The 70,853-nt window shown below is 41.1% G+C and overlaps 6 protein-coding genes and 2 long non-coding RNA genes across 10 annotated transcripts; 4 read left to right on the forward strand and 4 right to left on the reverse strand.

Moving 5' to 3' along the window:
• Positions 1-2,006: 2,006 nt before the first annotated feature.
• Positions 2,007-9,500, forward strand: LOC4341702 (very-long-chain aldehyde decarbonylase GL1-3-like). The gene is made up of 10 exons (XM_015786152.3): positions 2,007-2,181; positions 2,355-2,581; positions 4,234-4,472; positions 5,327-5,546; positions 7,144-7,265; positions 7,479-7,735; positions 7,827-7,934; positions 8,466-8,672; positions 8,753-8,863; positions 8,950-9,500. The coding sequence occupies exons 1-10, from the start codon at positions 2,119-2,121 to the stop codon at positions 9,277-9,279; spliced, it is 1,884 nt and encodes a 627-aa protein (XP_015641638.1). The 5' UTR covers positions 2,007-2,118; the 3' UTR covers positions 9,280-9,500.
• Positions 9,501-18,110: 8,610 nt separating this feature from the next.
• LOC4341703 (tetraspanin-8) lies at positions 18,111-20,602 on the forward strand. The gene is made up of 2 exons (XM_015786344.3): positions 18,111-18,671; positions 20,109-20,602. The coding sequence occupies exons 1-2, from the start codon at positions 18,168-18,170 to the stop codon at positions 20,412-20,414; spliced, it is 810 nt and encodes a 269-aa protein (XP_015641830.1). The 5' UTR covers positions 18,111-18,167; the 3' UTR covers positions 20,415-20,602.
• A 1,205-nt stretch (positions 20,603-21,807) lies between these two features.
• Positions 21,808-22,996, reverse strand: LOC4341704 (transcription factor IBH1-like 1). Its single transcript, XM_015787165.3, has 2 exons — positions 22,381-22,996; positions 21,808-22,199 (listed from the first exon to the last, which is right to left on the reverse strand). Exons 1-2 carry the CDS (start codon positions 22,893-22,895, stop codon positions 22,133-22,135), a joined length of 582 nt encoding a protein of 193 aa, XP_015642651.1. The 5' UTR covers positions 22,896-22,996; the 3' UTR covers positions 21,808-22,132.
• Positions 22,997-31,755: 8,759 nt separating this feature from the next.
• LOC4341705 (uncharacterized) lies at positions 31,756-34,202 on the forward strand. 2 transcript variants are annotated; one of them, XR_001546650.3, is made up of 5 exons: positions 31,756-32,125; positions 32,429-32,595; positions 33,157-33,237; positions 33,400-33,448; positions 33,892-34,202. It is a non-coding gene; the product is annotated as an uncharacterized lncRNA (long non-coding RNA). The 2 variants fall into 2 exon arrangements; XR_010742097.1 differs by having other exon boundaries at positions 31,757-32,125; positions 33,160-33,237.
• A 10,317-nt stretch (positions 34,203-44,519) lies between these two features.
• On the reverse strand, positions 44,520-47,367 carry LOC4341706 (uncharacterized). The gene is made up of 2 exons (XM_015787600.3): positions 47,208-47,367; positions 44,520-45,799 (listed from the first exon to the last, which is right to left on the reverse strand). The coding sequence occupies exon 2, from the start codon at positions 45,775-45,777 to the stop codon at positions 44,746-44,748; it is 1,032 nt and encodes a 343-aa protein (XP_015643086.1). The 5' UTR covers positions 45,778-45,799; positions 47,208-47,367; the 3' UTR covers positions 44,520-44,745.
• A 1,081-nt stretch (positions 47,368-48,448) lies between these two features.
• On the reverse strand, positions 48,449-50,410 carry LOC4341707 (protein transport protein Sec61 subunit gamma-like). Its single transcript, XM_015787601.2, has 3 exons — positions 50,227-50,410; positions 50,022-50,137; positions 48,449-48,685 (listed from the first exon to the last, which is right to left on the reverse strand). Exons 1-2 carry the CDS (start codon positions 50,318-50,320, stop codon positions 50,022-50,024), a joined length of 210 nt encoding a protein of 69 aa, XP_015643087.1. The 5' UTR covers positions 50,321-50,410; the 3' UTR covers positions 48,449-48,685.
• A 364-nt stretch (positions 50,411-50,774) lies between these two features.
• On the reverse strand, positions 50,775-57,587 carry LOC4341708 (ubiquitin carboxyl-terminal hydrolase 15). The gene is made up of 11 exons (XM_015787599.3): positions 57,029-57,587; positions 55,773-55,944; positions 55,588-55,676; positions 55,411-55,496; positions 55,164-55,332; positions 54,954-55,077; positions 54,670-54,827; positions 53,985-54,069; positions 53,682-53,891; positions 53,531-53,592; positions 50,775-53,043 (listed from the first exon to the last, which is right to left on the reverse strand). The coding sequence occupies exons 1-11, from the start codon at positions 57,400-57,402 to the stop codon at positions 51,363-51,365; spliced, it is 3,210 nt and encodes a 1,069-aa protein (XP_015643085.1). The 5' UTR covers positions 57,403-57,587; the 3' UTR covers positions 50,775-51,362.
• A 49-nt stretch (positions 57,588-57,636) lies between these two features.
• LOC112939380 (uncharacterized) lies at positions 57,637-58,596 on the forward strand. 2 transcript variants are annotated; one of them, XR_010741905.1, is made up of 3 exons: positions 57,637-57,770; positions 57,867-57,973; positions 58,468-58,596. It is a non-coding gene; the product is annotated as an uncharacterized lncRNA (long non-coding RNA). The 2 variants fall into 2 exon arrangements; XR_003243034.2 differs by lacking the exon at positions 58,468-58,596 and having other exon boundaries at positions 57,867-58,295.
• The last annotated feature ends 12,257 nt before the right edge of the window (positions 58,597-70,853 follow it).

A 70,853-nucleotide genomic window follows, 5' to 3' on the forward strand; every position in this document is an offset into this window, starting at 1 on the left:
GGTGCACTTCCATTGAGAATCTATAAAATTTCAGTACAACACTGTACATTCTAGTGTTTTTAAGTGAGAAATTAGGAATTTGGGTGTTCATGTGTACCCCCAAACACAATATAGCTTCGCCACTGAGTACCGTACATACGTCTCGTAGCTACTCTCTCAATTTCCATATTATAAAATAATAGTATTTTTAACACAAAATAAACATATTATCAAAATATATTCAATGTTAGATTTCATTAAACTAATGTGGTGTTTCAGATGTTCCTATTTTTTTTATAAATTTAATCAAACTTTTAAAAAATTGATTAAAAAACCAAAACCGACTTAATTATAATATGAAAAAGGAGGGAATAACCCGGGTTTACGATTCCGACGAAATCCGGTCGGATTTCGTGAAATTTCGACGTTTCGACGAGGCTTGAAAATAGAAACCGTCTGAGATTTCGAGGAGTTTCATCCAAATTCAAATTTGAATTGATAAAAAGGAAAAAAATCAAATAAAATCTTATAAATACAATGATATTCATAGAACTTGTTGGGATATAAATTTTCGAAAAAAAGATGTATTGTGTGTATTTACTGAAACTTACATCAGGAAAGAAAAGAATTTCAGCAAATTACCTCTGTTTCAAATTACTGATCGAAATTTCGATGATTTCGATCGAAATTTCTCTAAAACCGATCGGTTTTCAAGAACTTATCGGCAAACTCGGGGAATTTGTATTCAGATTTTGGTTTATAAAATTTGTTCGGAATTTATCGGTTTTCCACCGGATTTCGCGAAATTCTGAATTTCGCTAGTGCCCGAAAAGGAAGGGCCTGTTGGAACCGTAAACGCTGGGAATAACTATTTTTGCTAGACAATAACTGCTACATTCTACTGCTAGTAGCTATGGTAGAATTTTTTGGCCATGGCTCTCGTAGTGGTACCGCCCGGCCAAATGCTACTGGTACGTACTGTGGTACTCCCGCAGTTGCACATCAATTCAATTAGTCACATTGATATGAACAACATATTATATCTGGCCAGTAGTTTTAATTAATAGTACGTAAAAAGATGCATGCATGTCATCCTAAAATACTATATATATCCGTTCGTAAAAAGATGCATGTCCTCCTAAAATACATGAAATCAAAACGTAAAATATTGAATTGTTAATTGATGCAAAAATAATAGGACTTAAAAATTGAAAATTCTGTCAGTAGATTTTCCATGAAAAACTCTTTTATATAGCTATAATTTAATATTTTATAAATATATATGTATAGTTTGACAAATTAATGGTAAACGTGTGCATTAGGGACGACTACTACCGATGTCCAAAACATCATACTTTTGAGAAGGGATGTAATTTGTCCATTGTGAAATATAAGGCACTTTTTTTAACTCTAAACTATAACCTTTTTCTTTCTTTTCGTTAGCACATTTTTAAAACAATTATACAATGTATTTTTAAGATCTTTAAGTTTATTTTTTTTTTGTAAAATATATACTTTTAAAGTTTTGAATAATTAATATTTAATTATTTATGAGCTAATGGATTACCTATAAAAAATATACTCGGTATTTTAGTAATTCAACTGTCCGTAAAAAAAATGTTGATGTACTGTTAACCTTTTCAAGTACATGCATGCATGCACGCTCGGCCAGAGTACGTATTACTGTTTATTGAAAGAAAAAAACATTCAATATGAGAGAAGGACTCTCATATCGAAACTTATTAAAAGAGAAGTGAGGCTCGAACTTAAATCGACTAGCCCACATCTTACGGTATTAGCCGAAAGACCGGGTCTTTCTACGTATTGCCATTTCTGTGACTACGTCTTTTTGTTTTTTTAAGAAGAAGAAAAATAAGAAGAGGAGGAGTAGTGAATTAAGGCAGCGCTCGAGCTGGCTAACCACTGCCAGAGTTGGAAAATAGGAAGGTTGCCATTGAATTCTCTGATGGACTTTTCGCTCCTCCCTCTTGTTATAAATAGGGGAGGGTCTTGGCGTCCCAAGAATCATAGGTGGGTGACAGAGAGAGAGAGATCTCTCCATTCTTCCCAACCCAGCAGTTCTAGCTAGCTAGCTATCTAGTTCATCATCCCCATCCACCGAGCTCGATATCCCTGGCCATGGCCATCTCCATGGCCTCTCCCTTGTCTTCTTGGCCTTGGGCATTCTTAGGCTCATACAAGGCAAGCACACTTGATCAACTGCTGCTTCAATTCTTTGTATATATATACATATCATTGCAACAAACAATTAGTATATATGTGATATAATGATGAACTGATCATGAATTCATGATATGCATTAGCAATGGCTGTTTGGCTAATTGATGGATGGATTGTGGATGATATATATGCAGTATTTGCTGTACGGGCCGGTGGTGGGGAAGGTGGTGCAGGAGTGGAGGGAGCAAGGGAGGTTGCCGCTGGGGACGTCGTGGTGCCTCCACCTCATCCTCCTCCTCGCGCTCCGGTCGCTCACCTACCAGCTATGGTTCTCCTACGGCAACATGCTCTTCTTCACCCGCCGCCGCCGCGTCGTCGACGACGGCGTCGACTTCCGCCAGATCGACACCGAGTGGGACTGGTAATTAATAATAGTAGTAGTAGTAACTTTTTTTTTACCTCCCTCTACTTAGTTGATTACTGTTCTCGTTTGGCTTTTTGTGATCGGGTCATGGTTATGCGCTATCTAAAAGGTACCGTAGATGATTCTCTGTGTAAGTACTTTGGGTCTCTGTTTATAAACAGCAGCATAACTTCAGCTTTTAATTCTTCTTTGAAGTCGATCGGTAGTATTTACTGCTCATGTCCAAGACAGTAGTAATTGCAGATAGATTCCTCCTGGCTAGGAAGCTACCAGTACGACCAAATGTAATGGATGACCCGTTTCATCATGCTATGAACACGAAGCTGGTGTTTAGATTATGGATGTAAAGTTTTTGGTGTGTCACATCAGATATTACATACGGTGTCGCATGTGGTATTCAGGTACTAATAAAAAAAACTAATTACATAATCCGTTAATAAACTGCGAGACAAATTTATTAAACCTAATTAATATATTATTAGCAAATATTTACTGTAACACCGCATTGTCAAATCATAGAGTAATTAGGCTTAAAAATTCGTCTCGCAAATTAGTCGTAATCTGTATAATTAGTTATTTTTTAGCCTATATTTAATAATTCATACATATGTTCAAACGCTCGATGTGACATGCGAAAGTACGATGCTGCCTACAGGCCGGCTATGATTAATTGGCTAGCCGACTCGCACATATCTACAGTTTACATATATACTTTAAACCGCTAGGAATAAATATATAAATGTTCTATTAACATCTTTTTCATGTATTTCTCTACGTCTTATCGACCTTAACTCAACCAAACCAAACACAGGCTTAATAAGGTCTGAAGGGAGGACCAGCCAATTAATGAAAATTAAGTTTCGGTTTAATCTATTATACTCATATAGTAGTATAGTTAGCTCCTTTTTGGGTTTAGATGTGCCATGAGGCCCATGATATATATGGTGTATCAAATCATGCATATATCCCGGTCCATAGCTTAAGACCATGAAGTGTTGAAGACCGTATCACGATTGGAGGTTGGGAGTAAATGCTCGCGCAATAACTCCATCTGCATTTCGGTGGCCGTGTTGGTCTCGATTGCGAAGTGAGCGAGCGAGTACCAGTAGCAGCATGTCGTAACGTGGTGCCATTCAAAGCGCACGAGATCACGGACATGTGGCACGAGGATTCAATGGCAAATCATTTATCACCATTTGTAAGAGTGGAAAATAATTAATTATTCATCGACACACCACACCACTCTTGCTTTTGCTAATGCACCTTGACAAACCATAAACCATGTACAATTTGCTCCTACCTCCATCACAAAATATTACTACTATGTAGAATGGGTCAACAGATCTATATGAAATCTTCGTTCACAATCGTTGTTTTAGAATGAGTCAAAATATTCGTTGTTATTCTATCTCAAAATATTCTAGACTACAAAACTCACCATCATTGTATCGTTGTTGTCGGATCTCCTCTAGTGGACGAAGAGAGTTCAACTTGTCTACGATGGTTGAATGCCACTTCCATGCTCTTATTATCTCAAAAAATATATATGTAAATCATGTATGATATTATCCCATTTTGATTGTTATCATTAATGTGATGTGAGATATCTTTGAGTCTGTCATTTAATTTGGATGATCTTTTTTTTTCAGGGATAACATGGTGATCATGCAAACCCTAATCGCGGCGGTGCTGGTCACCAGCCGTGTCTTCCCTGCCACGTCGGATCTCTCGGCGTGGGACCTACGTGGGTGGGCCATCGCTGTGGTGCTGCACGTGGCCGTTTCAGAGCCGGCCTTCTACTGGGCCCACCGGGCCCTCCATCTGGGCCCACTCTTCAGCCGGTACCACTCCTTGCACCACTCCTTCCAAGCCACCCAAGCTCTCACAGGTAACAATAATACCCTGAAATTAAAGTTCTTTTCGTACAGCTCCAACTCCTAAATATAACTCCAGAAGTTGAGTCTGGAGTGGAGTTGTGAAGAAGAGCTCTACCCAACTCCACTCTTAATTTTGGTGGAGCTGAAACTGTTTGGCTGAGCTCAGCTATGCCAAACAGCCCCTAATTTTCATCTACAAACTTTATTAATTACTCCCTCTATATTTTAATGTATGACGCCGTTGACTTTTTAATCCACGTTTGATCACTCGTCTTATTCAAAAATTTTATGCAAATATAAAAATACTTATATCATGCTTAAAGAACATTTGATGATAAATCAAGTCATAATAAAATAAATTCTAATTATACAAATTTTTTGAATAAGACGAAAGGTCAAATGTTTGTCAAAAAAGTCAACGGCGTCATACATTAAAATACGGAGGGAGTACTTATTAGCGTCTAATTTCGTTTTGGGAGTACCTATACATCTTTCGAAATATTTTTATGATTGTATCACACAGATTTTTAATCTTTAGATTAAAATATGATAGATATAATAAAAAATAAAAAGCAATTAAGAAACACCATAATGGACACTAAATTACCATATCCTCAAGAAAAAGACCAAATCCAATACAAAATTTAAAATTTATATGCGAAGATTCAAAAATTACAGTGTAACTTACAAAAGTTACAGTGTAAGTTTTATAAATTACACTGTAACTTACAAGAGTACAAGAAAATGCACTGTAAATTTGAGTGAGAAAATCGAGTGAGAGATAAGAAAAAAATCTTTCGAGTGAGATATAGCAAAATCGTTTCGTTTTTAATGATGTGTTTAATTAACTGCTTGATTAATGCAGCTGGGTTCGTGACGCCATTGGAGAGCCTGATCCTGACGCTGGTGGCGTGGGCCCCACTTGCAGGGGCCTTCATGGCGGGACACGGCTCCGTGAGCCTGGTCTATGGACACATCCTCCTCTTCGACTACCTCCGGTCCATGGGGTACAGCAACGTCGAGGTCATCTCACACAAGACCTTCCAGGATTTTCCCTTTCTCAGATACCTCATCTACACACCATCGTGAGTCCTCTAATTTACATACTATTCATAATATCATCCAAACTGATCCACTATGTTCCCTTACCTCGCTCCACTAATTTATATTTATTCAAATTAGGCCATATTTGATTTAAACTACTAAACAGATTGTTGACAAATTAAATATTTCAAAAAATAAATTTAACAGTAGCTTAAAACAAGTTGTCTAAATAATAGGCTTCTTTTCTTGAAAAAAATATTTTGTGAAGTGCAAAGCAAACAATTTGTTAAAATATATAGTCTGGTGAATAATAAGCTAATTAAGATAACAGGACAAACATTTTTAGTAGAAATTTAGTACAATATGTGTGTAGTGTGTTGTGCGCATTCTACACCCTTTATTTTCCATACCATATACTCCGTATTTAAAAACTTAATAGGTACCATATGTACAGTACTTTCAATACGAATCCGGTAGGGAAAAAACATACGGTATATATTTTTCCTTTATTTTACATATGTACTTCGTACTTATTAGCAGCGTATTTTCTTAATTAACACCATTTAATGTCGCATGCTCCCGTGCACGCGTCTGGATAGAGGCCTATATGTGTACAGAGCGACATGTCCAGTGCACTATAGTCGAAGGCACCAAGTCATATATCTGTATGTGGTGTCACCATGCAATTAACTCGAAAAAGATTGCACTTAGACAGCACAAAAATATACCAAAAACTGCCAAATTAATTGAAGTGTCACGCCCATTGGCCAATGTGGCGTCCACTGTCATGTGTCGACCTTAATTAGTTATATTAAGGCATCTCTGGATAAAACATATAATTTCTGTTTCCAAAATTGTCAACGAATTAATCAAGTTGTCGCAGTGATGGCGAAGTTCTTGCATTTCCAAAAAAGGCCTTGCTTGCATGAGAAATAAAAAGATTGATACTATGAAACATTGAAGTAAATGAATAATGGACTATCAGATTTTGTAATATTATCTACTCGAGGGTCCAAACAAGTGCATATTGTAAGGTTCAAAAGTTTTTTTTTTTAAAAAAAAAAACTAACGAGCTTATATATAGAAATCATAGGAGCTAAGGAAGTGTGTCCACTATGCATTTTATTACTGTATGAGAGTCACATTGTTGGAGCATATATCACTTTCCAATTTGGAATACTCCTATATATATATGTCGTGGTCATCTAAAGCGAATGTTATCGATCCTGTCCTGGTTAACGAATGGATCAGGTATCCCTTAAACCAGTGACTGCATTAATAGCCAGGTTTGACGAGAATGGCCATATGATTTATAACCCTAATCATTGCTGCTGCGTACTGGAAACTGATAATCAATGCTCGTGATAAACTGATGGAGTACTAATCAAGTGGTCAAATGATTTAATTTTTCTCTAATCAGGTGAGTCACTGTGCATGAACAGAGCAGCTTAGATAGGGATGGGCTAGTGGTTGACAGGAATTAATTAAGAAGTTGAAACCATTGTAGGGAGGTCTTGGAGACATGATTTGCAATTTGGAACCCGGACTGACGTGACTTTTGTGTCCATTTCGACGATATTCCTAGAAATTAAGACTGCTGCTAATTAATCCTGTGGATGCTTGTGGTGATGTGTGCAGGTATCTTAGCCTACACCACAGGGAGAAGGACTCCAATTTCTGCCTGTTCATGCCTCTCTTTGATGCCCTGGGAGGGACCCTCAACCCCAAGTCTTGGCAGCTTCAGAAGGAGGTTGACCTAGGTATTAGCTACTCTCTCTATTCTAAAATATCACAATCTACTTCCTCGCAAAAAAAAAAACAAAACAATCTACTATTAAATTGGATATAACGTAGTACTACAATTTAGACAGAGAGTTTATCCATAACCCAGATTGAACTTAAAAATCGATGACCGTGTGTCTGATTGAATTGAAGAACTAATTAGTTCGAATCATATTTTTTAATTTCTGTAGGAAAGAACCATCGGGTGCCGGACTTTGTGTTCCTGGTGCACGTGGTGGACGTGGTGTCGTCGATGCACGTGCCATTCGCGTTCCGAGCGTGCAGCTCGCTGCCGTTCGCGACGCACCTCGTCCTTCTCCCGCTCTGGCCCATCGCCTTCGGCTTCATGCTCCTCCAGTGGTTCTGCTCCAAGACCTTCACTGTCAGCTTCTATAAGCTCCGCGGCTTCCTCCACCAGACCTGGAGCGTGCCCCGCTACGGCTTCCAGGTCACACGTTTCATCCAAGCCTCAAGGCTGATTTCCATTGAACTGGTTAGTGCATGCAACTTATCGTTTTATTTTTTTTAATGTCCTGCAGTATTTCATCCCTTCGGCGAAGAAGGGCATCAATGAGATGATCGAGCTCGCGATCCTGAGGGCGGACAAGATGGGCGTCAAAGTGCTCAGCCTTGCTGCACTCAACAAGGTGAGTAATAGCATCATACGGATTCGATTAATTAGCTACTCATAATTGTGTACCGATCGTACTAGCTGTACTTCGTACTGCGTTGTGAGTGATGGGTTGATGTAATTAAGCTGCTTGCAAGTGCAAGCATGTTGGTTGTCTTCCTCTAGTAGGACAAAGTCAAGTGCAGACTGTGCAGTGTTAGTAGGTTGTTGTTAGCTATAGCTCGATTAATTCCTTTATGACACGCATGTGGCCGTGCCATTCTGGTACTGTGTCCATACAGCGACGGAACTTTGGGCGAGTCGTAGTATGCAGGTAGTACAAGTGAACACCAATGTCCCAATGATTCTGTTTGTGATAAATTCTTGATTCTGGGTAGGTAGCTAAACGTCATTGGTTTGTACTGTGTACTACTCTTAGCAACGTGGTTATAATGGTTTCTTGTCAGATGTCACTGAATTTGACGGCAGGAAAGTTCAGTGAAAGATCGAATATATTAACTGAAACTGTAGTGAGTAATTCTTTTTTGTGTGTGTGTGTGCTCGACAGAATGAGGCGCTCAATGGGGGTGGCACGCTGTTCGTCCGCAAGCATCCCGACCTGCGGGTGAGGGTGGTGCACGGCAACACCCTGACGGCGGCGGTGATCCTCAACGAGATCCCCGGCGACGTCGCGGAGGTGTTCCTCACCGGTGCGACGTCGAAGCTCGGCAGAGCCATCGCTCTCTACCTCTGTAGGAAGAAGATCAGAGTCTTGGTACGTTCATCAGAAGAATGCTATAGAGAGAATGGAAGTGATTCAGCTTAGCTTACTGTTTTTGTGTTTGTTTTGTTCAGATGCTGACACTGTCAACGGAGAGGTTCATGAATATTCAGAGGGAGGCCCCTGCGGAGTTCCAGCAGTATCTGGTCCAGGTCACCAAGTACCAGGCTGCACAGAATTGCAAGGTAGTACGTACGTAAAATATAATTGAACTGGTCGGTGTATGCAACTCAATCATGATGTCTTACGACGGCGATGTCGGTCGTCGCAGACGTGGATCGTGGGGAAGTGGCTGTCGCCGAGGGAGCAGCGGTGGGCGCCGGCGGGGACGCACTTCCACCAGTTCGTGGTGCCGCCGATCATCGGGTTCCGGCGGGACTGCACGTACGGGAAGCTCGCCGCGATGAGGCTGCCGGAGGACGTGGAGGGGCTGGGGACGTGCGAGTACACCATGGGCCGCGGCGTCGTGCACGCGTGCCACGCCGGCGGCGTCGTCCACTTCCTGGAGGGGTGGGACCACCACGAGGTCGGCGCCATCGACGTCGACCGGATCGACGCCGTCTGGAACGCCGCGCTCAGGCACGGCCTCACGCCGGCGTGAACGCCGGCGACGGCGACGGCGGCTAGTAGTAACTACGTACAGCACGGGGACGCCGAATAACTTTCGTGTTGTGCGTGTGTGTCGATCGATTGTACGTTGCATTGTTCGCTCGCCCGGCTAGCTTAATTAATTATCGGGCGTGCTTGTGTTGTGTGTTGATAGCTAGCGTCGTACGTAAGAATACCGCAGAAATGACAAGAAAGAATGGATGATTCCTCGTACACTTTGGGTGATTGTTGCTCACTTTGGGAATGGTTCATCTGCATCACTGCATGTGTGTGGCGATGCGCGAGAAACCGTCGTTGCAGTGAGAGTGAGACGTGCCGCGAGTGTAGCGGCCTCCCGAATTTTTCCCGAGAGAATTGTGGGCGTCGGCCCATTTGCGGACGGACTCGCACACGCGGTTGATTTGTTCCCGGGCCACAAACAAATTGTTCCCAATCCCACGAACGGCCCAGTTTGTTCGCACCGACAAAGCTTGTTTACGTTTTGGGCCGTTTCGGACCGACAGGTGGTCTTTTTGGTCAGCAACATAGAATAACTTTTTTAAGTAAACTGGTAACATGATTGTACTTTGTTATAGTCCGGTGTCGATAGGGAAATGCCCCGGATCGGTCGCTCGGGAGAGGGAGAAATATCGAGCGCTCTCTCCCCCCACGCGCTGCCTGTCCTTGGCTCCACCACGTCTCTGCTCTCATCTGCCATTTATCTCCATCATATACTCCATTGCAACAAATTACCTATGTATTTTAAAAAAAATCTCTATTAAGGAAATTTGGTTTATTTTTTATTCCAATAAAAATATTTCATTTAGTGCACTTACAATGTTTCATTATGTATAGATTTAATGTTGCAGTGAACTGAAATATTTCATTGCAACAAAACAAATCACCCACATATTTTGGAAACCGCTATTAAGGAAATTCGGTTATTTTTTGTTCCACAAAAAATGTATCACCTAGTGTACTTACAATGTTTCACAATGTATAGATCTAATGTTGCAGTGAACTGAAACATTCTTCGCTGTTTGCTGAAAGATTGTTTATATATAAGGTGAAACAACACCCGATTTAAACGAGTGAAACATTTTCGATCTACTTAGTAAAACAATTCCGATATACCTGATGGAACATCGTGCAACATTTAAAAATAATTCAATAATAAGCTAAATTTTTTTTCGTCGGAATATATCCATGTGTGGTCTTGTTTTGAAGATTTAATTACAACGAATTTAATGGTACAATCGGATCATGATTTGGATAAGTAATTTAAGAGAAAAATCAGTTTAAAGTGGTTTTGTACGCATACGTGGCGCTGACGTCATAATGTCAGCGTCCGATTTTAACCCCCTCCCATCGAGCGCCCGAGCCGAAGTCATCCCCTTGTCCTTATAACTAAAGAGTTACTCCCTCCACTTCAGGTTATAAAACGTTTTGACTTTAGTCAAAGTCAAACTACCATAAGTTTAATTAATTCTGTAGAAAAAAATAGTAATATTTTTAACCTAAGACTAATATATTATAAAAATTTATTTAATTATAGATTTAATGAAACTATGCTGGTGTTGTAAATTTTACTATTTTTTCTACATAATTAGTCAAACTTAAAGTAGTTTGAATTTGACCAAAGTGAAAACGTCCTATAACCTATAAAACGGAGGGAGTATTATATTAAAAAACATATAAACCGGTGCTTAAAGAAAATGGACCGCGTGGAATCGGAGGTAGAAGTTATAGGACGAGTCTGCTTTGAAAAAAATCTGATATAGGAGGTAGAATGTTTTTGACTGTCATGAAAAGAAGTGGTCCGTGCAGCGACAAAAAAGCAAAGAAAGTGTCACGCCGTGAATTTGATCAATGTCGTTTTTTTTTGCAGATGATGAAAAGAAAAAAAATAATTATGTTTAATTTTCAAATTAAACATTGGTTCATTATAAGATTTCAGAATCAGTAAATATCTATTGAAGAAAGAGGTGTAAAACTTTTGATTTTTCAGCCATCGGATGCATGGTAAGCGCTTGATATAATTTCTAAAATCGAACACGGACTTGCGTGGAGACGAATCGTTTTCACGGCTCATGCGTGGACGATAGATGGTGCGGACTCTAATATGTAGTGTTCTACAAATGACAAAAAGAAAAAAATATGTTTAATTTTTAAATTAAAAACTGGTTCATTATAAGATTTTAGAATCACTATACATCCGTTGAAGAAAGAGGAGCAAATAGATGGTGCGGACTCTAATATATCGTGTTTTGCAGATGACGAAAGAAAAAAAAATAATACGTTCAATTTTTAAATTAAAAACTGGTTCATTATAAGATTTCAGAATCACTAAGGTGCTAGTGGCGGAGAGAAAAAAATTGCGCAACAATCTAGCGAGAGGCAAAGTAATAATAGGATTTGAGATGTGGGAGACAAAGTAGACTTATTCCGAGTAGGATTTGAAATGTGGGAGGCAAAGTAGACTTATTCTGAGGCAAAGTAATAATAGGATTTGAGATGTGGGGGGAAAAGTAGACATTTCGAGCAATCTAACCTGAGAGAGGCAAAAAAAAAGTAATAATAGGGATTTGAGTTGTGGGAGGCAAAGTAGACTTATTCCGAGGCAAAAAATAAAAGTAATAATAGGGATTTGAGTTGTGGGAGGCAAAGTAGACTTATTCCGAGCAATCTGGGATGAGAGAGGCAAAGTAACAATATATGTGTAGAATGGAGAGGTGGTGGGAATCGAACCGTGGTGGTCAGGTTGAAGATTTCCTCCACAAACCAAGTAGGCAGGCTGCTAGTTGTGATTGGTGGCTACATGAGCATACATATTGTATATCAACCGAGATTTTAGAGTAGATTAGAAAAGGTCCGATCCGACTATTAAGCGAAGTAAAACGGATTTTTGGCAACGTGATCTGCATGACGGACGAAAAAAAAAAATCCGGAAACCTTACTTATTTTTTTATTAGGTATACTAGAAAAAAATACCTGTGTATTGCAACGGGTAAAATTATTTTTCGATCGCTATACATTTTTCTTTGGTTTTGGATAAATACTCATTCCTTATTTACTTTATAGTCCCAGCCCAGTCCGCTACCTCCCTCTGCTGGGCCTACCTCTCCTGCCTCTCTAAGACCTAACCCACAAGTGTAGCTGCAATTCTAGCTCACATAGTCAACTGCCGTCTTCAACCTCTAGAAGACAGTCTCGTGTCCATACGATGCCAAAACCGATCCTCCCCATCAAATTCGGTCGAATCTGTCTCGATCTTCTAAAATTGGATGAGGACTTTTGATACACTCGATCTCCTCTTTTTGTTTTTATCAAAATCGGAGTGAATCCGCAAAACTTGATAAAAAATGACTTTCAATTAGAGATTAAATTCGGTGAATTAAAGCAGAATTGAATGTGGAAAATCATGAGAAAATGATGAGAGAGTAGTGGGGAATTGATTTTTGCAACTAATTGGATGAGGGAAAGCATAGAAAACTAATTGATTTTTGTCGACGTGACGACAGCGCTAGGGTTTGACCCGACGACGAAAAAATATGGCAGATAAAAAAATCCTACCAAAAAAAGTAAAAATAAAATAACGGATAAAAAACGAAAAAATAGGGAAAAGGTAAAAAAAATGGAAGGAAAAAATAGACGGACGGAGAGAAACGGAAAAAAAAGCGGGCGGAGAAAAAAAAAAGGAAAAAAAGGGGCGAGAACAAATGGGAAAAAAAAGTAGACGGAAGGAAAGGAAAAAACGGAAAACCAAAAAAAAAAAGGGGGAAAACGAAAAGCAAACGGATCGGAAAAAAAAAGAGGAAAACGGTGAAAAAGAATGGACGGACGAAATTTTTTTTACCGGAAGCTTTGCTTATTTTTTAATTAGGTTTAGATATATACTAGAAAAGATGCCCGTGCGTTGCAACGGGTAAATACATTTTTCAATGATATATTAAGAGCTAAGTTTGCAACGGGTAAATAATTTTTTCAGTGATATATTAAGAGCTAAGTAATAAACTGAAATATTGTGATCACTATACACTAATAATTGAAAAAGTTAATAAAAATCTTAACATTGGCATTGCTATAATGTTAATGAAAATATTTCCTGGGTTTTTGCCAAAAGCCTTCCTTCTTTTTCAGCCTAGGCTAGTCCGCTACCTCCCTCTATTTAGTCTGCTTCTCTTCGACCCTACCATCTTCAATTTCCCGAATATGACTACCATCTTCAACCTCCTGAAGATAATCACGTGCCCGTAAGTTTGCCGGAGCAAATCTCCCCATCAAATCCGTCCGAATCTTTCTTGGTCAACCAAAATTGGTCGAGGGTTTTTATCCACTCGATCTACTCTTTCCGTATTCCCCAAAATCAGAGTGTAAAACTCGGAATAAAAATGACCGGGGAACATTACCGTCATCATCGGCATCAAATCCGGCCAAATCTTTCTTGGTCAACCAAAATTGGTTGAGGGTTTTTTATCCACTCGATCTACCCTTTCCGTTTTCCCCAAAATCAGAGCGTAAAACTCGGGATAAAAATGACCGGGGAAGATTGCCGTCATCATCGGCAACTGTTGAACAGAGATTAAATCTAGCAATTAAAGCCAAATCGAAGGGAAAATCATGGAGAAAATGATGAGAGAGGAGTGGGGAAACGTTTTTTGCAATTAAATTGGAGGACAAAACACAAAATCGATATGGCGGCGGCGCGGCGCTAGGGTTCACCTCGGAAGGCGTGCAGCGAACAGATGAGATTATAAAACTGGATGAGAAAAAAAAAAGCGCACGGGAGAAAAACTGGCGACAAAAAAGATTGACGAAAAAAACTAAAAACGCCCGAGAGGCGCGCAGTGGACAGATCGGATTAAAAAAGGGACCAAAAAAAACAAAATCCTAAGCATGTGCGCATAAAAAACTTTTTTACGTGCAAAGAAAAAAGGAAAAAAAACGGACTTTTTTTTTCCTGGCAGATTTATTTTTCCTTTTTCTACGGGAGTCGGACAAGAGATGTTTTTTTTTCTTTTTTTTTAACTGACAACGACCAAAGCTTTTTTTTAAGGGAAAATCGGAACCATGCCATTATAATTTTATAAAATTTGAGATATGCCATTTTGACCTACATGTCATTGACTCATATGGGTCTTATATGTCATTGAGATACCGATGGCATATCTCAAACTTTGCAAAATTATAATGGCATGGTTCTAATTTACCCTTTTTTTAATCGCTTGTTAAGTCGGACTTTCTTTTATTTCTTTATTTACCTTTTTTTAGTCGGACTTTTTTTCTTTCTTTCTTTTTTACAGAAGACGGAATCTATTGTAGTAGAGATATAGATTAAAACTGAAAAATAAAATTAAAACCGTTTCAAACACAGATGACGTACCAAAATTCTGGTAAAAACATCTTAAACTTTTATAATAGGTAAATATATATATATATATATATATATATATATATATATATATATATATATATATATATATATATATATATATATATATATATATATATATATATATATATATATATATATATATATATATATATATATATATATATATATATATATATATATATATATATATATATATATATATATATATATATATATATATATATATATATATATAGTTTAGTTAAGATGAAATTCATTGCGGGAGTTCGCTTGGATATATATATTTTTAGAAAATCATGAGCTGCAGGTAGGAGTCCGATCGTCTCAAGTTAGTATGCGAGTTCTTTTCAACAGATTTCTTATAATTCCATCTATATTACCAAAAGTGAACGATCTTGAAAACCGACTCAAATACGGTTATGTATTTCCAAAAGCAAACAAACTTAAAAACCAACTTATACGAGATTTAGTACATTATAATATCGTGAGTCTGAATAAATTCATAATAGTACGACGTATTATAGTAGGTTCTCTTTATGAAAGGAAGGAAGTAGTCCTCTTTGGACTGACTTGATTCTGTGATCGTTTTCTTCGGTTGAGACAAACAGAAGCAGGCTAACCTAGGAACCACATGCGCACGTGACAGGTGAGACTCCCTACAAAGTGCAATGTGATTAAGAAAAGCAAACATATCAGTTTTGCTGACTCCTGATGATAAAAAGGTTTTACGCAAAGCAAGAACCATGCTGTCTAGTGTCTACGGTAGCAAAAAGTGCAGAGCTTTTTTCTTGACACTGAACGAAAATTGCTACTCGCTGTAGCCCCTCTCAAAGATGGGTGAGAAAACGGTGGCGGAAAAGTTTGGTGAGATATTTTTAAGGAAGAATTTCATCACTTTCGAAAAGAATGGCATGGCCTTTCTGAACTGTCTCATCTGTCCCTTTGCTTTATAGAGAGGCAAAAAGCAATAAGCAGGTGATGGCATGCAAATCAAGAACAAAAGATGAATAGCAAGTGATGACAACGACTACATAAAACTGGTAAGCTATTGAAAGAAAATTCTCACTAACTATTGATGGAAATTATGTGCCTTTGAGGTGGTATTTTAAGTATTTTTTAATTAAGTCATAGTTTCATAATTCGTAATCAGTTTTTTAAAATAAAAGAAAAATGTATTCTCTAGGAAATAAATAAAACATATTTGCGAGGATGATAGGTGCGTAGTAGTAAGCCAAATTAGAAGGCATTGCCATGGCAACTCCAGTAATAGAGTGACGAAATTTCCATTCGGCTATTTCTCCTCTCTTCAGGTTGTATGCATCTGATCTCTTTGTGCTCCCGGTTCATCCTCGTCAGAAAGAATAAATGACCGTGGACAATAACACGAGATAGTTTCACTAAATTTACAAATTGTAGATATTGACCGCATCTAGGCTGTGTTTAGATTGGCCCAAAGTTTAGAATTTGATTGAAATTAAAGGCGATATGACTGAAAAGTTGTGTGTGTATAAAAAGTTTGATGTGATAAAAAGTTGGAAGTTTAAAAAAAAACTTTGGAACTAAACACACCCCTACTTTACTACTCCATACAAAACGGCTTGTTCTTTTTGTCAGATGAATAAAAGCTCGCCGAATGGTATTACCTAAAAAAACTGACTTGTTCTTTTCTTCTTAATGAACAAATGTGTACGGTTCCCGAGCAACGGTACGATTTTTTTAAACACAGTAGCAACCGTATGATTTTGACAAGGAAATTATGTATATAAATTTCTCATAATATTATCTTTTTTTGGGGATTCTCAGAATATTATCTAATACTATTTTTTAACTAAATAATAGTTCATACCTCAAATAATGATCACAAATCGTTCACCTATTAAAGAAAGAAGTATTTAATATGTTCCTATCCTATTTTTATAGGATTTTGGATTAAAAAAAAGGCAGACCGTTTACCATTCAGTTGCTAAGGGCTCTTTTAAAAAAAACGTAAATATTAGAGAATGATCTAATATCAAATATCAAGTAGTTAGAAGGGATGAGGTTTTAAACCCAGGTTGTTTAGCCCACCACCTTGTGAAGCTAGCCGGAAGACCCCTGAATGTTTCTCGGCTCTTTTACAGTATAGGATTGTGGAAACATATGAATAGGAAAACATAGGAATCAAATATCATGCTTATTGGATTTCTACAAAATTTCAAACACACAAAACTTTAAAAATTATCGTTTAGTTGACTCATGGAAAAACATAAGGATTCGATACACAAGTAGTAAACACGTGAGGTAAGATCTTGTACTTATTTTTCTTCAAAATTACTCTAGAATTCATTCCGTATGAATTTGATAGATTGGAAATAATCCTTTGTTCCACATGGCTCTATAAAGATTGTCTCCTAGAGGATAAATTCTCTGGAATTTCTTTATCTTTCTTTTGAACTTATACATTTTTTCTCTGTTTCAAAGGGGGCTAAGGGTGTGTTCGGCACCCCTTTTCCCAACCTCTCTCTTGTTTTCCGCGCACACGCTTTTCAAACTGCCAAATGATGCATTTTTTGCAAAAAGTTTCTATACAAAAGTTACTTAAAAAAATCAAATTAATCATTTTTAAAAAAAATTAGCTAATACTTTATTAATCACGCGCTAATGGATCGCTCCGTTTTCCGTGCGGGAGGGATTAGTTCACATCCCCCTGAAACCGAACACAGCCTAAGTCTCATGTCAGCTTTTGCTATACCACCCCTAAATTTATGGCCCCATCGTTTCGCTTATTCGGGAAATAAGCGAAACAATATATTTGCAAACGAAAAATAATTTGTAAATAAAATTTTTATATACGTGTTCTTAGCAATCTAAAAGCAAATGTTGAAAAATAAACTTCGATGTAAAAACCCCAAATTCAACTCCGAATTTAAAGTTAAAAAATTTAAATTTTGGCTAATAAGTGTAATATAATCATAAGCTATAAGATTAGTACTACCTCCATATTTTAATGTATGACGCCGTTGACTTTTTGTCCAACGTTTGACCATTCGTCTTATTCAAAAAATTTATGTAATTATTATTTATTTTATTGTGACTTGATCCATCATCAAATGTTCTTTAAGCATGATATAAATATTTTCATATTTGCACAAAATTTTTAAAGAAAACGAATGGTCAAACGTTGGTCGAAAAGTCAATGACATTGTAAATTAAAATACGGAGGGAGTTGCCGTTAAGTACCAACTCCCAAGTCACAAAAGGTGACCGTTTCTGTTTCTAACTCAGTCTACCTAGACGTGCACTCCATAATTTGCAAACCCTCTAGGGGTGTAGCAGCAAAAGGAAAGGGCCAAGCAAGTTTAATTTAAAACCAACACGACCCGGAAACGAACAAAAAGCCAACTCCCTTTCGCAATTTCGAAATTCGAAACCCACGCTAAATACGACACGCCGGTTGCCAGCGCAGAAGTAACCCGAGGAAGAAGAAGACGACGACGAAGAAGCCAAGCGGCCGCAACCTCGCAGCCATGGCGCGGTGCAGCAACGGCCTCCTCGGCCTCCTCAACGCCGGCGTGCTGGTCCTCGCCGTGGTGGTGCTGGGCGGCGGGATCTGGCTCAGCAACCGCGCCGCCACCACTGACTGCGAGCGGTTCATGGAGCGCCCCGTCGTCGCGCTGGGCGTGCTCCTCCTTGCGCTCTCCCTCGCCGGCCTCGCCGGCGCGCTCTGCGGCGCCTCCTGCCTCCTGTGGCTCTACCTCCTCGCGCTCTTCCTCCTCATCCTCGCCCTCTTCGTCTTCACCGTCTTCGCCTTCGTCGTCACCAACCGCGGCGCCGGCTGGGTCGTCTCCGGGAGAGGGTACAGGGAGTACCGCCTCGGGGACTACTCCACGTGGCTGCAGAGGAGGGTGGAGAACTCCGCGAACTGGGCCAAGATCCGGAGCTGCCTCCAGGACGGCAAGGTCTGCGAGAAGCTTGGGGCCAGGCGCGAGACCATGGACCAGTTCGTCGGCAGCAATCTCTCCCCGATTCAGGTGAGATGAGAAAGCCTAACTCTGTTCTTCTGTTTCTATAAACATCCATGTGAGTTGTTGAATTTCGACTGTTTAGTTCTCGGATTGGGGATTTAGCGGGGGAGATTTGTGGATTGACAGTTGTTGCGACGATATTTTAGTACTGCAATTTTCTTTAAAAGTGGTATTGAATCCCCTTGCGACGGTTGAATTTTGGGGATTGGAGTCGATCAAATCTTTAGGACATGAAATTTTCGATGGATTTGGGCATGCATACAACTGCCTTAAATTGTTGTTTGGATCTCATCGGACTTGAGTTGGTACATTTTGTGGACTCAATCATAATTCCTAGGACTGGTAGAGCATGTTATACATGTGACTCCTGAGTTCGTACAGATAGTACTCTTGATTTCATATGCTGCATTATGGATTAACTCCTCAATTTGTACAGCATTATCTTCAATTATGTACATATACTATATACTATTATTCTCATCATCGCTTTACCGGCATAGTGTACAATGTGCCTTTTTTTTTCCTCAAAAAAGGGCTTGTTCTTTGTTGCAAACTTGCAATTACTTATCTATGGATACAGCCAGCAACTTAGCACAATATTTTCTGGTTGCATGCCATTTTAATACTGGAGGGGTTGGTAAAGATTAACAGAAGATTCGAACTTGTGGTATGGCAAATTGGTAATAAGTAATTCTAGCAATCTAAACTGGATTTCAGTTTGGCAATTGATCAATGGCATATTTCTGTATAAATTGTGAAATTGTTATTTCTTCACATAGAGAGGTTGTTGATGTAGCAGTTTTATCATACATTAATTCTCTTTGAATTTGGCCTGGTAGGTCATTGCGGTTAAAAATGCATATATTTTAATTTGCCCATGCTGCATGCCTGATTTTTTTTGTTGCTGATTTTGGTTGTAATTTATGAAATTTAAACATCTGATCTTATTGTATTGATAACTTAATGCGTCTGAATCCTCCTTTAGCTTGAATTGGCATGTTAGCTTTTGCCAAAATGTCAATACATGGTGCAGCTTTTGATAGTCCATTGCTTAGCTTAATATGTAAACCTGTGCCTTTATTTTTAATCCAGTGATAGCTACCTTTTGAGGCTTCATAAGCACTATTCCACTACTATCTTTGCTCACATGATACTTCTTTTAACATCATCTATATCTTCAGGCATATTGAGCAATTAGTAAACTGCATGTATTCTTTTGTCCTTAATATTCAACCTCTTGATTTAATTCAACGTAATACTACTGTGCTGATGATGTGGAACATGGATAATCTTATGCGCACTGTCATTTACCTTGTATAATTGTATTTCAGCCGTGCCTTTAGATTTTGAATGGCCTGAGCTTTCATCTTTTCATCAGTATAAGAACTATACTAAACTATCCAAATATGTTTTCTGCAACTAACACACCTACATCATATCCAGTCTGGATGCTGCAAGCCCCCAACAGGATGCAACTTCGCCTACGTGAGCGAGACCGTCTGGACCAAACCTTCTGGCTTTAACTCTACCGATGACCCGGACTGCACGACATGGTCGAATGATCAGACCGCCCTGTGCTACGACTGCCAGTCATGCAAAGCTGGTGTGCTCGCTAACCTGAAGAATGACTGGAAGAAGATTGCGACTGTCAACATCATCTTCCTGATCTTCCTCATCATCGTCTACTCCGTTGGGTGCTGCGCTTTCAGGAACAACAGGCGGGACAACTCGTACCCGGCTTGGAAATGATCTGCATTGGCGATGTATAGGTTCTTAGGTCGTGTTCGGTAATGTTTAGCTCGCTCGCGTTTCAAGCAACCCTGTCGTATATCATGCCTTACTGTTTTATGCATCAACCGCTGCTAGTTGAAGCATGGTTGCTATCTTGCCTACATGATGTATGAATTGAAGGCTTATGAAAGATATGTTTGGTCAAATTCCTTTGTGGCCTGGCGGCATAGTTTATTACCTGTTGGTTCATAGTACTGTTTCTGTGTTTCTGTTCTGCATCTTGCAGGTGAATGTCGGAACCTTCATGGATTCTTTCTCCTTACAGAGAAAACCAGTCCTTTTTGCAATATCATCCAAAATACAGAAAGCTGTTGCAGTGCTGCTAATTGCTAACTTTTTTTTTTTTGCGGGGCTGCTAATTGCTAACTGCTAAGGAGTAAAGACTGATGCTATTGGATTCCTTCTTGCAGTAGGAGCTTGCATTTGATTTAACCTTTTGGTATTCAAGTTTGACATGAAAAGCTCGTTAACCTTTAGGCCCTCGTTGATTCAAAGGAAATTTATAGAAATTTTTAGAGGATTTCTTTTCTATAGGAATTTTTCCTATATAGCCATTTGAATTAAAGGAATAAATCATATGGAATCCTATGAAATTCCTATGGAATGCCTAATGCCATACAAGTTTTTGGAGGAAATCTAACATGAAGTTCTACCTCATGGAAACTTTATTTTATCTCTCCTCTAATTCCTATGTTTTTCCTGCGGTCCAATCAAACGGTCTTTCATGTGTTTTTTTCTGTATTTTGCAATTCTCTGTTTTACACTTACATTCATATCAAAACCCTAAGTTTTTCCTATTCTTACGTTTTCTCAATCCTGCTATTGAAAAGGGCACTTACTGCAATTGCTACCAATAACATTCACCTTGTCAACTGTGTCTTGTTGAGTTGCATCCTCTGTGTTGGCGCAAGAACAAAAATGTCGTTTTCACATTTGGTCCACAATATACAACAGGCTTGCAAGGAAGAGCCCCACATGTACTGATGATGTACATGCTGTGTGCATGTGAATGGACGTACAATATTCCTGTATGATCATGCCCATATCTTTTGTACAAAGTCCTGTATATCTCCACGTTGTCCTGGAAAATTCACTAAAGAAGCCGTTACATTTTACTGCATTGTTTATTTGGCTGCATTATAGTGAACAATATTAGCTTTATCTCTACATTTAACTTTGGATCTCAATGCTGTCATTTCTCGTCAGATATCATCAGAAATGTTGGAATATCTTCTCATGGAAAGAGCACATAGCAGGTAAATTTTACACATTATTATACACTATAGCCATTAGTTATTATTATACATGGTAATTAAGTGAGATTCTGGAAATCCTCCGATAAGGCGATAAATGCAACATAGACCATATATGCAAGGATGATTTAGGAAAGATCAGTCGACAACATGTCACTGCTGGAAAATTAAACATGACACCCACCCAGAAATTTCTCTGATGATCTACAAGATTGTTTCTATCCTCCCAATACAACAGTAGATAGCTAGCTTACAATCCCCTTACTGATCTCCCAAAGAACATGATAAAATCCTGATCCATCAACCGATTGTTCACCATTTTGTACAAGATAATTGAGGGATGCATCCCTGGTCACCATAATTTCCAGTGTCCGTCTGCAATGGCACAACCCTAATCTTCTGAAAGAGAGCACAATCAATTCATCATCGCTTCATATTCATGCTCGAATCCTCCTCTCCTTTCAAGGCACATTTAGACCAAGAATAATCCCTGCGTATTACATAACCGAATTAAGACATACAAAAACAGATCATTAACAGATGAAATTGGAATCAAATTAACCATGCACAAGAAACAAAACAAATCTGAATCTACGAAATGCAGTGAGACTGTGAGAGTTCACAGAATCACAGGTTAGTTTGATAGTTTCAGTGCTTAATTTGTAACACACCGGAGAGAGGTGGACGACGTGTATCGTCTCTGAAGCTGCACGGCTTCCGAGACGCGGCGGAGGACGTCGACCTGCGCGCGGAGGTGGACGACGTAGTCCATGGCCTCGCGGAGCAGCGCCGCCTCGTCCATGGCGTCGCCGCCTCCGGGTATCACCTTCCGCAGCGCCATGGCCCTCCTCCTCACCTGCAGCCTCCTCGCCATCTCACCACCACCACCTGCACCTGATCTCGTCTTCCGGCCGCAGCACCGCCTCACGATCCTCCCGCACCGCCGCGCCCTGGCCGTCGTCGACGCCGGCTGCTGCTGCAAGACGATGGCCTTGGGCCACCGCGCGCCGCCGCCGCGCGCCGTGGCCATGGCGAAGTCGGCGGAGGACTTGACGGCTCGCTTCCTCTCGTGGAGGCTCATGGCGTCCAGGGGCTTCGTCGTCGAGCAGTCTTGGAGGCTCAGGAGGAGGTTCTTGAGGAACGCTTGCTCGAACGACATGGTGCTACTAGCTCCGGGGCCTCCCATGGCGCCTACCTTACTTTGTTGGCTATAGCTTGGTAGCAAAAGTAGGAAGAGATGTTGTTGCAACGCTGAAATGCACAGGTAGGAGCTAGGAGGAGAGCTATGCAAATGGCACTACACCTGTTACTATAAATACGCGTCCCCGGCATTATAGCCGGGGACGGATCCTGATCACTCGAGAGGATGTGTCGTCATTTCTCGGCATAACTGTGGTTTGTGGGATAAACACACATGACATGTGGCTGAAACACAATCTCTGATATATTCTCTCATGCGTGTGTGTATATAACCTAACCATTTGTTATATCATCATCGATCTTAACAGGACATGAAACTCTTGTTTTATTACTTATATATGTGATTGAATTAACTAAGTGACGATGTATCGAAATGTGCATGGAAATCTAGCTAGAGAACAATGGTTGGTAGGTAGGTACTAGTTGGATTGCATGAAGCCATCGATGGATCGAATTAAGATGCGCTTAAAGGGTAAAGGTAGATAATTAATTAACTCGCACCAACTGATATGTAGTGCCGTAGTGGTAGCTTAATTTCTACTACTCCCTCCGTTTCAAAATATTTGACACCGTTGACTTTTTAACATATGTTCGACCGTTCGTCTTATTCAGAAAAATTTGTGAAATATGTAAAATTATATGTGTAAATAAAAGTATATTTAACAATGAATCAAATGATATGAAAAGAATAAATAATTACTTAAATTTTTTAAATAAGACGAATGATCAAACACGTACTAAAAAGTCAACGGTATCAAACATTTTGAAACGAAGGAAGTAATATGTTTCCTTGTCACAGGATCAAGCGAGATTTGGCTGGAAAGGGAGGGGTGAGTGAGCGAGAGAGAGCGAGACAAGGCGCACATGGCCGCACATGTAGCGTTTCAGCGCGCGCGCGGATGGCACTTGGCGCTTTGGCAGCGCGGCGCGGCATGCATGCACAGCCGCTCGATCGGAGAGGAGAGGAGGAGATGGATGGGCATGGCGATCGATCTCTGCATGATGTGTTGTCCGTGTTGCCTCTTGGTCTGCACCTCAAGGGAGGCAGGCAGGCAGAGCCGCAGAGGGACAGAGAGGCGCGTGCATGTATGTGTGCGTGCGTGTGCTTCTCGCAATCTCTGCAGAGTTAAGCTTGTAGCTGTAGGCATTGGCACTGTCATTGAGCATGGCATCGGCGTATCGCATTTGCCAAGAGCTTAATCTTTCAGACACGACGAGCTTGATAGCATTTGCGGCTAGAGTCCTCCGTTCGTTTCATATTATAAATCGTTTTAAACTTGAGCAATTTTACGGTCCTTAAGTAGATACCATGAGTTATCTAAAGGATCGTAAAATTACTCTTTAAACTTAGTTACAGTTAAACTATTCTAAACTTAACCTAACTATTCTAAACTTAACCTAAGACAAATATATTATAAAAATATATTTAATTATAGATTAAATGAAACTAATCTAATGTATAGATATTAGTATACTCCTGCTTACAGATTTGATCAAATTTAGAGTGGTTTGACTTTAATAAAGCTAAAACCAACTTATAATCTTAAACGTACTCCTCCTATAGACCGGTTCTACTACTATGCATGTGCAGGAGGAAGCTAGAACGAAGGAAAGTTCCTAGAAACAAGGGCAATGGAAGTAAGGATATACTACTTCCATATCGAAATTGGCGGCCGGCCATCGCTTAGCTTTTTCTTCAGCGGCGGTCTGGCTGGCAGTTGCTGCTGTGAGAAAGGCAGGCAGATTGCTGCTTCACATGGGCGCTCACATGGATCGTTTTGATCCGTCGACTGAAAACTTGGTTTGGGGGAGGCGAACTGCATGCACATGATCAGCCTGCCCACCCGCCTCTCTGGTCAGTAAACGCACTGCAAGCAACGACGTAAGGTAACAGAAAATAAGGCTACCACCGTTTTTTTTTTCGCAATGCTTGGAAGGACGAACGACATGCCAATTTTAGGGTGTAGCTATATTTATGGCGTCACATTTTTCACTAAAAAATAGTCGGCATGTATTTACATTGTAAGTTCCTAAATTACATATGTAATTTTAGTGCATTTACAATGTAAATCTCAAAATTACATATGTAAGTCCTAAAATTACATATGTAAATTCGAAAATTACATACTAATTACATATATAAGTGGGGTGTAACTACTGTGTAAGTGGCTAAGAAAAATCATCTATAGCATATGCCGTGAAGAGAAGTGAATCGGGAGGGACGATATGTGCGTGGGAGAGATCTAGCTCAGCCGGCCGGCTATGCACGCGGACCACCATGGCACCATCGCGCGGCGAGGAGACAGCCAGCTCGATCATCTGACGGTTGGTTTCAACCGACTGAAATCCATCATATTTTATGGCGACATTTTTAGCAATCCCCAAATGGAGCTGCAAATTTTGCTCCGCAAACAAGGTTACGGTTACCACCATTTTGAATGCGAGCCGTCTGATTAAGAATTGAAGTACTGTACTCCCTCCGTACTCATAAAGCAAGTCGTTTAGGACAGTGCAACGGTCTCTAAAACACAACTTTAACTACTTGTTTCTATAAAAATATCTATCTATTATATACTAAAAGTCCACTAAATTTTCTACAAACGCTTTCAGGCCGCCACGTAGGACCCCTACAAACGCTCCTAGGCTACCACGTGGCTCTATTAAATCTAACCGTCGATTTTCACTTAAATTGGTGGACCCAATATTTTAGACCATTAGATTAAATTTTCACTTAAATCAGTGGACCCGATATTTTAGGCTATTAGATTAGATGTATTTTATTTCAAAGAAACTAATTCCTTACTCTGTTACGTATTTATTATGCGGATGAGCTATATATGTCGCACGTTTTTTTTCGCTGAAAAAGAGTCGAATCTCTTGCCGTTGATGGTTTGATGTACCGTGGATAAATGCTTGAGGGATGCAACTTTCTGTCAGGGTTACGGGTAAGGTATACCCTCTACCCTTCGATATACGTCACATATCGATATGGTATACTTGCGCGTATACGGACGTTTTCGGCATACGTTAAGAAAATTCATCATGGAGTTCACAGATGGAAGGAGTCCTACTCGGACAGAACTGGGTCGTCATTGTATCGTGCCGGGTCCGATGTCTCCGAATCCTATTTGGAGACCAGTTGACCTGCGATATAAAATGGACCCCCCGGGAGGACCTAAGGCATCGAATCTCATAGTCAACCCATCCACCACAGCCTACGGAGTTGAAGCCTACAGGAGCCAAGTCGCCGGGAGATCTAATCAAACCTGTTCGATTACGATCTCGTCGGTATCATCGAGTTCCGCTTTTCCCTTTGTAATATGTGGTTTCCATCATATAATCCCATATCAACTGGATTAGGACTATTACCTATCAAGGGGCCTGAACCAATATAATCTTTGTTTTCTGTGTGCTTGATGTTGTATTACGTAGATCCTTGGACCAGCGTACCCCAGTACTCTCTATATCCGGTTTACGGGTATCCCCGTCGACACTTTCCTTTTTTATCCTTATTAATCCTTTGCCTTTTTTGATTAGCATCGGACTTTTCCTGTATGTATGATGACACGTTAGTTACGTTATAATTACATCCTATTTACACTATAATTACATACTAATTACATATGTCATTAGGTACGTAATTTTGTGATTTACATATATAATTTTGGGACTTACGTTACACATACACTAAAATTACATATGTAATTTATAGACTTACAATGTAAATATGACGCTATAAATATAGTTACTCTTTTTATTATGTATATATGGAAGAAACTTCATACGCTCAAGAAACTAACGAAGCATACCTACTGTTCGCATCAGAAGAAAAAAAACTACGCACAGAATTACCGTAAAATCAATAAGCAAAACAAAAAGCATACGTACTTAGTACCATTGGAAAAAAAATTGATGACATTTAAAATATGATTTTCTATTATTTAAAGATAAAACATATTAATCTATAAATTTACATAAATATTACCGTCGATTTTCATTTAAATTGGTGGACCCGATTAATGTTTTAGAACAATAGATTAGATGTCTAAAAGTCCATTAAACTTCCCAAAAATACTCCTAATTCACCATATGACATCCTACAAATGCTACTAAGTTGCCATGTGATACTCTAATAAATTAGTGAAATTCTTAAAAAATCTAAAATAACAAATATATTTTTATTAAATTTAGTGGACCCAATATATACAACTATTAGATTAATTTTCAAGAAAAAATTCCACTCCTAAACCCGGGCCCACCTAAGTCGGTATGTATAAGTTAGTTTTTTTAAAAAACGAACATACGTATGTACGTCTCCTCTTCCTTCAACTCATTTCTCAACTTTTTCACTCTCCTATTTTCATGCCTTATTAGTTTGATAAGCAATAATAATTTTGTGTTAAACAATTAAGCTTCAAAATCATACAACTAATTTCTGATCCACGTAACTATTTAGATTATTCATAACTAAATTACAGCTGAAGACCATATTTTACTATAATTTAGCTTTTAAAAAAAAGCCATTTTAGTTTATATTTCCTAACTTTTGCGTGCCATTCAAGCAATTATAAAAAATATAAAATAATAATAAAAATATAGATTTTATCATAATACATAACTTCATAATAATTAAATTAGGTCTACAATCATAAAAGTAAAATGAATATACAATTAGTAATGTTTCCAAAATATGTTAGGTAGAAAGCAAAACTTATGCAAAAAGTAAGCAACTATAACATCTAAATCACACAGCTAATATTAATGAACTTATGTCTTTAGAATATTTTACATTTAAAAGACCTATATACACTGTAATATCGACTTTGAGAAGAAATATGTCACTTTGGGGCTATATTAATTTTTCTAATTTTTGTGTGCCATTCGAACAATTATAAAATTATAGAAAGATAATGATATAGATTTTATCACCATATATGACTTCAAAATATTAAATTAGATCTATATGGATAAAAGTAAAATGAACCTAACACAGACCATAATATAGAATGAAAATAAGTATTATATTACCGTAAATCATTGTACATCCTCTGAGCGCACTTAAGGCGTCACGTATTACGTCTTAAATAAAAATAAAACTTTACAAATTGGAAGAAAAACCATCTGACCATCAGTTTGCACTTAAAATCTTAAGCCACCATGTGTTACGTCTTAAAAATTAGAAAAAATAACAAAAAAAAGTGACAAAAAATAGATAATCAGTTTCACTTAAATCATTTAGATAAAATAGAAAAAACCACCCCTCCACTCACCCTCGCCCCACACATACGCAGAACACGGCATTACACGTCCCTTCCCTTCTCGGCTTGAGCTCTCCACTCTACCCCTTCCTGTTTATATAGCCGGAAATAATAAAAAATATTAACACATGCATAAATTTCAAGCTATACATCTGATATCTAATATAAATATTGTTGTACTTACTATTAAAACAATGACTGTAAAGATCCATAAAGCCTATAGTTTGAACTGGTATAAAATATAAAATAAAGCAAGTAATAGAAAATGTCAATAGGGATTAAATTAAACTATTTAGAGAAAATGTAATAAGTTCGTAAAAAATTGGTTCTTACATTTCACTAAAATTGGACCAACCATTGCATATTCCATTTTCGTAACAATTTTACAATGCTTAGACATTAATGGCCTTGCATCCATCGTATATCATAGCATTATGAGTTTCTCTACATATTATTACGCATATAAACCGCACTAAGATTCGCAGTATATAGTTCATTGAAATTTTATATTTGTTACTATTAAGTTCAAAATTTTGGGTTCATGTTAACTAGGTATTTTATTTTGAAAAAGATAGTATAGATCACACAAATCACAAGGAAGCGAGGTATATGACATGTCTTTATTAATTTTTATATAAGTATGTAACAACTTGCATGAACTTAAACCAACTAGAAGGAGAAATACTTGATGGTACAAATATAACATATTTATTAACAATAATAGTTCTTTAGAATTTGTTAAAAAAGCAAGTAAACATTCTAATAAAAAAGAGGACAAAACACCTTACTTCTAATGTACACTTGATTTGTTAGACACGTTTTCCAAACAAACTAAATAGAACTTCTTTCTATATAATAAAGAGATCATAGATAATTATTTATACAGATGTATTAAATATTATATATTTTAAAACCTAACAAATATCTTGGAAAAATTATCAAAGCAAAATGACAATGAATAGCGGAGGCCTCACCTAATGTGTCTCATTCAAAAACAATATATTACTTTTAAACATGGGAGGTGTCAGCCAATTGATATTCTGTTTTTATATATATTTCAAACGCAATGTACAATACATGCCCACGCGAATGTGCGGGCTACCTTCCTAGTTTATTGAAAAGTGATATATGTATACTTTTATGAAAGTATTTTTCAAGATAAATCTATTCATATAATTTTTACATCTTCAAACTCAACAACTTGAGAGTTATTTATGATTTATATTCCCAAGGTTTGATTTAAACATTGTCCTAAACGACTTCCTTTACGAGTACGGAGGGAATATGTCTATATATATTTGGTCACTTGACTATAGTCTTGATTTGATTTTTGTTTAAAAAAGTCAGATCAAGATTATAGAGCGAAATCACATCCAGAAACATGGTGTCTTACTAATGAAATGTTATATTTGGATTGATCCGGTTTTCCAATTTTTCTTACATCTGTTTCTCCATGTCTTTCTCTCCAAACTACTCCGTCATCCTCCTTCCTCCCCCACATATCATATCTCCCGTCACCGGTGTTGAGTTGTGATCCAAATTCATTTGCATATAATAAAGGCCAGCTTCTGCTGGAGCGAAGCGGATCATTATCCTTTAGGGTTTCACCTTCATATATATACCTCTTATAAGCCGCCGTTCGGCGTTTTAACCTCACCCCGATATAGTGAAGATATTTTGCTAGCTGGCGCCCATGATATTTTCTCTCCTGCTTTGGGAGGGTTTTCCACATTAAATCTCGTGTCTTCTATGATTGATCTATTGTTCTTTATCGTTTATTGTCTATCATTTCCTAACAACCGGAAGACCAATCTCCATTGTCCTCAACACCGACATCAACCCCCATTCCTCCTCCCCGGCTAGTGAGGCCATGGGGCTATCGCAATTGATAAGGTCAGCCAGGAGGGAGGTAGTTGTTGTGACAATGTTGATGTTGTCATGGCTAAGTAGGGAGAACAGGGAGGAGGCGAGGCCAAGGGGGACGAAGTTCGAGGCACCGACGATAATATGGAGGTAGTCATCGTTCTCAGTGTGGAGGGCGATGTACATCACAGATAAAGTAGGTAAGGGGTGGTCAGAAGGTGCTTATGCGGGTCTCAAGGTTGTCGCATCGTGGTCCTCACCAGCTCATCATGCCACTCATATGTGGTGTGTGTAGATATGTCATCCTTAGTTGATATTAGGTATCAGGCTTGATATCTCGGGGGTATCATGACTTATACCCACAGGTATAAGGATTGGTACCAAAACACCAAGGTCTAGTACCTGGATAATAGCTGGTACCCATACATACTAGGTATCATGACACGAGAAAGGAGTGCACACCGTTACTGCTTGGCCGGTCAGCCACCTACCGCACTGACTCCTCCTCTCGATGCGCTCCTTCCTTCTCTACTGTTGATGTGGCCGATGAGGCAGGGAACTAGAGAATGTAGGTGCTTTTTGCTCATGGGTGGAAGCTCAGCTAGATGGCGGAGGAAAGAAAGGGGAATCACTAAAGTATCCCGTCCCCTAGTCTTTCTTAAAATTTATTAAGAAGCAAAGAAGGTGTTATAAATTATACTCCCTCCGTTTCTAAATATTTGACGCCATTGATTTTTTTTAAAGATGTTTGACCGTTCGTCTTATTCAAAAAATTTAAGTAATTATTAATTCTTTTCCTATCATTTGATTCATTGTTAAATATACTTATATGTATACATATAGTTTTACATATTTCATAAAAGTTTTTAAATAAGACGAACGGTCAAACATATGCTTAAAAAATCGATGGTGTCAAATATTTAAAAACGGAGGGAGTAACAAACATGGTTGTTATTTTATAAGGCTTTTAAAGAGAGTGTTTCCACGAGGCCATACATAGAATGGAATATACCACGAGATGATCCAACACGTTTGATATATACCCACCCACCCATCCATCCATCCATTATTATATTGTTTTGAACTCTTTTATGTAGTGTTTGTTCTTCCCACGTTGGTAATCCTAGTTCACTACAATTACTTACTTAATGTACGTACGCCAAATTGCCAACGGGGAAGAACAAGCCTTTATTGCTACACACTAGCACATCTCATTGATCATCCTCTTCTCCGGCAGGAGACATCTCGATCGATCGACACTAATTGTCGTCTCTCATCTCGTCTCAATCTATCATTGATCTCTCCATCTACTAGATCGGGAGACTCTCCCTAGTGTCTTCCAAGGTTACATAGTGCTTTCTATGACACTAGGTAAGTTACCGGGTGTAAATGGAAGGCACTAGGTAACACTACAGTCTTACCGGGTGTCCCATGTAGGCACTCCGTAACAAGGAGAATTACCGTGTGTTGGTGAGTTACACCAGGGAACGTCAGACGCCATCCATCCGATGCAGCACGTTGACCAGTGGGACTAGCGGTGAGGGAAAACTTACCGAGTCTCATCATATAAAGGAACTCGGGAACCATTCGATATGAACATGTGAAGAAACCGGGGCCCACCTGCTAGTTAATTGTGTACATCGGATGGAGATCCAATGATCTAAATTTGCTTGCCCTTTCATATATAAATTCCGAACCCTAGCACCCTCACCAACCCCTTTCTCCTCCCACTCCCAGCCGCCACCCCCATTCGCCTGCTCTCCCGAACCACCGCAGCCTCCTGCCGCTCGCCGCTCCTCAAGCTGCAACGAGGACCAACGCCTACGCCACCTCCTCGAGCTATAGCTGCGGCCGGCATCGACGCCGGTGCCTCCTCCTCTTTTCCCCAACCAACGCCGGTGTAGCACCGGTCCGCGTCCTTTTCCCTCAACCTGGGATCCTAGATCTGTTGCGCGGCCGTCCCCTCGTCAAGTCAGATGGCCCGAACCTCCGCCGTGGCTCCTCCTCAAGCCGGATGCCATGGATCTACCGCGACCGGCCCCCTCATCAAGCAACCCAACCGAGATCCGCCATGGTCGCCTCCTGGCCATGCAAGGTAAGACCTTTTCCTCCCCCGCCATCTGCATTATAGCTGCGGCATCATTAGCCACCAGCAGTAGCAAGACCTGCTTAGCAAGTCAATTAGCGACCAGTCATCTTTGGCATCTCAAGCCACATTAAAATAATTTGTCTAACTACTTACATTGGTATCAACAATGAGCTGGATGGCTTGTAGTGTAGTGAAATTGCTTCATAATGGTCTTCAAATAGTCCCTGTATTATAAGTTGACTGCCTAATAAAATTAAGAAAATACTTCTTATGATGTACTTCTGTGATGTTTTTTTTTTTACCTGGCAGGTTATTGGAGATTATTAGTTGGCTCAATTAGTGGCTTGGGCACAAGCTTTAATGCGCTTACATAGACAGGTGGATCCACGGCAGTAGCCGAGCATTCTTAACCGTGCAGTAGAGGGCGGTGCCAAAGCCTGAGCTCTGGGATGATGCAGTGATTTGGGAAAAACAAGGTGAGTACATAATTTCGGACTCTGCATCCTGTGATTATCAATGTGCTTGCAGTGGATATGACTGATGCCTAGTGCGCTACTTACAATGCTATCCCTACTTACAATGCTAATCTAAAATCATTCAAGTGGTTGTTGTACATCATTCTTAAACGTGGTACCAAGGGATATTGTTCATTTAGGATGAACTTATCGTAACCCTGAAGAGTAGCTATTTTAATTATTATATGCAAATTATTCAAAAGCAAGAATTATGTCTCATTTTGGTTGAAAAGCTATTAATAATAGTATTTCATGGCCTTATAGCAAGAATCCTGGCTCATTTTAGGCCTTGTTCGGTTAATCCCAAGGAGGGATTGGAGGGGATTTATTCCACACCTATTGGGGTGTGGAATTATTTCCCTCCAATCATCTTTAGTACCCTCCAAAGTGAACAAGGCCTTATGCAAGGGAATTTAAAATTTGTTAAGAATGTTGTATTTTATGTGGTTTAAACTCTAAACTTTAGACAATAATCTGATGCTAATGTACATGCTAAATATATGCATTTCATTGTTGATGCAGCAGTTTGCTCCTGGAAGCATACTTCTGTAGGTTCAAGCATATCTATACTTAGTAGGGCTGAACTTGTTCACAAATTCAAAGGTAATGATGCATTCTCCGTCATTGTGTATCCTCTATGATGTTTACTGCTGCGAGGTTAAAAAAATCCTCTACTCTCAATAACAAACATTATGGTCCACTAGTTTTATTTACTCTAGCCATTCTCCTGGTCACAAATTTTTAAGTGTCTTCTCATGATTTCAGATATGATCAACGTGAGGCTTATGGGAGCTTCCCCAATGGATAAATTTAGGTAAGAACGTATAGAGAACTTAGTAGTTTTACAACATCTCTTAAAGTTTTAGTTAGTACATCTCTCAAAGTCTGAACTTCAATATTTGTTGTGTTGCACTTTTTGTGCTATCTACCCTATAAGTAGCACAAATCAAGGTTGGCTGGCTCAACCGTTCAACCGTTAACTGGTTAAGATTGTTCCAAATCATAACATCAGCATGTTTGTCAATTCTCGTTAGATGAATAAATAGTGAAGTTTGTTGTTGACACAGTGACAACTATTTAGGATACTCCACCCTATTTCTCAATCGTGTTCTTTAATCCTTGTACTATGAATAATGGTTACTTATTATTGTCTATTTTGAAACATACCATTTTGTTCTTAGATTAGGTTATAAGCAGTTACTGCTGGTTGGTTATATATGATACTTGATGCAACTTTACCATTATATATTATTTTAGGTGATTGCCCTTGGATCTCAGTGGGTTATGGTCTCCAAGACTCCAACAAGCCAACTTGATCATGATGCTTGTGTGTTGCATTCTTGATAGAGTTCAGGATGGTGCTTCAACTATGAAGAGCTTAAGCTGTTTTTTGCGGTTTTCTTAGGATTCTGTAGGACTAGTACATTGTTTCATGCTTAGATCGAGATGTATGTTGAATATTTCTTCTTTTTATTACATTTGCATGTCAATCAATATAACATACTGATGGAATACTTTACCTTGTTGAATGTATTTATGCTCTAACAGGTTTATTGCAAGTTGATTAAGATTTCATCTGCACACTGTTAGTGTCCCTCAACTAGCAAATGCATATATTTTTTAAAACATGGTTCTATCAGTGCTTCCCGAGTGGTGCAAGCAAAAGGACACGCGGTAATGATTTTTGATATTACAGAGTGGCAGCTAAGAACACACCGTAACGTGCTGTTGACATGGCTATACCCGTTATGTCCACGTGTCAATATATAAAACTCGGGAAGCTCAGTGTCTCCGTTTGGATAGTCATCATGCCGTTAGTGGAACTTTGCAGAGTGTATTGTAGACACTCCGTAACCTCCCAACTGTTACGGAGTGTTTTTTCAGAAAACACACCGAAAGACAGCACGGGAACCTCGTATCACTCCCGGGCGTGCTGTACCACTCCGCAACATTATTACTGGGTGTTTGAAGTAGTTACCTAGCGTCCTGGCATTGTTACCGAGTGTTTTCGACACTAGGGAGCCTCTCCCATCCTAGTAGTGATCTATCTCCAAACATGAATTGCACCATATAATAAACATCAACCATATATAACAAATTAATCATCACAGTTTGACAAAAAAAAACGAGGGAACTTGATCAACTAGCTAACATGTACCATAATCATCATATACATACAGTGAGAGTACCACTCATCAAGAAGAAATGGTCCAGTTAGATCTCACCAAAAGCAGTGTACGGCTGAGATGCAACAAGAACGGCAGAGATGTGTGGCGCCACCGTGTGCTGGTATAATTGTACCAGCCGGCCGGCCGGCTGGCCGGAGAGATGCAAATAATACGGCAAATGCGATGGATATGTATGTATGGCAAGACGAGGGCCACATCTATCCCACACATGGGACGGTTTCCTTTTTCCTCCATATGTCTCTCTCTCCAAAAAGTCCCAATTGACAGCCATATATGTTCAAGCACGAGATTGCTATTAAGCGATCGGTCGCGTGGGGGAGGCGAACACGATCACGTTTCTCTGTACAATTTAAATCTAATTTTATCTATTTAAAAGTATAATTTAGGTATAAAGTCTTTTTTATCGAAGTTTATATGTATAAAGTTTACGTGTATAAAGTTTACGTGTATAAAGTTTATGTGTATAAAGTTTACCATTTTCTTGTATAAAATCTAGAATTTAAATTGACATTTATAAAAATATTTTATTTAGAAAATCCTTAACTCTAATACAACCAAGGACTGCATACCTAATATGCTTAAGTGAACACTAACCATATGCTAATTGCTATAAAATATAATCACTTTGACTAATCACATGGAGATAATATTGATATGAAGCAAAAGTATGGTATAGCTGGTATTGTTGGCTTAACAAATATACCCGGTCGAACTCGATCGCGGGGGGACGATCGCCGCGATCGTTCGCGTATCGGACACCCCCGTTCAAGCATGCATTGAACTCTTATGCTTGAACATAGATTCTAATCGCTCGAGAAAACGTGCGTACGCCTTAATTACATCTTTCTCAAAGCAAATGGTTCTTCATTTCAGATTCTTTTATATCTATTTGGATGATTTTTTTTAGAAGAGTAAAATACACCAGCGGTCCTTAAACTTGTCAGTATGTTTCACTTATGTGCACGAACTTGCAAAGTGCACATCGAGGTCCCTAAACTTGGTTTATTGTATCATCCCGGTCCAAAGCCGCGTTTGACTGTGGTCTTCCCTACGTGGCACGCCATGTGGATAATGACATGGAATTTTTTTTTATTTTGTTCTTCCTTCTTCCTTCTTTTTTTCTTTCTTCCTTCTTTTTTCTCGGTGGTGAGAGGCGGCACGAGAGGAGGGGTCGTCGTGGCGGTGAAAAAAGAAGAAGGGAGAAAAAAATAAAAAAAAATTACATGTCATCGTTCACGTGGCGTGCCACGTAGGCAAGACCACGGTCAAACACGGCTTTGGACCGGGATGATACAATAAACCAAGTTTAGGGACCTCGATATGCGCTTTGCAAGTTCGTGAACCTAAGTGAAACCTTCCAACAAGTTTAAGGATCGCTGGTGCATTTTACTCTTTTTAGAAAGTAGATTAAAATCCGGTCTCTATATTCAAACTGGAGAAACACGGTTTTCCGACTAGCTACACAAGGTGGTGGGCTATACGACTTGGATTCAAAGCCTCATCCCTTCTAATTATTTGATATTAGGTATTTCGTTAATATTCGCGTCTCTATATTCAAACTGGATACATATACATAGCCTAATTTGGATGATATTTGAGCAAATGAGGAAACATCCTCTGATCCCCACGAGCGATTAAAGAGTTTCCCATGCATGGCTGCGTCTTCTTTGGTCTGGATTTAATTTGCTTTTGAAAAACTAGAGAAGCTTAATTGTAAAGAAGCGCACGGAATTTTCATGCTAACATCGCTGTGCTTAAAATGTGACTTGAGTGAGTTTTGTTCGCTCCAAGTAGCTAGAGTCCAAAATCCTGTATCCACTGATTAATCACAAAGAATCACAAGCTCGATCACAATGCTGCCTTCCCGTGAAACATGGGGGACGTGTCTGGTACGGCCGTATCCGTTGTGTTCACAGTAATCTCGACAAGCGCACGCACCTGTTCACTGTAATCACAAGGCAAATTGTAGTGGGCGCATTCCCTTTGGCTAATCTATTAGGAAACTCGGCAAGGATGTACCCGGAACAAATCATGTTGAAATTAGGCTTTGATAGCCGCTGGGTTCAGTTAATAATGTCTTGTGTTTCTTCAGTTCAGTACAGGGTGAATTTCAATGGTGTATTGACAGAGGTTATTAAACCTTCTCGAGGCTTAAGGCAGGGGGATCCCTTATCCCCATACCTTTTTTTGCTGGTTGCTGAGGGTCTTTCGAGTATGCTGCAAGGAGCTGAAAATAGAGGAGATTTAGTGGGAATCAGAGTGTGTCGTGAAGCACCAATGATATCACACTTGTTATTTGCGGATGATTCTCTAATACTGATGCAAGCAGACAGGAATAATGCTGATCATCTGAAAGCAATTTTGGATACTTACTGTCAAAATTCTGGACAGAAAATCAGTGAAGTGAAGTCGAGTATTTTCTTCAGTGGAAATACTGCAGTCGAAGATAAAGCTGCTGTCTGTGGATCTCTAGATATTATGACTGAAGCTTTAAACGACAAATATCTTGGACTCCCAGCGATGATAGGTGTTGATAAGAGTGATTGCTTTCGACACCTGATTGATAGAGTGAACAACCGGATAAATGGATGGAAGGAGAAGATGTTGAGTACAGGGGGTAAGGAAGTGCTTATAAAATCAATCGCTCAGGCTATACCAGTTTTTGCGATGTCTTTTTTCAGGATACCGAAAAAAAATATGTGACTGTATCTCTGAAGCAATCGCGCGATTCTGGTGGGGTGATGATGAAAATCACAGAAGAATACATTGGAAGGCTTGGTGGAGGATGTGCATTCCAAAACAAAGAGGTGGTCTGGGTTATAGGGACTTATATTGTTTTAATCAAGCGATGCTTGCTAAACAGATATGGAGATTCCTGTGTGATCCTGACTCACTGTGTGCAAGGGTAATGCGATGCAAATACTATCCGGATGGAAATATTTTGAGGGCAAGACCAAAAAAGGGTAGTTCTTATACTTGACAAAGCATTCTATCTGGTTTGGAATGCTTTAAAGAAGGCTACATATGGAGAATTGGAGATGGATCACAAGTTAATATATGGGAAGATAGTTGGATACCTTCAAGCAGTAATGGGAAGATTTTAACACCTCGAGGAAGGAACATTATCACAAAAGTTGAAGAACTGATCAATCCAGTAAGTGGTGGATGGGATGAAGACCTGATAAATACTTTGTTCTGGCCTATTGATGCTAACCGAACAAATCCCTATTTCAGCTAGGAGAGAGGATTTTGTTGCTTGGCATCACACTCGGTCAGGAATTTTTTCAGTCCGGTCAGCTTACCATTGTCAGTGGAATGCAAAGTTTGGTAGCAAGGAGAGACTGCCTGATAGTGCAAGTAGCTCGAGCAGGCCGGTCTGGGACAATATGTGGAAACTGGAAAGTCCACCCAAGATAAAAATCTTTGCATGGAGAATGCTGCATGGTGTGATTCCCTGTAAAGGCATCTTAGCTGACAAACACATTGCAGTCCAAGGTGGTTGTCCGGTTTGTCCTTCAGGAGTTGAAGATATCAAGCATATGGTTTTTACTTGTAAAAGAGCAAAGTTGATTTGGAAGCAGCTAGGCATATGGAGCAGAATACAACCGATTCTGGGTTTCGACTGGTCAGGATATGTTCTTGTGGAGGAGGTGATAAGGAAGGGTGGAAAGGTTTCGCATCTGAATGCTATTGGAATGGCGGAATTGATCTTAACGGGAGCTTGGTATATTTGGTGGGAGAGAAGACAGTTGGTGCATGGTGAACGAATACAGAACCCTGCTCGGTCGGCAATGTCTATTGCTACCTTAACCACAAACTATATGTTGTCAAATAAGAAAGGTAAAACAAAAATTCAGAACGGTTGGAAGAAACCTCCTGAAGGAATGCTAATGATCAATGTTGATGCTGCCTTCGATATTGACTCGGGAAGTGGAGATACTGGGGTGGTGCTGAGAGATCACTTGGGAGCTTGAGTTGCGGCTTCGCAAGCATTTCTTCCACATGTACTTTATGCACTGATGGCGGAGGCTTTTGTGCTGAGAGATGGGCTGGCCCTGGCACAACACAGTGGTGCTAAAAATGTTATAGTACAAACTGATTGTATGCAGGTGGTTTCAACGATGATGGATGGAGGATTTTCTGCTACAGCGGCTATGTCTGTGTTTGGTGATTGGAAGCTAATGTGGGATGGGTTTGGTACAATTTCTATTGAGCACTGTAATAGAAATTCCAATCAGGTGGCTCATGAACTGGCCAGGTTAGCGTTTAGGACAAAAAATTCTTGTACTTGGGTCGATGAACCCCCTGGCTGTGTTCTGAATCATCTGGTAAACGATGTAACAATTTTATCCTATCAATAAAGCTAGCCGAATGGCATTCCAAAAAAAAAGGAAACTCGGCAAGGACGGTGTACAGCATATGAGAGCTAGGTTCAGTGTTTCACTGAATTTAAAGCTGTTCTCTCTGTGTACTAATTTTAAAGCCTTTTTTTCAGAATAATTTTGGATAAAGTTTTTGTATCTTATTGGAAAGGAAAACGTACGAATTCCCCCTCCCCCCGAACTATTGCGGTCGTCTGAATTACCCCCCTAAACCTGAAAATCGGCCATCGTTCACCCTCAACTTTCAATACCGGACAAATTACCCCCCTCGACCCAATCCAGAGCGGTTTTGTCCTAAGTGGCATACGCGTGGCAGTCCAGTCACCATTTTATTTTTTAAAAAATGTGGGACCCACGTGTCATACTCATCTCTCTCTTCCTCTCTCTTCTCTCTCACTCTCTCTCACACACACACACTTCCTCTCGCTTTATCGCCAGTCAGCGCAGGTGGGGGACGCGGCGGCGGAGGCGGCGACCAGTGACACGGAGGCGGCGGCGGCGGCCACGACGAGCAGGCACCCCTCAGCGCTGGGACGGATGGAGGCGGGTGCGGGCGGCTACCATGGCGCTGAGCTCCTCCTTCGCCGCCGCCGCCGCTGGTGGCGCGCCATGGCGTGGTGTCGTCGGCGCCGGCCGTGCCGCGGTTGGCTTCCCGCCTCGCTGACGTGTTGTCGCGCTCGTCGTCAGGGCCCAGGAGGAGACGACCACGGCGTCGCGCGGCGGCGAGCTCCTGGAGGAGGCCAGTAGCGAGGGCGGGCTCGCATGGTTCACCGCCGTTCGTCCGTCCCGCCCGCCGCGCCGCCGCTTACGCGTCCCCCGCCGCCGCTGCCTTTGTCCGACCGTCTCCGCGCCGAGAGGGCGGCTACTCGTCGTGGCCGCCGCCGCCACCGCCGCCGCCTCCGTCTCTACGTCCCATGCCGCGGCCCGCACCCGCCTCCATCCGTCCCCGCGCCGAGGGGCGCTTGCTCGTCATGGTCGTGGCAGCGGCCGCCGCCGAGTCCCCCGCCGCCGCAGCCGCCGCCTCCGCGTCACCCGTCGCCGCCTCCGTCTCTGCGTCCCACGCCGCGGCCCGCACCCACCTCCATCCGTCCCCGCGCCGAGGGGCGCCTGCTCGTCGTGGCCGTGGCCACGGCCGCCGCCTCGTCCCCCGCCGCCGTAGCCGCCGCCTCCGCGTCACCCGTCGCCGCCTCCGCCGCCGCGTCCCCCGCCTGCGCCGACCGACGATAAAGCAAGAGGAAGAGTGAGAGAGAGAGTGAGAGAGAGAGAAGAGAAAGGAAGAGAGAGGGAGAGAGAGAGGGGACTATGACAGGTAGGTCCCCCATTTTTTTTTATAAATAAAATGCTGACTGGGCTGCCACGCGTACGCCACGTAGGACAAAACCACTCTGGATTGGATCAGGGGGGTAATTTGTCTGGTATTGAAAGTTGAGGGTGAACGATGTCTGGTTTTCGGGTTTAGGGGGGTAATTCGGACGACCGCGATAGTTCGAGGGGGGGTAATTCGTACTTTTTCCTATTGGAAATCATGAAAGATAGTCTGATAATATAAGTGGAGGAAAAACTCTAAAATTAAATCCTGCAATTTCAAGAATTCATATGTTTGTTATGGATAGAGGGAAAATCCGACTGATATATTATTTTTTGTCTAGTCCCTAAAAATACCACATGCAAGGCTCTAGCCCGCGTCACCCACGCATGGGCGCGGAGGAGATGACGCGGAGCTCGGGAAACCACCGACGAACTCCGGCACGGCGGTGGATCCAATGCCCATGGCCAGATCCCGCGTCCCTGCTCGCATCTGGCCAGGGTTGAGCAACCGGCGCGGCGTGCGGCAATAGGAGGCGACTCTAGTGTGCATGGCGGTGAGGGGCGACTCTGGAGCGGCTGCACACGACGGACGATGCCAAGAGGCCGGTGCGGATGGCGTCGGTGTCGGCAGCAGCGGGGTGGCAACAATGGATGGGAGGGAAGATGCGCAGTCGGCTACGGCGGGCGGTCGGCAGCGGACGACGATGCACGGAGCAGGAGGTCAGTGTCCATGCCACGTGATGGTCGGCAGGAGGCCGACGCGACGCGGTCAGCGATGGAAGGAAGCCACTGTCGGCAGAGGCTGGTGCGGTGGCTGCGCGTCGAAGGAGTGCGGTTGGTGGTGACTTCTATATCCAGCAGGAGACCTTGACACGGGGGAGCAGGAATATTACGGGCAAAAGCCTAGCCTCTCCGAGCCAGCAATGATGACGCTTGCGGGCGTCGCTTTCCCCTTGGGACGTTTTTGAGTTATCTCTCCTGCCCTTTGATGGATTCCTCTAAGTGAAAACTATATCCTGAACCCTCTCGGTGTCATACTCTTTCTAAAGGCGTCGTTTAGAATATCCATTTCCTTCGGGGTGTCGTGTTCCTGTGTCATTAGTAGCGAGTTCTGGTTGTAGGTTGTTTCAGGGGTTGCTATTTGGCGTAGACGTGTCAGCTCCATTGTTGGCGCACGCGCCTGCGGTAGCTAGCGCTTCTGTCCAGCACACGTTGTTTTTCCCCATTTTTTGCGAATTTTTAATGTATTTTAAAATTTGAATCTTTCACCTCAAATTTCAAAACATTCTATTGAAAACTTTCATCATGAATTTTGAACTCGAATTTCAAAACTTGCATCTCAAATTTCAAAACTCCCAAATCAAATTTTAAAACTTTAAACTCAAAATTTAAAACTTGAATAAATCTTGACCGGAAAGCTTTTAAATCTGAGTTGAAAGTTTTCAACGAGATAAGAGGAATAAGATTGAACAAGGTAAGCGCTACTTCTCTTCCTAGCTATGTGCTTAATAGGATTTCTCGGTTGTTTCTCTTGTGGCTGAAGAGATGAAAATCCTATTTTGTTAACCAAGAATTCAAATTTGAGTTACGAGGAGTGCAGGACGGAGAGATAAAGAGCTCTTGAAAACTCATTCCATGTTGATATTATTACATACTTGCTTATCATCTGTCTGTGCAACAAGCAGGGGTGTCACTTGTATTACTGAAAGTCGAAAAGATATGAAAACCAGGCTTTTAGCTGATGCTACACGTTTCGCAAAGTTCAGAAGTCAGAACTAAAAAGATTCATAGTGTCAAGGACGCTGTCGAAGTCCACTTCCATTATGGAATCAGTCCAACCTCCATTATGTGGAATCAGTCCAAGCTTAGTAAGAACTGTGACTTTAAAGACATATAATTAATTACTGTATCCGTTCACAAATATTTGTCGTTCGGAAATATTACAATTTTGAACTTAGACCACCCATCATTTTATAAAATTAATAAATATTTCAGAAGATAATGAATGATCAAAGTGTGTTAGCGTTCTCAACGTAAGCATTAGTATTCGTCCATCGTAATTTAATCATCTAAAAATTGTTGCTCTATCCATTCCATATTATATGTCGTTTTAATTTTTTTTAATAAAACTTTTTTAGGTTTGATTAAGTTTATGTAAAAATTTAGCAACATCTATAACATCAAATTAGTTTTTTTAAAATGTAACATTAATATATTTGTTTTGTGTTGAAAATACTGCTATATTTTTCTATAAATTTGGTTAAACTTAAAAAAAATTGAATAGAAAAAAAGTCAAAGCTTACTTACAATGTGAAAATACATAGTAGCAATGAAAGTTGAAACACAAAAAGTCAATAGTGACAAGTAGTAATTAGGAAGGAGTAAATAGTTAATCGTTAATCCCTACCCTTTCTTGAAGCGGCAGTGTGATGAACTAGTCGCAGTAAGCGGCTCGCGCGACGCCGAAGACCCGGCGGCGCGCGCGTCGCGCCCGCCGTTCGCTACCACTCCATCAGTTTACTCGCCCAGCGCGCGCGCCCGCCATGTCAAGAAGACGACACGCACCACCTCGCCCGCTCGACGAGCCGACCGTCTCCATGGGAGAGGAGGAGCAGAGGCGTTCGACGGTGACCGCCGCGCTGCTCGTGCTCGTGGCCTGCAACCTCGCGCTCGCGCTCTCCGGGCTCTCGCCGCCGCCGCCGAGCGCCCACGACGACGACGACGCCGCGCGCGTCGAGCCGGTGGGGTACCTGGCGTCCGTGGCGTCGTCGGTGCTCGCCGTCTGCGTGGCGTCATCGGCCGCGCGCCATGGCCGGCGGCGGGGGCGCCTCTCCGTCGAGGCTGTCCTCCGGGAGGCGCGGCGCACGTGGACGCGGCCGGCGGTGACGGCGCTGTACGTCGAGCTCCTGACGACGGCGATGGCGTCGCTCCTGCTCACGCTCAGGGCGTTCCTGGGCGCGGCGGCGGCGACCGGCGGCGGCGCGGGCGCCGAGCTGATGGCCGTGTCGGCGTCGGCCGCGCTCGTGGCTTGGCTCGGCCCGGTGCTGTTCGCGCACTCGGACATCGCCTGCAGGATGAGCCTGGTCGTCGCCGCCGTGGAGGACGGCTACCAGGGCCCCGCCGCCGTGGACAGGGCCGAGGCGCTGGTGACCGGGCGCAGGGCGCGCGGCATCGCCGTCGCGCTCGCGGCGAGCCTTGTCGAGCAGGCGCCGTCGCGGTGGTGCGGGGACGGCGCGCCGGCGTTCGTCGTCGTCCCGGCCGTTCTCGCGGCGAGGCTCGCCGCGTGCTACGCATGCGCGGCGTTCTACTACCAGTGCAGGGCACACCATGACAAGAACACCAGTAGTGTACTCAACCTTGGTGAATCATCAATGGTGGATGAGACAGAGGCAGATGCAATGGACAGTGTACTCGGCTGCTTCAGATTGACGTAGCCATAAGGCCCATAACAATCACGAGCAAAATCTGAAAATGGACTCTAATCCATCGATGATGTCCTCTCGTGTAATTTTGTTTTTCAAATCCAACACAAATAGGAGTAGTTGTGAAATCTTTTGAAAAGAAATTCACACAATGACGTGTAGAGTATAGTATTACTCATATATCAGTCCACCAAAAATTTAAGTTCAAACTCGAAAAAGGACACATTTATATCTCAATGTGTAAGACTATAAGTTGAGTTTGGATCTAATATTTTGTAAAGTGGTATATATATGTTGTAGAAAGATCTACTACTAATCTAAGCAGATGATAAACATTGCATCAGTAGCCGGTTTCGTCGAACTGCCACAGGTAAAAGCACCAAGCATCTTCTAGGTTGTAATTTGTATAGCTTTCGCATAATCCCTCCGTCCCAAAGACAAATCAACTTCTGGAGGGTGTATGTCGACTAGCAAAGCTCCCGCGCCACCAGTAAACAAAAAATGTTTGTTAAACACTGCCTCAAATCAGCAGATTGCAAGCAGGTTTCAGAGAGGTAAACATGCAATCAGTGATTGACAGGGAATGGCAGAATAGTCACAGGTAGGATAACATGAATGATGAAGGCACAGAACATGGAGAAGTTTGAAAAGACCCACTGGCCTCAATACAATCTACAAAGGAGATTCTGGTCAGTCAATCGTGCATTAGAATTTTTCAGATGAAGAAACATTGCAAGGATGGTAGTTTCTGTTTGCCTTCATAACAAGATAGTACAATAGCTTCTAGATGAAAATGTGATGGTAGTACCCTTAAAGCTCCCCAAGATAAATCTGCTTGTCACTGCCGCAAGATCCAATGACAGGCTCGGTGGGATGGAATGCGGTCTCGTTGACAGAACCGTTGTGGCCAGGAAGCTTGTACAAGATCCGCCTTGATGTTGTGTCCCAGATGTAGACCATGCGATCAGCACTCCCGGCAGTGACCTTGCGATTATCAGGGGACCAGCTGCACTTCAACAGGTTCTTCTCAAAGTTATGCTGGTGTCCTGTGAGGGTCTTGATGTTCCGGTTCTCTGGGGCGTAAGGGCGCAAGTCCCAGATTTTGAGCTCATTGTCCATTGCATTGGTTAGGAGATAAGACCCATCTGGACTAAGCTGCATTCCGGTTATCATGTCCTGGTGTCCTTTGAGATACTCTGTCACTTCATTCTTACGGAGATCCCACCATTTGACATCATTGTCTAGGCCACCAGTGAAAACCTTATCTGCCGCCTCTGAGAAGCTGACGGCTGTAATCTGGTACTTGTCGGGAAGTGTTTGTATAGCACCTCTTTGACGCAAATCCCACAGCTTTGCTGTTCCATCATCCGATCCACTTACAACCAGAGGTGGCCACTTTCGAGCCGGGCAACATGAGTTGACAAAAGATGAGTGCTCGGCCATCTTCTTGACTTGCTTGCCAGTCTCAACGTCCCACACTCTCACAGTCTTGTCAGGGCTTGCAGAGATGATCTGAGTCCCATCAGTAGTCCATTGAAGGTCAAGAACAGCATTCTTGTGCCCTCTCAGTACCATGTAGTTCTTACAGTCACCATGGACATACCACAAGAAGATATCCTTGTCATGGGAGCCTGATGCTATCACAGTTCCTGCAGGGTTGAACTTCATACAGTACACAGCGCTCTGATGGCCTGTGAGTAGCATTATTGGGGCCTCCAGACTGGATGTACGTTGCTTCCCACCAGGCCCAAGAGCTTGATTAGGATGCTGTTGAATGTTAGCCAGCTCCATTCCTGGCCTTGGGGCTGAAAGAGCCAAAGAATTGTTGCCTGGGGGGAACATCTTGAAGTTGGAAGTTAAGTTCCTGCGATCAAGAGAGTTATAAGATGACTAGAAGAATTGAACAGCCCACTTCAAGTCCTACCTACACAGGCGTACAGAAGAATATTGAAACAAACAGAAAGGATAACACCATCCTTCTTCCAGCACACAAGCAAGATCACAGCCAGTACATATCCAGAGCAAAAACGATTGAATTGCTGTACAAAACCAAAGGACAGTGGGTGCACCGGGCTACAGTTTCCAAATTCCAGAGACAAATATGCATGTGTTGGATGTATTAGGCAAAACTAAATTGGATCTCATGTTTGGTGCAACACCCTGGCTATACATGGAACCCCCACAATCGCAGATAACAGTTGATACAGAACATTTGTGTCTTCAATATATGTGTAAGTCACAAAAGTGGTCCAATTAATACAAAATAACTATACATAATACCAATCAACATTAGAACAGTAACGGCAAAAACAAATTTTAGGTGGTTTGAAAAAAATAGCTAACTGCAGATGAAACCAGTTCAAAGTAGCTTGAATAGTTTTATCAATCAAATTGGCCACACAAAGGACAAGCGAAAGCCTTGGCAGGGATACTGTGGGCACAAGGATATACACACAGAGACTTAAATCAAGTATGGCAGCTTAGTGAATAGTGACATGATGAACAAATTGAGTACAACCATTGGAAGATTAATATACAGCTTAAAGTTTTTGGCCTAGCAAAGGCAAGCACATGGGTCCCTTCGACTGGGGCAGCCGTGGCAAATGAAGTTGAACTGGAACAATTTCTGGTCCTGTTCTGTATCTGGCAAACTCCAGCAAAATGTGAGTGCAGCTGAATAATACTACGATGCGTGCGAGGCATTGCTACATTAGGGCGGGATGGGCTGGTGTACTGAAGCATGCTAAGCACACAATCTTCCTTTTACAGTTAAATTAAAAGCCTGGATCTGCTACTACTTGTCATTGACTTCCACACTACAAACAAAATGCAATTTACTTCGAATTGCTCACACATCAGGATGGGGGATGAAACAAATCCATAGATAATACACAACACAGTACCACCATTTTAATATTGACACCTACGGATTTGGAGTTCCGAGTATCAAAATCTGCAACAGAATTCCTTGAAAGGATAATAAACCCTCTACGCCGGTCATAGGTTTCAAATCAAATGCTAGTAAGGAAACCCTACAAGCACAAGGAGGCGGGGCAAGGGTTTAAGCTGATTCCGCCTCTCATCTAAGGGAACTACTCCATGCTCTTGAAATTCCTACGCTCCAGAGTGCAGAAAATGTCAATATCCCCTAATCAAGCATCCCCCTCTCCCCTCTCTCTTGCTCAAGCGGGAATCCATACGCACACAGTCCCAAGACATGGCAGAATCTGCAATACGGAGACATCGAAACAGAGGAGGACAGAGTGACCTACCCGGAAGGGAGCCCTAGCCTCCGCTACCCCTCTGCTCGGCGGCGAAGCCGGGGAGCGCGCGCGCGTGCGGCGGCGGGAGGGGGTTCGCCGATCCGGCCGCCGGAGAGGGAGGAACGAGACGAGACGAGGGAGGCGGCGCAGCAAGGGGCGTGGACGAATCGGGGATTCGGTATGCGTCTAGTCGCGTGAAGCCTCATGAATTGGGCCGCGCCGTCTCGACGTGATGTGGGCCCAAATTTTGTGATGGGCCTCAAGAGATAGACAAGGAGATCCTGAGATAGACAAGGTCCTATCTCGGTTTTTATTAGCATGTTTTTTAATCTGCTATAAATGATGTATTTTATATATAAAAAAATATATAGAGGTTGCTTTAAAGTTTAAAATAATTAAAAATTAATTATTCATGTGCTAATGTTTTCTTTTTTTGCGTGTCAGTAGTTAACCTTTATCCACCTCAGCTTCGAACAGGGCTACTTCCAAACGGTCTAATTTGAATCAACAAGTTCTGCCGATTGCTGAATAAGTCGAGAACAGGTGATCGGAATCAACAACACTCTTCAATCCATCTTCAGTTAGAAACATGCCCAAGCAGTCAGGTATAACCAAATAACTGAACTCAAACTCTTATCATGTTGCGCCATCGGTTGTAGCAGCCAACTGGACTTGAGGCATTCTTGGCCTGTTTGAATTTGGACTTCTTTTTTTAATTAGTTCTTGTGCAGTTGTGCTTAAATCGCTGGCCTCTTTGAATTTGCGCTTCTTTTTTATCAGTTCTTGTGCAGGTGTGTTTAAATCGCAGGAGTTATATGACACGCTGTTTCGCTCTTATTCCTGACACAATTATGTCGGGTTCTATTGAGCTCCAACCCAGCATGAGTTCTATTGAGCTACAGCCTACATCATACAGGTCTCTGGTAGCAACTTAGCACCAGCTTTTTATATGGTAATTGTATGGTAATGAACTAATTATGGCCTGATACACGTCCGTCAAAAAACAGATGATCGCGGTCCTCCACCTGAATTTTCATCGAGATACTTGTGTGCTGTGATTCTCCATCGTTGTTACTTCCGAGTACTATTATTCTTCCATTTTTTACCTGCATATCCATCAAATAGACCTCGAGGGCAGGAGATCAGATGCATCGAGCAGTTACGACGCATGCATAACAGATTGAGTATCTAGAAGCCTAACGATACTGGTTGATATCACGACAGTGCTATTGGTATGTGGAACACAGGGATACGGCAAAAACATGAACATTTCATTGCATGCTAATTGCAAAGTCTAATTCAGTACGATGATTTCTCCACAAAAAGGGAACAGAATATAAACCATCTTTTAGCAACAGTTTCTTGAAACGGGTCAATGAACTTTGGACGCCTACTTTAGAACACAGCACTATCCTCAATAATCTTCTGTTTTCTCCTTGATGAGTACTCCACTATATCCCCATGCTAGTCTTTCTTTAGCATCCAACCTGCCGATCAACAGAAGTTGCTATTAGTGCACTGCTTATACTGACATGAACTCAAATAGAAATTTCAATGGGCTAGTTTGAATAGGCAGGGAGAAGAAACAAGTAGACATCCTCTTCTAATGAAAGAGAATGATTTTGGTTCAATCTTCATGCCGATCCCCAAGTCTTACCAAGAGAACACCCAAACACTGAAACAAGGTTTAAGGAGATTCCGTATGCTATACATCGCTAAAAATGTATGAAAAAGAAAAAATAGCATGCGTAGGTAAAGGTATGAAAACACTCCGTGTTACTAAATCACATAATTTAAATCCATACAATATTAGCCAAAAACACAGGACTTCAATTGGATGTTTTTACAATTCAATACAATAGCAGTATATTTGAAAGCAGGTGTTGTAATAAAATTTGTTCCTTCAACATAAAAAGCAGTTAGGGCATAAATGTTTGCTCATGTATGGTAGTTGTATCCGACTCAGTCAAATGATTGCCCCAATACCTAGTGCATTGTGAATTTGTGATGGAGCAGGCAAAACAATCAGGCATAGCCGCATAGGGTACCAACATGGGATGTATGCATCAGCTAAGTGTATTCAGCATTGACAAAATAACTACAAAGAATCCTTGATATCCAGGGTTCATGAAGTTGTTACAACTAAGCCAGGTTCACATGAAAGCAGTTACAAATATCTTTTCTAGCTGTTGAGCCTAATATTCAGATGAAAGTAAACCCTACACAGATAGATCCGACCATGGGCGCTGGTACTACATAACAATTTGGTCAACTTATCACAAACATTGTTCACAACCTATATCTGCAGTTACATGCCTCTGATGAACAACTGCAATACAAGATCATAACAGCATGTCGAAATAAACAACTCAGCCAAGCTTTCTTCCATAGCTATAACTTAAGCTCAACTTCGACAATTGCATCACGAAGAACAGAAGAAATAAATAACACGGACAAGTTGCTACGGCTATATTCATCAGAACTCCTACACTATTGGCGGGCTCATCATCTGTGAGTAAACAGTCTCCTAAAATATCAGCAAATATTTATCATTTATCATTTATGACAAATTCTGTACAATCCAATCATGCACCACAAGCACAAGCAAAACCACAAAATTCGCAAGCAAACCGAACCATCATACTTGAATCGGTCGAGATCTGCCAGAACTGACCACATGCCAACTCCCACAGGCCACAGCACCCAATTTCACGGAAACAACCACAAATTCACACACAGGCATGCACATCGCAAATTCACAAGGCAAAACAACTAGATCTAACTCTAACGGAGGGAGGGAACGGGCAAGCTGATGTGACATACCTAGCCGGACCCGACGATGATGTTGTTGATGGGGATGAAGATTAGCTTGACGAAGAAGCCGACGAATCCCATGACGACGAACCCGATCGCCGTCCGCAACGCCACCTTGGAGAACTCTGCAGAGCAAAGCCACCGTCAGATCTGGGCGGAAACCGCGCCAAGGGCAGAGACGAGACGAGACGAGACGAGGCGAGGCGCTCCCTACCCTTGCGGTCGGGCTTGTGGCAGCGCTTGACGAGGCGGACGCTGTCCTTGGCGAACTCGCGGAGGGGATCCACCACGGAGTCGATGGCGTCCATGGCGAGATCTCGAGAGGAGACGAGGCGAGGCGCGCGTGGGAGAAGAGAGGAGGTGGACGCGGTCGGGGTGGGGACTGCTTCGCTTTTGGCGAGTTTGTTCAGCGGATGGCTCCCTTTATAACCGCTCGAAACATTGTTCCTGTGTGCTCTTCTCCGTGACTGGTTTTCACTAGATTTCGGTCAAATTTCATCAGATTTGAATTCTTATTTGAATTCTTGAAAACCATTGAAATTTTCACTCGGGATATGCTTTTCCAGACTCTACCAATGAGATAACTGCTCACTCACTGTAACTGTAAAAGCACACGGTGGGTGACATTGTGACAATACGATCAAGTGTAATTCGTGAAGAGCTAATTGTGATTACCGCACTGCAAATTAAGCCTGATGAACATACACAAGGGCATGTTCGTAAAACCATCTTTTGCTGATCGTGGTAGTTACAGTAATGCAATTAAGCAAACATACACCTTCGTGATAACCAAAAAAATGAGAACCATCAGTTGCTTACAGTTCTGGTCCGACCAACAAAGATCGTGGTTGCATTGTAAAGATCATAAATCTGTTTGCACCAATTGGGGTCAAAACGGGCATCAGATGAAGAAAGCGATCAGAATCTTCCTCTTTTATCACTCTACAGTTGATTCAGCTTTCTTGACAACGGAGTCAGCATTCAGGTTTATTTGAGCTATGGATCCACCAACATGGTGGGAACAAGGTAAGCCTACAATCTGCTATGTACCCTAAAGGCAACAAGAACATGGAATCAGGGGAGCATCTGAGCCTCTGCAAATTGTGTGGAAGCCCAGAGACACCCCTCCACCTCACAGGAGGAAGCCATGTGGAAAAGAGGCAAAATTACTGCCAAGCAAACAATGTTTGCTCCAATTACAGTTTCAAGTAATCAATTGAATCAACCAACCAATATGAGATCAGGCATTCTTCCGATTTCCAGCTCATTGCCCTTCAGTTTATATCCATTCAACCCGGACAACTTGAGCTCATAGCCTTCCAGTTTATGCGCTCCAGTGGTGACCACAGTTTATTGAGCATCAATACCATTCTGATCAGGAAAATTTGAGGTTAATCTTCGTCGCAAACCATCATGTTCAAGTGCATCAGATATGTAATTGACTTGGTCAGCTGTTTTAGGTCCTATGCCTTTCTCAGAAGCCATCATGGTACTAGATGCTGCGTCCCTTTGGCTACTGCTGCTATTCATATCAAGAATTCCATTATTACTGCCGTTTTCTCCTCCATAACTGGAATTATTGGCACCCAAAATCACATGCCCATTTTCATCATGGCGGCTGCTTACATTATCAACAGAAGTTGCTCTTTGTTGGTAAACAGTGCCAAAAGTCGTGCCATCTTCACCCCAACTTTCTTTTATCAGGTCTGACGGTACTGCAGCACCAATAGATTTTTGCTCCAAGGAAATGTTATAGCTGGTTTTCAAATCATGGACAGAGCTTGCAGAGGTGTCCATGGCAGCTGACTCTCTGCAATGATTTGTGCGAAAACTAGGAGACAAGAATGGTGTGCCTCCTTCACCATTTCGAGATGATGAAATATTACTTGATTTGCTGTTACTACTCACAAAGGATGATGATGTGCCATTACTAATTGACAAGCCATCATCACATTTGCCTGGATTTCCCCTAGAACAAGGCCTTAGAAGGAAGCCACGATGTAAGAATGGCATGCCCCCTTGGCAATCTTTTGCCGGCAGGTTTGGGGCACATTTATTGTGATTATCTTCCGATGGTTTACCATTGCATGTATTATTCAGATATGTGTTGCTTCCTGATGGTTCTTTGTAAGGTTTTGGATTGAAACCATTATAGGTAAAGCCAGCATTCTGTTTGCCCGCATGTAATGAGTTGCTGCTAGATAATGTATCACCATTCCCAATAGAATAGTTGCCGTTGGTGGATGTTGCAAACTTATTTTCATAGCATTGTGTGCTTGGAGAGGGCGTGTTGCCACCATTGGTCAGAACTCCTTGCTCTGGGCAACTGGGTTCTCCATTGCAATGACCATTCAACTCTTGCGAGGAACCAGCACCATTGTCACCAGTTTGACATCCTTCTGCAAAGAATGAATTTATTCTCGAGGGTTTGTCGGGAAAACCAGGAATTGGTTTACCCGCCAAACCATTCTCCAATGCCGGGACCAATGTACCATTCCCCATCACTCCAACTGAATCACCTAAGGCAGGCCTGCTCCATCTTTCAACTTTAACGCCAGCTTCAGTGTCAATTTCCATGTAGTCAACTGAATCAATACATGACGCAGGTTCTTCACACTGCTCTGCAGGGGAATGCACTAAAGATGTTTCATATGTGGAGTTGCCAAATTGCACAGATCCCATGGTGTTCGATTCTTCCAATGGAAAACCTGAATCTCCTCTAGTATTTTCATCAAGGGCATGCGATACCGTTGAAACTGGTGGGTGCATAATATCATTGTTAGTGAACTTATCTCTATCAAAGCTCACATGAAAATCCAGGTCTGGCTCTCTGTCCATAGTATGTAAAGATTTGTTGTTGGATTCAAAATCAACTTCCAGATCTTCTGAGGGTTTCAAAGATGGCACGCCTTCTAATGGCACATCCTCTTGTATCAAATGATTTTGTCCATTCAAAGGGCATACTTTCAACTGTTGCTGCTGTTTCATGAGTTCTTCTACTGCAATTAGTGGCCTAGGGCGAGCTGTTCTCCTGCAGATGATCATAAAGACAAAGCAGAGAATGTCAGATCCAGAACAATAAGCATTGCTCTCAACATCAGACAAGTAATATTTGTTAGATTCCTGTGAAGAGGTTCATTAGTTGGAGAAAACAAAATATTGAGCATAAGAAGAAAAATGCAAACATGGTAAGATAAAAAAAAAGTGATTATGAAAGTTCTGTCATACAGCTGTTAAGCTAACAAGCCTAAAACAGATAAGTCAACAACAGAGCAATATGGGAAGCAAGTCTGAGTTATGAGCCTGTCTCGTTGGTAATTAAACAGTTCATACTTAATGATTTAGGTTAGGTTGCTTTAATAATGTACTTCCACTATCTTGATTGCTACTGTTGTCTTGTTGATATAAAGAATATCACAAGATTCAAAGAGTACGGCAAATTTAGAAGGTAGAATTTCCCAATACAATGGACATATGATGGCAACAGGCATTAACATAATCATTCTAATAGAAATTACCTGCTATATAGAAGCATATAAGCACCTTGAGCATGTACTTCCTCCTCATCAACAGCCATAACCTACAAACAAAAGTAGGCAAGTAGTATCACTGACTATGACAAGTATTCATATGGTCATATACTAATAACATAAAAAGGTGAACACGTACCTTGCAGTCATCAATTTTATACCAGCGTCCTCGGTAATTTTTTATATAGCATATATAATGCCCAAAAAATGAAGCATTGAGCATATCCAGATGAACAACAACAGCATAGAGATCGTATTGGTCACTTCCATCAGTGCTACTCATGTATGGCGTTAGGTCTAACTTCATTGGGAATGTAACTCTCTTGTTTAGTTTCCCAAATCTACCACTCTGTGATAACCATATGAAAGCTTGTTATCCAAGTATGTCATAATACAAGTATACAATTGCATTGATATAGTTACAACAAGCTGCTGTCCTAACCTGGAATCTTTTCAGAGTAATTGTGAGGATATTTGGAGCTTGATAAACTGTAAGACGTTTCTGTGCTTTGACATAGTCGCTGCATCTGTATAAAAGCAACCAATGCATTAGAGCGAAAAAAAAGGAACATTTGATGTATATAGACAGAGGGAGAGAGAGAGAGAGGAGCTCAATAGCAGACAAAATATAAGTGGTGTATTAACCAATGTCCTAGTCCATATATTGATGGGAGATGGCACTATTACCATAAAATCTTCCTCGGGTTGAATTCGTGAGAATGACAACGCTTGGGTGATTCCAGACAGCTATCATATTAAAAACACTCCATCTTAAACCAACTAATAGAATTTAGACTAAGAATGTGGCCACAAACTCACAAGCTATTTATATTGATTCAAATACTAGACCCAAGTTCAACTATTCCTTCCTATATATTATCGTCAAAGTAATTCATATTAATGAATTTTAGATGAGACTTAAGTGGACCAAAATGAGATCATTCTGTAGTGATCAATAGTAAGGAAAAACTAATCTCTCCAAAAAGAAGAGGAAAAGCTAATTTCAACGGATGGTCAAACCATTGCTTTCACTGATGGGCATGATTAAAACTATTATGCCCCTGCAGGATTTGGACGTGTGTAGATACCATTGACGCACAAAATTGCAGAAAATATTGTTCACTTACCCATCACATTTGTACTTATTATCACCATCAAGCCACTCTACTGCAGTGAACTTATCTAAGCATTCTTCCAAGGAGTCAGCATCACCATGAATTTCAACTGTTAAGTCCATCATATTCTCATAGCGATTTGAGACCATTCCACATGCAGTACATTGAACCTACACATGTCCTTTCAGTTAGGCCATATTCATGGGAGTTTAGAGCGGATTGAAAATAGGGTGCCAAAAAAGCCAAACTCAAACACTGTAGATTGAAACCCTATATCTAACAGAAACAGAAGAAACCTGGGATTGCAGACGACCACCAAATATGTGTTGAATAAGAGTCGTTTCTTGCGTGCTAGGGTCTACAGCCTTCTCGCCTCCAAATTCATCAAGACAAGCAGATTGCATCTTATCTATTGCAAACCTATGGGTACAATGAATTATTCAACATTGGGAAGGCGGTTCAAAAGAGGCCAAGCTGACAAAAGATTAAGAGATAAGAAAATTCACCTCATGAATTCATGAGCATCCTCTTGTCTACCAAAGCCAAGGTTCCCACCTATATTTGGCAGGTGAGAAAGAATGTTCTTCGGCGCAAATGGATGCATACTTTCACTTGCCCTTTGGATATGGCATTGCAGTTCGCACAAGAAACACCAATCTTCATGTCTCTTATAACCTGAAAGGTAGAGATGTTGAACATTGTTTAAGTGTAAAACTAGACTTCCTTACATAGTCATGGGAAGATAGCACTTACATTCCCTGCTATGGTCCATTCCTAAGAGATAGGCTGCAAGTGGCCTCGTACATGAAAGACATTGTAAAACAACATTGGCAAAGCAACTGCACAGATAAAACACGATATATTATGGATTTAAGGAGGTATTTGCAAAGCAAACAGACATAAGTGCAATATAGTACTATTCTATTATACCTGTTGCCACAATTCAAAAGGCCACAAGGTAAATAATCAAGGTCCCTCCAGTTGCACAGCTTTAGAAATTCATCATATGGAAAGATGACCTGCATATGAAACATTAGTGAAAAATGTTAAACTACATAAATATACATTTTGGCATGTCACACACACGGTTTTGGATTAAGAGCACAATCATTCACCTTGTTTAATTTTCTACGGGCAGGTACTAATGAGATGGGACCAAAACCAGATAACTTATTTCTGTCTTCCTCGCCTCCACCTGATAGCTTGTCAGCAGGGCTTGATTTTTTCATTTGTTTGCACTTGAACTTGTGACCAGATTGCCAATGCTTTGACTGACATCCTTGAGAACTGAATAAGTGCACAAACTGATGTTCAGGTCCAGAAATATGGTGAGCATGGTTATCAAAGATACTAGGGAAACAGGGTTCGGTAATTGTGAATCATGGAGTCATGTAACCCTTATTATGTGGCAAAACAATGCAAGTCTATTCCAGTGCAGTAGAACCTTGAAAGATCAGATTATACAATGTTTTGCAATAATAGGATCATCCAAATGTTGGGCATGTTTTACTTATTGACAAAATAAACCTAACCATTACCCATTTTTTTGTGAGGCAGAGCAATGTGGGGGAGTGTTTCATCTGAAGCCATATTAAATTGGGTGTAGTTATCAAGAGTGTAATCTTCCGGAATTACCTAAGTTTGGTGTGGCTGTGATGTTGGAGTATGTTGGGTTTATCGCCTTACCAAAATTTGGTGACGCCAAAATTTCACAAGTTTGTAAATGGCAACAAACAAAACATACTATACACCAAGAAACACTTTCTTCTGGTGTGACTGCACACATTGGCCAAAATAACAGATTAATCGTGGACTATCTGCTGTGATGCTTACTCATTCAAAAACCAGTAAATGAGAAACTAAAAACTTCACTGCAGGGTGAAGTTGTGAACCACATTCAACGCGACAAACAAGAACCCAAAGTTTCTCCTAATACTAACAGCCATTACAACACAACCAACCAATCCAATCACGCAAATTAGGCACAAGATCACATAAGAGACAAGATCATCTCTCCGCATATTCCATCCAAATTCAAGCGCCCTCGTCATAGCATTCAAACCGCAGTAGCCCAACAATTACGCATATCCGCTCACACGAACCACAAGACTCCGAAACACCAATTCCCCCAAGAACTTAAAGAAACAGCAGTAATAAAATCACAATTCACAGCCAGGACAACCATAGCTTGACCAAGAACCCCGTGCAAGATCCTGGTACCGTTGCCTGCGCCAGACGCCACCCCCAATTGCACACACGAAGTGACGAATTTCGCGGGGAAGGAACTAGGTGAGACTCTAAGATCGTATATGCGGTACAAGACCACTACAAGTTACACACGAAAAGGAGGAGGAGGAGGAAGGGGACGCACCAATACCGCACGCGCTTGCACCCGGAGCACTTTTTGGTGGCGATGTAGCCGCACGCGGCACAGGGCTCCCCGCCCCCACTGGCGGCGGCTTGCGCCCCCTGCGCCGCGCCGCCGCCCTGCTGCCGCTGCTGCTCCTCCCCGCGAGGCGTCATCACGAGGTGGTGGTGGGGGTGGTGGTGATCGTCGTACGAGGAGGCGGCGAACCCCGCGGCGTCGACGACGAAGTACCTCGACGCGGCGCGGCGCACGGCGACGACGGCCGCCGAGAACAGCACGAGGCCGACCACCGCCGCCTGGATCACCGCCGAGAGGTCGAGGCCCAGCCCACCCGCACCGCCGCCGCCCCCGCCGCCGCCGAGGCCTCCCCCCAGCATCTAATATAGCCGGGCCCTAGGGTTAGGGTTCCCCGCCACGCCGCCGCCTCCGCCTCCTCCAACCATCCGAGCAAGCCTGACCAGGCGGCGCGGCCGAAACCCCTTCACCCACCGACTGACCTGTGGGCCCCACCACCACCACCACCCGCGAGTCCGCCGCCACGAAGAGGGTGAGATTCCCAGCCGGAGCCGGAAGGGGGAGGAGGAGGTGGAGAAGAAGAGAGAGAGAGGCGCTTCCCGCTTCGCTCACTGGCGCGTGGGGCCCAGTAAGGTGGAGCCCACGTGGCAGCGGGTGTGGAACGAGTCAAACCTCCTCCTCCTCTGCTTCTGCTTTTCGCCTCGGCCTACGCGTCCATGCAGAGACGCAGGTTTGCTGCTGCTGCTTGGCAAGTGTGCCTGCGCGTGTGTGTTTATTATCAGACGTGACAACGTTGGTGTTTGGTTGGCTTCTCTTCTCATTGCAGTTGTTTGTTTATCTGAAAGGGAGATAGGGAGACCTCGATGGATGCAGATACGAGATGCGGGAGAGAATATTTTTTTCATCTGATGATTCTGGAAAAGAAACAGAAAGGTGAATATTGCTTTCTACGTGTTCTCTTTAGAACAGGTACAATAGTAGACTATAAGCCAGCTATAAGCATATTTTAAAGGAGAGAAGAGCAACGAGCTATAGATTTATAACCAACTGTAGCACGGACTTCAAGATGTATGTGTGTATGACACGTGAAACCAGATATTAATTGTGTGGTATAGTATATTTATAGGTTAATATTGTATGAATTGACTATAAATAATTTGTAACCAGTAGTTGGCTATACTATTAGTTCTAAAATATAACGGTACTCGATTAGATACCACTACTACAAATCTTTATATGGATAGTGTTTAATTGAGGGAATAGTTTAACTTCTAAAGTTATATGCATTGTATTAATTTTAGCTATAATGTTATTATATGTTAGTATGTTAGACTTTCCTCAATACTCCTAGAAGCTAACAATAAATATAAAAGCAAATCTCAAAGACCAGAAGACCTCGTTCCTTGACAGCTTCACGTGTGGTGCAGTGAGGACTCCCAACGCCTGAAGCTCCAATAGGAAATGGGCATGCGTGGATGGGGTGCGTTGGGCGAAAGCTTTGCATGGTTGAAAGACGGGCCGACGGCAGTGATATCCCTCAAGCCTCTTCTTTATCCCTGAAGGCATCATTTTTTGCACGACATGTTCCTCTCCACACTAGAGCTCTGGGTGAAAACCCTATTTCGGTATGCGATGGTGGCATCATTCAACGTCACTCCCCTCCTTGAACGCATCATCATTCTGCCAAAAAACATGGTTGTCCCCTAGCACCATGACTCCCAGTGCCTTCCTCCCTCTCTAATTCCAAGTTTGAGGCTCTTCTCGTCATTGACTCAGCTGACATCAGTCTGCTACATCATTTACTTTCATTCCCTATAGTCAAATTGATGCCTATGCCTACATGCGTCTGTGCATGGTTGAAGTCAATATAGTCGTCGTTCTTAGCTTTGCTTCAATCATCATCGCCTTGATCCATCATATACCCTGAGTATGTCGTTGCCTTGTCTCTCGCTTTAAACCCGCTCTCTTGGCATGCTCGTTGATCGACAACGTAGGTTTGCATGTTGGTTAAGAGCCAAGCCTTTTTTCCGGTGGTCGTTATGATTTTCTAAACCATGCTTTTCTCTATCGCTGCTATTGATGCTTCCTCTACCAGTGCAATGGTTGCCTTTCCCCATTTCACTTTAGACTACTCCTAGTTTCGTCTTCACCCTCTTCGTTTGGGTGTCCTTGACCGCAACGTTGAGCTGCCCTCCACTATGGGGCCTCCTTCTCCTCAAGAGCGTTGGAGGATGTTGACTTGGTTGGCAATTTGTTAAAACCTAATTGAAGATGACTTAATATGCGTGGCAGTGGATCTTCCTTCTTCGGGGCTTTCTTCCCTAAAAGGTTGCTGCAACCATTGATCTAGATAGCAATTAGGTAAAGTCATTCTTGATAGCTTATTGATGCAGATGACCTTAGACAACCACAACCTCTTATCGCAGGAAATTGAGCCAGTGCATGTGGCAGAAGGCCCTTCGACAATTTTCAATTTTGTGTGCTTCATGTTTGCATGTGAAGTGGATGCTTGGAAAGAAAGAGGAGTCGTTTGGAAGTTTGGATATACATGTTCTGGTGGGTGGAAACTTTAAGCACCTCCTCTTTCTTTGTGTTTTCTCTTCCCAGTATTCCCGTGTAATCTCATATAAGGCCTTATTTAGTTCGTGAAAAGAAAATTTTTGGGTGTCACATCGGATGTTTGACCAGATGTCGGAAAGGGGTTTCCGGCCACGAATAAAAAAACTAATTTCATAACTCGCCTGGAAAGCGAGAGACGAATTTATTAAGCCTAATTAATCCATCATTAGCACATATGGGTTACTGTAGCACTTATGGCTAATTATGGACTAATTAGGCTCAAAAGATTCGTCTCGCGATCGTTTTTCATGCAAACTGTGCAATTAGTTTTTCAGTTTATCTATATTTAATGCTACATGCATGTATCCAAAGATTCGATACGACGATTTTGGGAAAAAAAATTAGGAACTAAACAAGGCCTAAGATTATTGGAAGTAATATATGAATAGTGGACATTTTGCCCCCGGTGATAGAAATAAAAAACTCAAGAAGTCTGCCTTGCCTACTGCAGTTTCTTCTCAACTGTTTTCTCCTAGACCTAAGGTCAATGCTAGCAGAAGCAATGCTATAATTTATAGCTACATGGTTTGAGAAGTGCCTTGCATAATTAAACTAACTAACAACTACCTTCGCACTTGTTTATCTCCTTTTCTTTCTTTCTTTTTTCAATTTAGAGATGACTTGTACTTGTCATCTTCACTGCTCTGTCTCCCCAATCGCTCTCACGCTCCATGTCTAAGTCTCGTGCCGGATGCTGGGACACGCTTTCTTTACCTGTCTTTTTCCCCTCCCTCTCACACAATCTCTCCGAGGCAGATGTAGGTTGCCATCAGCAAACTGGAATCACAAATGGTATTAGTACAAAATAGGTACTCCTTTCACAGTGTGTATGTTTTGCAAGGTTGACGTATACCCCTTCGGTCTCAAACTATAGTTATTTCTACTATTAAAATTTTGGCACCAAACATAGCTATTATAGAGTAAAGAGAGTGCTTGCGGTGATGAAATGTTCAAAATGCGCATTATCTCCACAACCTCACCACAAAACTAATCGTGACAATTAAAGCGACTTTAATAATATTGCCAACTACTAGCTCCAAAAAATTAACACATCATCTATAACTAACACATTTCTCTCCCACATAGGTTACTACAGTTCGTGCTATAGCTGGCTACAAATTTGTAGCCCGCTTTCCCCCCTCTTCTCCGCACAAACACAAATATAATATAATGTGGTAACATGTATAGCCCGCTTACATGTAATCACTCTAAGAGTAATCTATTTTTTTTATCTCTCCCCCTCAATATTTTATTTAGATAATGTCTCCCCTCAATATTTATTTAATGACTATGAAAAACTCATGGAGTAGTTATATTTTGAGATATAAACGCGTTATATTTAGTGGGTATGCTCTCCAAGTGGTATTACGTTTATTTCGATAAAGTTTAGTGCGGTAACTACACGGATATAATTTATGTGTTAAGTGTGTGCTTCATTCTTTGCAACTACTACACCTGTTAATAGATTATCGTGGGTACACTTTTCAAACTATTAAACGATAAGATTTTTTAAAAACAAAACATAACATATATAGGGGTTTATTTAATTAAATAATTTTTTTCTCAAGTTTACAATAATAGAACATATTTAATTAGTTATGTGCTAATTGAGTGTTTTCTCTAGTAAACCGATCAGCTACTCACTCAAACCTCTTAAAAGAGCGGTGCCTTACGTCCCATTTGAGTATGAAATGTAAAGTGAGAAATCCATTAACACATGATTAATTAAATTTTAATTACTTTAAATTTAAAAATTATATTTATCTAATATTTTAAAGTAACTTATTATCTAGAAAATTTTCATATATATCGTTTAATAGTTTAAAAAACACGCTAAGTTATATTTTAATTAGAAAAGTACGGAAGCCACAAGAGAGCAGATAGTGGCAGGCTGAGAATGAGAGAAGTTCAGAAAATGGTATAATGGCCAGAATTGACAATCTGCAAGACCCAAGCCCAGCTGCTGCCCCAAGAGGCCAGTGACGACGTCAATCCTGGGAAGGCCAGAAACTGGTGGGCTTTCTCCATGGGCCACGAGCTCCTCCTCCTCCTCCTCGTCGTCAGAGATGAGCGGGTCGCCGTCGGCGAGCTCGCCTCGCCGCGGTTGATCACGATCATCACGATGGCCTCGTAGCCGGCGGTTCGATCTCGCGATATGTCGCCATCTCTATGACTCTCTCTAGCTCACGACCAAAGGCCTTGTTTCAAGACTATCTCTCTAACTTTTCAGACCAAAGTTCCGAAACATCAGAAGTTTTCAGATTCTGAACCTGAACTCTCTCTAGCTTTTCCTTCAGGTTCAGAACTTCTGAAGTTTCAGACTTCAGACTCTTCAGACGTGCAGTAAGGCCTACGAGGCTGAGCAATTTTTATTCTGAACTGTTTCATGTAAAAATCCTATAAATTTCCTCCAAATTAATCAGCTCGTAAAACCAGTTCAGGCAAGTTCTTCCTGTAGCAGGCAGTAACCAGAATGATGAGAACTTGGACTAACAATTAATCAGCTACTAAAACTCATACAGTACTACTAATACATTATTACTACTACAACATCTTACCGACTATATATATATCTACATAATTAGTACTACTATTATTATATAAGAACTTGGGTGATCTACTTGACTAATAGGGATCTCTGCAAAAATAACATTGATGAGAATGTGTGGTGTAGAGAGAGAGAGAGAGAGAGAGAGATCTGAGAGAGGCCATGGCGCGAGCTTTCATCTCTTCATCACATGAAGCTAGCACTCGTCCACACGGGGCTTGGAAGCGACGCGCCACCGCACGCAAGCGGCTACCCGGCCCAAGGCAGCTAATCCCTTACTAGTAATTAATTAACTCCGATTACTACTTAATTTAATTTCACGATCAAAATTACCAAGTACTACTTCACTTATTACTTAATTAAGCTACAGGGGAGATCCAGTCTGAAGCAGACAAGCCCCTTTTGTCGCCGTGCCAGCTAACCACCACTGTGGGGTTGTCTCTCTGTCTCTTGCTAGTTGCTAGTACCAGTATTCAGCTAGTAGCTAGGATAAATTTTGGCTGACATTTGTTAATTTGTTCTTGTGTCTGCCTGCTTAATGAACTTGTTGTTTCGTTAACCAAGAAACAAGTGTCAGTGGGCAGTGGCAGAATGAACTGGATCCAAAATCAGTCCAGCAAGCATTTTTTTATGTCCACAATGCTATGTGAGAGCAAAAATAATTTTATCTTTTCGATAATCCAGTCTCTAGATTACAGATGTATAGACACCTAGCTAAGATAGTTCAAGGGTGAGTAAGTGAGTTAATCAATATTTGAGAATTTTCAGATAGCAGCTGTTTGGCTTCATTTAAAGAACTAATTCAGGAGAGCTCCCCAGTGATCTTCTTTTTTTTTTTGTTAATATTTGTTTTTTTTTCTGGTTTTGACAGTTTCATTGATGCTTATTTCGTGAACTGCAAATAACGTGTGTGCTGTGAATTGTTCAACCATGCATTGCATACGCTTATATGTAGCTGTATTTTGCTTGCAAATACTGGTGTATGCAGCTGTATTTAGCTTGCAGATGATTGCAATGATTTTTTAAAGACTAAGCCAGGTTGTTCAGATAAGCTAGATTAATCCATTATTTCCCAGTGGCCTTGGGATGTCACATAGTCACAGCTTATATGTGCTTTCGGCGACTCTGTTCATTACTCTATCCAATTATCTTTCCAAAGCAAACTAGAAATTATATAGTATAAAAGCTCCATTATTATTGTACCAAAAGTATGGTGCTGAGGTCATTTTGATTTTTTTTCTGAAGAATGTGTTGAGGTTATTTTGTACTCTAACTGTATATTTTTATACTACCATGCTAGCAAGAGTACTGTAGAATTGAGCTTGCCAGGCTAAGGTTTTCCAACTGTGCAGTGCTGATCAAGCTGGCATGTTGCAGACAACTAGACAGGTATAACAATAATAATATTTGCCACGAGATATAACTTGCAAGTTGAGTAATTGATAACTTCCAAAGCAAATAGTAGTGCCCCCAAAAAATTGCATTACAAGATATCCATTTGATTATTTATCCTTATTTCTGCAGGAAAAAACTTATATCACTTCTGAACCACAACAAAGAGGTATCAAGCCATGAAGGTATAATATATGATGCATTACCAAAGTCAATATAGTACTACTGGGCCTTTTTTGTAGACCAAAGGTCAGATGACCCAGCTTATATTTGAAAGCTGGAAACTAGCTTGACTGCTTGAGGCCTTGAGGTGAGTATTAGGTTGGCTATAAGTTCTCCAAGAAAAAAAACTGTGTTGATTTCTTGGAAATAAAATTGAAAACAATTACTGGGAGTTTTATATTTTTATGTAGGCTCCTTTACAAGGATTAAACCATACTCACAATTATCATTAAATATAGAGAAAATCCATGAAATGCCATTGACAAGCACTCTAATCCCAGAAATGCCATTGACAAACGCAACTTCCTCAAAATGCCATCGTACAAGCGTTTTTCTCCCTAAAATGCCATCACAGCCATAGTGCTGTTAACTCCTCTCCGTTAAGTTGTATGAAAAGACATTCTTACCCCTGCGCCATTGCTGGGGGCCGCCGGGCCTGCGCCTGAGGGCCGCGCGCCATCGCCGGGGGCCGACGCGCCGCCGCCGGGGGCCGCCGCGCCTGAGTGCCGCGGGAGCGCCGCCTCGCTGCCGCCGCCGGGGATCCTTGCGCCGCCGCCCGGGAGCGCCACCGCGCCGTCGCCCGCGCGGCCCGGGAGCGCCGCCTCGCTGCCGCCGCGGGGGATCCCTGCGCCGCCTCGTCGCCGCCCGCGAGCGCCACCGCGCCGTCGCCTGGGGGCGCCGCATCGCCGCCGCCGTCGCCCCCCATCGGTTAGGGTTAGGGTTCCCTCTTTTTTTTCCCCAATTTCTTTTCTTTTACCGCCTGTAGACAGTATAATCTGGAGCGAGGGTAATCTGGTCATTCTGGTAAAAATTAAAATTCTAACGGCGTGGACTAAACGGTAAGTTTACTGTGATGGCATTTTAGGGAGAAAAACGCTTGTACGATGGCATTTTGAGGAAGTTGCATTTGTCAATGGCATTTCTGGGATTAGAGTGCTTGTCAATGGCATTTCATGGATTTTCTCTTAAATATAACTAAATTCTCAATCAAATTTGCTGTTTGGTGTCATATACCTTTATCCATTTTATATTAGTCACTTCACTTGGGGCCTGGGGGAAATGACCTTAATAGATAAAATGCTCATACATAACTTAGTGCTAATCGATGCACATATATATATATATATTTCCATTTGCACGTGAACTGAAAATTTTTAAAAAGAAACAGTACTCCAAGTAGTACTAAGTTTTTTTTTCTCTCTTCTACTTGTCCTCTGCCTCATCACCAGGCTAAGAGGCGTATGGACAAGCTAAGCATGTAGCGAGCCATGGAGGCAACCATCTTGCACGTTCTAAGATGCCAAAGCTTTAGTTACAGTGACCATTAAGAGCTCATGATAATTTAATTAACTACACAATTACTAGCTCATGATCTATTCCAGATGCACATGGGAGCCTCATGTGTGTTGCTTATTTTGGTGTGGTGAGAATTTCTTTTGAAAAAAAAAGAGAAAGAAAACAATTATGGCTCAAATGTTACCAGTAGTGTATAATAGCATTTGTACTATTTGGTTTTTGTTTTAATTTATTTTCTCTAACTTTGCTCTAATGCTATGGTACTCTTGGACCTCTTGGTGTGGCCTTGTGTGATCTCTATGGACGCCCTTATTTTTTTGGGGGGAGTTGACTTTGTTTTGAAGGGGAAGTTCTGCAGATGAACACATCAAGTTGCTCACATGATGATGAAACATAAAAATGTGGTCACATACTCACATGAACACTGTGGACCTTGTTTTCTTTTCTTTTTTGCAACTAGGATGCTACTTAGTTTTATTTATTAGCTGAGCTGGTTAGTGAGCCGCCCGGCCGCCAAATGTACGATAATATTTATTTTAATATTATGCATACTGCAAAATGTTTGCATTTTTTTATCAGTTCAAGTGTCATGGTTTAAACTATTATGTTCGAGGTGAAACTCTGTTTTATTATATATGATATGGTATACTCAGGTCAATTTACACCCATAACCTCAAACTTTCATTTTGGCAGCCCAAAAAAAAAATCCAGATATGAGAAAATTGAGTACTCATATATTAGGGTTAAATAAACAGTTGTACTATTATCATGGTGGATATATATATTGGCTAATGCACCATTATAAGATGGTTTCTGCGTCATTCACAGTACTATGCTCACATGCTAGACTTTGTTTTATTGAAATTCTCTTCCTTTTCCCCAAAAGCAGCTTTGCTACATCCTCCATAGTTGGTGGCTAATAAAGCACTGTTAGTGGCCTGCAAGTAGTAGTGATTTATTTTAAATTAAAAAACCATTGTGTTCTCCTGGGCCTCAGCCTACTTGTCCTACTTCTTTTGTGGCAAGCAAAAATCTAAGCTGCCAGAATGCATTAGACAATATATAGATTCCTGGTCCCTTGAATACAAATTACAAACCCCAAATTGTAACCTAATCATCTGCACACTTTTGCAGAAGAAATGCTGGCAGTACATGACCTGGTTGCAGGCTTTCAGCCTAGCCAAAAAGATCACATATATTTGTCTAACCATAATTAAATTTGCCAAAAAATTAAGACCTGGATGCAAATGCTAATCCCAGAATGTTGGTATATATTGCCGCATGTCTTAGGTTTTATATGACAGAAGCTGTGGTGCTGCAGGAATCAAGCTGGCAGAACGTTAATTATAATTAGATTATGATTACTTGACCTCTTGTGAAAGCATTATTTTTGCAGGTTTCCTAAGCAATCAATTGAAAGGTAGAGTTTAAGTACTTTAGACTTTAGGCCAGTTGCTTATATATGATGATACTTTGCAATTGGAACAGTTGCTCTGGGAACTGTTAAAACTAGTTAATTACCACTACAACTATCAGGTTAATTAGCACATAATAGCCAACTTGGTGAGTGATGGTGGATCATGCAAGTCTACTTGCAGGCAAGCATGTTCAGTCTTTTGTCTTCTAAGATGTACGCTATTAAGAGCTAGCTAGATAGCTAGCTCTGCATTCCAAACTAGCCAGTTCAATCAGCAGAGTTGGTCTGATGATAAAATATATATGTACACATATGTCTTATAAAATCATTAGTTTTCCATATATTTGGAGATTGGTCAGGACTCAGGTGGATATATGTAGGGTGATTGTGGCATAATTCACATCACAAGATGCTGCTAATCTGTTCTCAGATTAACTAGAAGTCAATGGTGGTAAACTGGTAACTAAGAATCCGTCAGAAGTAGCTATAATAGTAACATGATTACATCATTATCTGAAATAAAAATGATTACATGAACCCTCCATTCCGGCATAAAGGTGCTTAACTACTCGTAGACAACGTCCAGGATTTCCTGCAGAAACTAATGCTAGATTCTCTCTTTCTACATACTACTATAAAATTCTGTTACACTTTGTATAGCTTTGTTCCTCGGATCCCAATGAAAGTTTGCAAGCTTGTCTTGCATCTGTTTCTTCTCTGAAGATTTTTCTTTCCATCCGGTGAGAATCTTGAACTAGTCATCTATCAAAGCTTAGTTCGGAGTAATTGCAATTTCCTTGTTCATGCTTGTATGTTTCTGAGGAAGCAGAGATGGCTGGATGTATTCATTCAGAGTTGATACAGTGAACCTGTTTATTGTTATTTTTCTTGTACAAGAGGTTGTATACTTGTTCAAGCTTTTTTTAAATCAGATAAAACCTGCAAAAATAATTATACAATTCATCATTTAACACTCATACCTTTAAGTGGACTTCTATCCTTTTTTTTTGTTATCCCATTCAAAAGGCCACAGCCATTCCAGTTCCTGTGCTAATGAAAGGATATATGCAAAAGAGGGCCTGCATTGTCAAATCTGGTACATAAATTAATTGAGGGAATAAAAAATATAATCCTATATCAATGATATATAGTGTAGATCTTTGTTTGTGTTCAGTGTGAGGAGTTAAATAAATGTTGCGATGGTTTTATTGTACGCATGGGCTCCCTCCATTTCACAGTTCTAGTTGTCTAATGCTTTTCGGACTGACCAAGGTACACATCACTAGATCCAAGAAAAATGAAATGCATGATGTAACCACTTAAGCCTATTCATATCATTGAAGTATGAATGTATGATTATGTATATATATATTGGAAATATCGAAATATTAATTCACCATTCCTTGAATTGAAAAAAAAAATCCCAGAAAATAATAAAAGCGCAATTAATAGAGTTGCCAAAATCTGTAATTTATAGAGCAATGCATATTATCTAATTTCACGTAAAATTTCCAATTAGCATTACTCTTGCTCTGTTTCCTGATCTCAGTTTTCTTTCCTTCACCCCAACTACACACTGCTAGGTTGTTCAGTTAGCCCTAAATTTGTACTGTTTAGTTTATAACCATACTAAAATCCATTATCAGATGGGCCATCATAAATATTAGAAGTATTTGATTAATAAACCAAAATTTATTCTGGTAGGGATCTAGTGGGGCAATGCTGGCGAGATGACAGCACCAATTATAAAAGTCCCACTGATTAATTAATATAGTCAATCAACTTGTCTTTTTAATTTTGTTAGCAAGTACTAATCAAGAGGAGAAAACCGTCCTTAGTGTGCACGTTTCCTGGAGAGGAGATGATACTACTTGCTGTATTAGTAGTAGTTGATACAATGGACCTGTGCGTTGATGCAGCTTTGCTTAAAAAGATAATGGATAGAACTCATCGTTTAAAGGGCATTTTAGTTTTAACTTACAATTTACTTATAATTTATAGATTTAGGGCCTGATTGGTTTAAAGGGCATCTTAGTTTTAACTTACAAACAACTCATCAATTTACTCATCGTTTAACTCCGTATCAGGCGTTCTTCCTTGGCTAGCACTTCTTTGCTGGTGCCGATCTTCTCTGGCACGCGAAGGGCCCTACTAAATGCAAATTCTTTCTTTGGTTTGCATTTCAGCAGCGCTGTTGGACGGCTGATCTCCTCCAGAAGTGTGGCATCGATAGCCACTCGGCCTGCCCCTTTTGCGCTCAAGAGCTTAAGACGATGAACCACATCCTCCTTTACTGCGTGTTCACTCATCAGGTTTAGTTATGGGTGCTATCACCTCCTAGCTGGACTGCCCTCCCCCAATGGTAGCTAGCTCCAGTACCGGTGGCCATCTTCTAAGGCTTGTTTACCTGGTCATCTCTGTGCCAGCTTTGACTCCCTGGTCCTCCTGGTCTCTTGGCAGCTATGGAAGGAACATAACTATAGGGTGTTTGACTCTGCGCTCTCTTTGGTCTCAGTGGTTCTAGAGTCCATCCTTTCGGAGGGCCGGTTGTGGTCGTTAGCGGGTGTTGCTTCCTTTGGGGACTTGTTGGGAGTGTAGCGTGGCTCTACTCCCTTCCGCTGTTTGGACTAGCGTTCCCGTCGTACGAGTTTTTCTTTTGCTTCCTTGTTTTTGACTTTGTTTTCTTCCTTCCCTAGCATAGGCCGGTCTGGCCAATTGCGTTGTATATCCAAAACTATATTCCTCTAATATATTAACATGCAATCCTTTTGCGCGTTAGCGAAAAAAAGATTTAGAGCCTGATTGGCTGATGCCGCAGCAATCCAATCCGAACACCCCCTAAAACTTTTTGGCCACGCCAACTGTACATGCCTAAATATATGGTGGAGTGGCAACAAATGCCATGAACAAACAAAAACATGAAATTTGTTCTAAAAGCTTACTAAAAGGTATTCTTTTTTAAAAAAGAGAGTCATGTTTAGTACCCTGACATTTTTTCCTTCTCCTGGGTAAATTGTTGTTCAATTGGAAGGACATCACAACCGCACACAAGCTCTCAGCTCAGTTGGCCGTCCATGCTATTTAAAGGGCAGAATAGGCTAGAAACTCCTGGCAATTTTTAATGTTTAAGTAGTTGGAGTAAGATGATTTTTAAATCATAGATAGAGGATCAGCTCCTTCAAATTAATTAATTAGCAGCTCACTATTTGTCATTATGTCGAGCATAATGGGCATAACAATGCAAATTGTGCAATTATGAAGTCAACAGCGCTGCAATATTGTCCCCACGGGAGGAAAACTCAATAAACTACACAAAATGTGCTTTCCGTTTTTATATTTTATAAATTATACCCGAAGCAAGTGGATGGCGTCTTGTTACTTAGTTACTTAGGATATTGTGTCAACGAAATAATATAGGCTTAATTTTGCATCACTAAAAATTAGTTACAGTGTGGTTCTGTCTTTTTTTTCTTTTTGGTTGGGGGTGGGGGTCGCATAGGTGCTAAGAGAATTTCTATTTTAATTGTCTGATCTCTAAAATTTTTTTTAATTGTTTGATATGTTCTTTAGAAAAATATTGTTATTGTAACCAGGTGGCGCTTTTCTGTCAGGGTGTGTTTCGATAATGGGAAATGAGGGGTGGAATTGGGATTAGAAAATGAATGAAGGGTTATGATTAAATGGAAGATAGAGAATGAATAATTAGGATTTAAAGACGTCTTTTCGTGGTGGGAAATCATTTCCCTAATCCATTAGCCAAACAAGGCCTTAGTGTTAGTGATCTTTGTAATCTCCGAAGATAGATAACAAAATCACCTTAGTAGGACTTCTTCACAAATAATTATTGTAGAGTCACCCCAAACAAAAATGGTGGGCTGACCATGCTGCAATTGGGAAGAAGCTATTAGATCCAACGTTGACAATCGAGGTACTATGTGTGTTTTTACTAAAAAAAACTCCATCCATTATGATTTAACACCTGCAAAATATATGGCATTTTTTAAACGCATCCTTATGTAATTTTAATATTCCATGTTAATGCATCCTTTACACAGAGCATGATGATTTTTTTTTAAAAAAATCTCGACATGAACATGAACAGAAAAATCTCCTACTTTGCATGAGTTCTTTTTATAGTAGCAAAAATGATGCCTTGGATCATTTGAAAAGATATCACTTTGGTCGCCTCCATACCAACGCACATAAATTTTCTTGAATAATATCATATATTTCTTATAAAACATGTATAATGAACCTGCGCTAAAAGCACGATGCAGAAGTTGCTGGTGCATACATGACTCCAACTACACGTTCAAATC

The sequence above is a fragment of the Oryza sativa genome, chromosome 6 (assembly GCF_034140825.1).
Source record: "Oryza sativa Japonica Group chromosome 6, ASM3414082v1".
Taxonomy (NCBI): domain Eukaryota; kingdom Viridiplantae; phylum Streptophyta; class Magnoliopsida; order Poales; family Poaceae; genus Oryza; species Oryza sativa.

Coding starts and splice junctions, on each gene's coding strand:
- LOC4341702 (XM_015786152.3), top strand. CDS start 2,119: ATGGCCATCTCCATGGCCTCTCCCTTGTCTTCTTGGCCTTGGGCATTC. Junction 7,266..7,478: donor TCAGAAGGAGGTTGACCTAG/GTATTAGCTACT, acceptor TAATTTCTGTAG/GAAAGAACCATCGGGTGCCG. Junction 7,736..7,826: donor TGCCCCGCTACGGCTTCCAG/GTCACACGTTTC, acceptor AATGTCCTGCAG/TATTTCATCCCTTCGGCGAA.
- LOC4341703 (XM_015786344.3), top strand. CDS start 18,168: ATGGCGCGGTGCAGCAACGGCCTCCTCGGCCTCCTCAACGCCGGCGTG. Junction 18,672..20,108: donor GCAATCTCTCCCCGATTCAG/GTGAGATGAGAA, acceptor CATCATATCCAG/TCTGGATGCTGCAAGCCCCC.
- LOC4341704 (XM_015787165.3), bottom strand. CDS start 22,895: ATGGGAGGCCCCGGAGCTAGTAGCACCATGTCGTTCGAGCAAGCGTTC. Junction 22,200..22,380: donor ACGTCGTCCACCTCTCTCCG/GTGTGTTACAAA, acceptor TGTAATACGCAG/GGATTATTCTTGGTCTAAAT.
- LOC4341706 (XM_015787600.3), bottom strand. CDS start 45,777: ATGTTCCCCCCAGGCAACAATTCTTTGGCTCTTTCAGCCCCAAGGCCA.
- LOC4341707 (XM_015787601.2), bottom strand. CDS start 50,320: ATGGACGCCATCGACTCCGTGGTGGATCCCCTCCGCGAGTTCGCCAAG. Junction 50,138..50,226: donor CCACAAGCCCGACCGCAAGG/GTAGGGAGCGCC, acceptor TTTGCTCTGCAG/AGTTCTCCAAGGTGGCGTTG.
- LOC4341708 (XM_015787599.3), bottom strand. CDS start 57,402: ATGCTGGGGGGAGGCCTCGGCGGCGGCGGGGGCGGCGGCGGTGCGGGT. Junction 54,828..54,953: donor GTGGTCGTCTGCAATCCCAG/GTTTCTTCTGTT, acceptor GGACATGTGTAG/GTTCAATGTACTGCATGTGG. Junction 54,070..54,669: donor AATAAGTACAAATGTGATGG/GTAAGTGAACAA, acceptor GCTTTTATACAG/ATGCAGCGACTATGTCAAAG.